Below are 72,089 nucleotides of genomic sequence, written 5' to 3'. Positions count from 1 at the left end.
TTAGTTTGACAATGTAAATACTTCTTTCTCAGTTCTGGGTGTTTATGAAGTCCGCGTCTGTCCCATCCTGGGAGTGTTTTCATAAGCTTCTTGAAATCGTCTGAAATCCAGCAGAGTGAGTTAAAAATGACGTCAGAAGGTGGAGTGCTCTGTATTCTAGGCCCAAAGGATCGACTCCCGGAGGTGGACATATGTTTTTATATCATGTAGACGTTTTATATTTTATTTTTGGTACCTCCAGAAGATAGTATTCAGCTTTGGGTAGGCTTGGGTTATGGAGGCGCTTAGTGAAATTTATACCTAACTCCCTCATTTCGTAAAAACTGGTATGCGTCCTCGTACTGAGTTGACCTGGGATTTTCGCATTCCTCGGATGAGATGGCGCCACCGCTACTTTGCTGGGAAGGGAAGAGGTCCCGCAGACGACACTACTCTTTTTACCCTTATATTGCCTAAAATTGCCCCCTCTCTCTCTATTTTAAATGCTGAATCGTAAATATAGATTAAACGGGTGAAATGTTTTGCCCTTTTGTAGGGTATTTCCCGTATCTTAGAGGCAGAGTGAGACAATACTACGGCCCTGCATTCATTTCATAGCATTTCTTCGTGACTAACATCGTAGTATAGTGTTAATGTAGTGCTACAGGTCAGAAATCGAGATAGGGAAATGGCAAGTGCATTTCAAGCCCAGTTAAAGTGAGTAAGGTATCGTATTATCTCTCCCAGGCTCCTATGAATCTCTCGCAGCCGAACAGCATAGTCCCCCCCGTCAGCTGGACATGAGTACATATGAGTATTAGAGGGTTAGCTTAAACATTTATTAACCCCTTGATATTCACGACAATTCTAGTGACATTCTAGTTAAACCAGACGATTTTACCGAGCTGAGAGTGAGTCATGGGAGCCTTAAGAGAGTTCATATACTGTCAGCATTAACTCCTGCATGATTGAAATAACTCTAGCATTTCTTTACAGCTGATAACAGGCGATTGGTCCAGCCGAATTCATTGGAGCCTGACAGATACGGTAAATAAAAAAACACAGTGGAGGTAAGGAAAGTACTGTAAATTATTCAAAATAAAGAAAAGGAAAAAGATACTAAGTCTTGCTTTTATTTGCTCCCTATGCTGTATATGAGTAGATACATGATACTCGTTACTTCTTCATGATTAGCATTAAATTACAGTTTTATGTAATCTAAGTGGTTCTAGATCGAAATAACACTTCCTTAGCAACTTACTTTGCCTGTTGCACTCTAATATTCCCTTTTTTTTTTGCAGATGACAAGTCAGGAAAATACAGTCGAAGTTCCAGCCATTAACCAGGTATGACCGTGGTGGCCGAACCTGTATAGGTTTGGTTAACTAATCGGGAAAACCCGGGTTCGAGTCCCGGGGGTAGATAGAGGTTTATTTAAGGAATATTGGAGCTGGTCCGTAGAGACCTGCTACGCACATATACATGGACTTAGACATACAGACATATACACTACGACACACACACACACATATACATAGGTGGTTTGCAAAAGGGTAGGGTGTGGAAGGTAGGGAGGTATTATTTCGAAGTCCAAAAAGACCCATATGGCTTTTTTGGACTTTGAAATAAAACCCCCCTACCTTCCACGGCCTACCCTTATGCATATGTTCTGCGTGCCCTTCTGTAATCGTGTGTGTCTGTCTTAGTGTATGTGTGGGTCCGTGTGTGTCTTAGTGGATGTGTGTGACATGTCTTGTGTGTAGACTTTTACATTCCCCGGCGGCAGGCAAACTACGTGACTGCCCACACCCCCACCACGCCACACCCCCGGGCAGACCACTAAGTGACTGCCAAACAACCTCAATTAACCTCTATATCAACCGGGAGTCGAATCCGGGTCCAAATGACAGGTCACTAGGGACACTGTCACATTTTTAAATATTCCTCTATCCTCCCGGGATTTGAACCCGGGTCTTCTTGGTGGCAAGCCACCTCTCTCCTCACTCTGCCACCACGACCCCACTAGCGTTGCGGGCGGAACTGGTGCTGTATTTTAGTTATTTGCTGTCAGTAATAAACAAGGGTAGACTGAACTATATTGCATTTATTAAGTCGCTGAAGAAGAGTTGTTACGATATCTGCAAAGCCACTTGGAATATTTAATACTGATTTAATGCAGTACTAGTCATGAAGACGTACAGTATCATGTATGTGGTCCACATTCAGCGCTGATAATAAAGCTTTGATAAGGTGACAGTGTCTGCCTTATAAGAAAACCCTGATGGATTTTGGCAAGGATGACTATGAAATAAGGTTGGAAGTTAGAATGGCTTTGATAACAGTAAAAAAGGTGCCAAAGGAATCGGTATTTGGATCTCCTTTAAAGTATAAGTCAAAGGAATAATCATTAACTACATTGATAATGGCCTGGAGAAAAGAGTAGCCTACCACTTGTAAACTACCTACAATGGCTTTGATAACATAGACAGCCCTCTTCCTAACACAGGCAGCCCTCTTCCTGTAACATAGGCAGCCCACTTCCTAACACAGGCAGCCCTCTTCATAACACAAATAACCCTCATCCTAACACAGCAGCCCTGTTTCTAATGAAGGCAGCCCTCTTCCTAACACAGGCAGCCCTCTTCCTAACACAGGCAGCCCACCTCATAACACAAGCAGCTCTTTTTCTAACATAAGCAGCTCTCTTCCTAACACAGGCAGTCCTTTTCATAAGTCTTGGAATATGTTCTGAAAACATGACAAAAAACTTACTAAACTAGGAGGAAGCTGGCAAATCTGTTCCACTGATAGCAATGGAACGTCTATCCGTCTATAGTCAGACGCCTAAATCCCACCAAGGAGTGGCCACTGAACAAATTGCCTCCATGTCGCCCTGTCCCCTGCCATGTCGCTGCCCTCCTCCGAATTTACACCTCCCCCCCCCCCCATCTGATTTCTCTCTACTCCATCTCATCCTCGGTCTCAAACAAATCACCTCCATGTCGCCCTGTCCCCTGCCATTTCGATGCCCTTCCCCCACCTTACACCTCCTCCTTCGCATACTTCTCTAATCCATCCCTCCATCTCATCCTGTCTCCTCCCGTCCACCTCACTCTTACAAATTCTCCTAGTCTGTCACTCTCCATCCTCTCCACAAGGCCAAACCACCTCAATGTATTCCTCCTAATGCATTCTATCACAAAGCTGGCAAATCTGTTCCGTATGTAGTAATGGAACCGTCAATTTTTGCTTCACTATCGACCTAAGTTATGAGGACTTACTGCATACACTTCTAACTGAACAGCTTTAAATAACTTTTGATAGAAATATAGGAAACTGATAGATTCCACATAACTAGACTACTGGTATACAGCATGGTATAAACAGTGCTGGTATGAAGTGGTATATGAGAGAGGGAGGTGTAAGTTGAGGGGAGGGCAGCGAAATGGCAGGAGACTAGGCGACATGGAGGCGATTTATTTGAGGCCACTCCTTACGGGATTAAGGTGTCTGGCTATCGAGACAGATGTAGTAGTACTGTTATATAAAGCATAATCCTAAGAGATAAAAATAGCTAAGAAATATGACAATGATAAAAGAGGACCCGTAGGAGTATCTTCTCTATGGTGTATGAAATAGCCCGGCAGTAGCAAGAAATAGCCCGGCAGTAGCAAGAAATAGCCCAGCAGTAGCAAGAAATAGCCCGGCAGTAGCAAGAAATAGCCCGGCAGTAGCAAGAAATAGCCTGGCAGTAGCAAGAAAGAGCCAAGTAGCAGTAGAAGGATGATACAGCCAAGATGATGCTATCTGGGCTAGTCACCAAACATGGCAGTAGGACCTGGGACTCAAGTAAGGAAGCTCCCTAACACCTTTTCCTAAATGATTTATTTTAATTATTACACCTTACTGTCCTATTCTGTTACATAAATCCAGTGTGGCTATACTCCACATAAATAGCGTACAAAATATTAACCAGCCATATCCAAAAATAAATCAATAAAGAGGTGTCTGGGAGCTTCCTAGCTTCCTTAACGAGAATACGAACCAAGCTGTCATAACTACAAATTTCCATAGCTAACCATTAGTTAGATAATTACGGTAGTTATCCATTAATAAAGCATAGGTGATGGAAGGTCTTGTTTTGCTATCCTTATCAGTGAATTCCGATTATCTCTAAGTTCAAGTAAAGGCTTATACGCCAATAGAATTTATGCCATACTTCAGTAGCTCTCGAAAAATTAAGTTAAAATGTGGGTTGATATAACCGTAGACTTATTACCCAGTTCCATATTTATAATTTATAATTTAGACACTTTATTGAGAAACAGTTATACATACATCCGTATACAGGTATATATATATTACATTTTCATCTCAAATGGATGAGGAAACTGAGGTACTCTTCAACCTACTCTGAATATTTTGTTCAGTTACTCGTACAAGTTCCATATGGTCTAAGAAATACTAACCTTACCATAAAAGGTCGAATAAATTTGATATACAACTTTTACTGTCTTCAATTTTCTTATATTTAAAAGGTACATTAGTAGCTCTGACTGCAGCATGTTAAGTTACTCTGGGAGGAGGCAGATATATCCAAAAGTATAAGTATCTTGCAAAAAAAAGTATGTCACAATAGTTCAGGTATTACCAAAGTATATCAGTGAAATAATAAGCTATCTCCAACTTCAGCTCACTTGCTCTCCACCTCCTCTCTACCCTGCTGACTCTAGAACAACACACACATCACACTGTAAAGGACATGTGGAGAGGATGGAGAGCGATAGACTGACGAGGAGAGTATGTGCGTGAGGTGGAGGTGGGGAGAGGGAGGGGGAGGCCAAGGATGAGATGAAGGGATGGAGTGGAGAGGTATATGAGAGAGGGGGGCGTGAACTGGGAGCAGGGCAGTGAAATGGAGAGGGACAGGACGATATGGAGGAGATTTGTTTGTGGCCACCCCTTACGGGATTAAGGGGTCTGGCAATAGATAGGAAAATACCCCCTGCAACCAGGTCCTGTTTGGTGCCCCATCTCCTCTCAGGTGCCTCAGCTGACCGTGTCTCTGCTATCCCTACCATTAGCCTCTATCGTCTGCGAAAATACAGGAACTTTATATCTCAGCTGGCTCCGTTTCTCTCCCTTCTCTCTCTAGCATCAGTATCTATAGCCAGACGCCTTAATCCGGTAAGAGGTGGCCACAAACAAATCACTTCCATGTCGCCCTGTCCCCCGCAGTTTCACGGCCCTGTCCCTAGCTCACACCTCTCCTCTCCATCCCTCCATCTCATCCTTGGTATCCACCTTCTTCCCACCCTCCTCCACCTCAATCACACTCTCATTAGTCTCTTGCTCTTTATCCTCATCACACGGCCAAGCCACCTCAGTATTTCCCCTGACGCTTTCTATCACATCCACTTCTCTTTCGCCTGGATAAATACAAGAATACAGTATTAAAGGTGCCTATGGACTGGACTGCCTACCAGAGTAACTCTATACAAGCGTCGCCATACCTGCTGCCATCATCCCTACTACTGTACTACATCACCTACAAATACACACTACAGGCTTGTATGTGGCTTTGGAGGCTTACTAGCAACTCTGCCTTGCCAAGTTAGTTACACACTTCGCTTTAATTTTGTTACTGATGCAAACTATCAATATCAAAAGGAAACAATCGCTAATGGGAAGGTGTTACAAAGCCACAATTGACACAGACGCTGATGGGTTGTCTGGGTTCCATTCTTGCTCTCCAGGGTTGCCATCTTGTTCTCGAGTTGTCTTCTATTGTCGCCATCTCGCCGTCCAAAGTTGCCATTTGTCATCCTAGGTTGCCATCTCGTCTGCTGTTGCCATCTCGTCATTCTTGGGTGCCATCTTGTCGTCCGCAGTTGTTTCGTTCTCACTACCATCCTGCTGTCTAGGGCTGTCTTGCATTCTGGGGCTGCCATCGTGTTGTCCTTGGCTGTCGGCTTTCTCAGCCTGTGGTTGATACTCTGCTGTCGTCATCGGTTTCTGTGATGGAAAATAGCGATTAGGCGAACATTCTTCTGTTTTATGTACTTGACACACCACACACTGTACCCTACTATGTCACAAGGGTTGACGCCAGCAAGGGAATGTGGCCAGAACACTTTGCCCACCCTACCTAGTGTGGACCTGATGGGAGGCGTGGTGTGGGCTCAATCAGTGCAATTTTAGGGTTGGGATGAGATGGGGCTGGGATCTGTGCTAAAGGGTACTAGGAACTGTGATTCCTAGGCTAAATTTTCTACCTAACGGAGTGGGGCCCGACCCTGGGAGTGGTGCCCCAGGAGGCTGCCCTATCACTGGGTGTATAGTGGCGGGGCAGTTACAGTGCCAAGGTGCGATAGGAGGGCGCCCCGTTGCTGTCCTGGTGGGATGCCTTTGACTTCAACTCATGTCATCACACTGCCCTTTCTCCAACTCAAAGCATCCTCTCTCATCTCTCTCCATACAGTTCCTCAACCTCATCCTGTCTCCTCAAGCCCCCCACCTCACTCTCCTAGTCAGTCTCATTTTCCATCATGGGTACAATTTTTCCACAACTGTATTGGTAGGGACTGTCATTCCATTTCTGGGGTGGGAAGGGACGATGACCAAATAAAAGGTGGGTTTCATACTTATTGCGTAGCCTTATCAAGTCTTATTAACAAAGCAAAGACTGTGAACATTGCTAATACATCTAAATATAATCCACCATACTCCCTGTGCCATATATCTATCTATCACTATATATTACAGGTGTTTAAACTAAAATTGGAAAAAGAAGTAATCCTAGAGTGTATTTTAAAGTTGGATTGCATGTAAAAAACATAGAACAGTATTAGGCAAATGAAAATTGAGAAAAGTCAAGATCCATTTATTGAAAGATGCCTGGACACTGCAGTTAAAAGACTGTCACAGGCAGAAGGTAAGGCTTGTGAAAGGAAACAGTCATAGGCAGAGGGAAAAACAGTCACAGGCAGAGGGAAACAGTCATAGGCAGAGGGAAAACAGTCATAGGCAGAGGGAAACACAGTCACAGGAAGAGGGAAACACAGTCACAGGCAGAGGCAGAGGGAAACACAGTCACAGGCAGAAGGAAACACAGTCACAGGCAGAGGGAGAAACAGTCACAGGGAAGAATCAACACATTTCTAATGACAACTCCCCTAGCATCTCTTCCTTAGCGATTTATTTTGGTTTTATTCTTGTTACCACTAGGCAATTCTACAACTTAGGGAGGACCGATGGCTCTGATGTTTGAAGGAGTTATATAACAGATCTGAACTAAGGTATAAACATAATAAATCGCTTAGGAAGAAGTGTTATAGGTTCATAAAGGCTATATCTTCCATTTAAAAATGTATTATTTCGTTTCGCTTTTAAAGGCTCCAACATGCTTGCATGCGTTGACCTTGGTCACCTAATAGCCGCTCTCCATGCTGCTCGATGTCTGGCAGCTTCCCTATTCAGTCCCTTATCCATGACGTCACGGTCAACGACTCATCTCGTCTTTTTTGGTTTACCTCTCGCATTCCTACCCCAAACGTTAACACTTCTCATATTCTGCTACCAATTATCATCCCCCATCCTCTCCACATGCCCAAACCATCTCAGTCTACCTCACCTCATCACAACACCAATACACTCCATTCCCATCCTTTCAGCTCTTCCATAGTAAACCTAGCCTCCCCCCCCCCCTGGCCTCATATTCAAGGTCGCACTGCACATCCACCTAATCATTGTCATTTCTGTACGTTTGATCCTGCGAATATCTTCTTGCTTTACTGCCCAAGTCTCACTGCCATGCAACATTACACTCCTAACACATGCAGCATATAAAGTTCCCTTAGCACGGAGAAAGAGCCCTCTCAATGTAAAGAGAGGCAACAGCTCCCTGAACTTCTTCCTACAACTAACTCCAGCCCCACCTCCAACACATGTCTCTAAAATAAAACTTCCACACACTCAAGAGACTCACCAGCAAGATCAATTCTTTCACGCCTGTCAATCTCTACGTGCTCTCCCCGACACACAACGCACATAAAATCGCAATTATCTCGCAGTCTACTTCTAATATCACTACATCTCTTATGCACTCACTTAACACAAACACTACACAAGATGGAAGTACTTCCCACTCCCTTGTGGGAATTCGCACATGATCACTCTCCCTCTTTGACAATACCGCCACCAGCCCTAGATACCATCACTTTTGTTTTATCTGCATTTACGCTTAAGCCCTTGTGCCCCATACCTTTTCTCCACTGCCTAAATCTTTCCTCCTCCCTTTCATTCTCTGCAATCAACACCAAATCATCTGCATACATCTCCCACGGAAGTCCATTTCTGAAGCCACGAGAGAGGGCTTCAAGTATCATGATAAACAATAAGGGGCTAAAGACTGACCCCTGATGCACACCGACATTCACGGAAAACTAATTACTCAAATCTTCATTCACTCTCACCTGAGTGCAAATACCCACATACATGGCAATAACCACCCTAACCAGCCACTCCTCGATCCCAGGCCTTTTCATTGCGCACTTCACCACCTCTCTAGGTAATGTCAAAGGCCTTTTCCAAATCACGAAAAACAAAGTACAGATCCCTTTTCTTTCCTATATATTTTTCCTGAAGCTGTCGAACAATGAATATGGCCATCGGTGGTCGCTTTGCCTGATAGATTTTTACTGAAAATAATTTAAAAGCACTCAGGAACTTAAAAATGCATAAATTTGCATAAAAGACAAGGCTTTATCACAACACTGCTGTCCCTAGAATAAATAGCTAAGGAAGAGGTGAAAGAGCTCCCTTTTGAATGCAGAGGTCAAGCTGATTCTGGTTTAACCCCAAGAATAAATCACTAAAGCTAAAATGGTTAGGGAGTTTCCTGTCACCTGTTTTAATTCCTGCCGACTCGCAATGGTTTTATCCAGCTTATTGGATATTTCCTTTAGTGAAGGGGTAATAGTGGCTATACCTAACCTGTTTCAAGTCGCCAAAGCTTATTAAAAGTACGTAGAAAACTTAATGAAACATGCATAGGGTGGAAGGTGAAAATTTTCAGATGTAGTTGCCGGCCTTCTCATTTAACTATTACGTACCAACTGTAGGTGTTTCCATTTAGAAACTTAGTTTTAACAAATTTCAACAATACTCTTTTGTTCCTTCCTTGCATAAGTAATAGGCAGAAACAGGTAGGCAGGTAGACAAGCAAAGAAGGTAGGTATGTAGGTAGGGAGGCAGGTTAAGAAAACGTACAACTTTTACTTCCTAAGCTATTGAACTACAGACACCGGTGCACTGTAGCCTTGCAACATCTATTGAGGCAAGTTTTGCTATCAACTGGCAGGATATAAAGAAAACTATGCAAATTTATGTATAGTCCACTTCACTAAGTCTGTCAATGGTATTTCAACAGACTGGCATCTAAATGATTAAGTAGCTGTAACACATTTCAGGGAACTCACCATTCTAGTATCCAGCTGCGTTGTTCCCCTATATCGAAAGGCGGTGGTGGTGTGGCCTTTGTCATCAAGCTGGCCCTTCCTTCGAACTGTCCTGAAAGTACGAATGTGCTTTAGAACTCTAACCCTTTGACTACAGTGCCAGTGCCACCTTATCACCGGTGAAATCTTATGCTGAAGGTCATAACTGAAGCCCACGAGTATACGAGTAACTCATCCATCTCGAGGGGGTCACAGTCAATATTCTTGCCATACAAATATATATCTATCCCTCAAAAGGAGAATTGTGGACTGCAGAGGGGTAATTTCTGCCTGAAGTCCCCCCGACTCACGAACAGATAAACATGAACCCACAACTGAGTCAAGGGCTCTAGTAAATACGTTCTTCACACTAACTATTAACACGACAATTTGCATAGTAACCAATGCATCCATTCCTATACGGTGAAGTGCTACTTCCCTATTCAAGCTAAATTAATGCAAAAGGTGAACGATCTAGAAGCAATCCCAGTTTTCCTGCATCCCGATCTTTTCCACTTAATGATGGGGTGAGGCAGGGTGCAGAGATCAAGGGTAGGGAAAAACACAATAGAGGATGTAGTTGAATTTATATCAGTTTCTTTACCCACTTAATGGTTCAGAAAAGACTTGATTAACATTTCCTTCGTTCTATCATTTATAAAACCTCTAACATGCTTGCATACATAGGCCTTTATCACCTAATGGCAGTTCCCCATGCTGCTCGACCTCTAGCGGCTTCTCTATTCTGCCTCTTAACCCTGAGGTCGTGCTGCCTTCATCCCATTTTTTCAAGCCTCCCTCTCAACTCTACCCTCAACATTCACACCTCCCACCCACCACACCCAATTATCCTTCATCCTCTTCACATGGCCAAACCATCTCAATCTACTCATCACAATACATTTCAGCCGCATCTCTCCCAGAGGTGTATGGTATGTAGGAGGAATACTGGGCCTTGGGAGCAGGCTGTGATGCCTATGCCCAGAGTCGGAAAAAAACAAAAAAACTCTACCCTCAACGTTCACCCCTCTCACCCTCTGCATCCATTTATCATCCTCCATCCTCTCCACATTCCCAAACCATCTCAATCTACCCCATCCTCTCAACTCTACCCTCAACGTTCACATCTCCCACCCTCCACTTTCATCCTCCATCCTCTTCACATGTCTAGTGAAATGGACCACAACATTTCTATTGTTCCACCTACATATTTTACCTCTGCTCTTTCCCACACTGAATAAAACAGACAGGTTTCGAAGTTTCAGTCACAATCTTTGTTTCTTGCATGGTTTGCTGTATATTCTGTTAAGTTTACTCTAACATTAGTATCTAAATGAATGATATGGTACCCAAAGAAGTGCTATGGCAAAGGTGTGTAGGCAAGATAGTGACGTTCTGGCATTAAGCTATATTAAACAACAAACGGACAAAAACCTAACCCATTAAGGTTAAACTACCAACATTTCATTTCAGTTTCTTAACCGTGAGAAAAACTCCTACCACTACAAAATTCTCACATGATTGAATTCGCCAACCGCCACGATTTTAGTAACTGACCACGTAACTGATAGAATGAGGTGTGTAATGGATGCAAAGGCATATAGAGGTTGGGGGAGTGGACTTTCTCTCCACAACGTGGTAGTGGTGAAAGTCAAGGTTGAAATGAAGTGGAGGAATAGAAGAAGGGAAGGACAGGTGGAAGTGGTTCATATAAGGAGGGTGGAAAGGTTACAAGGGAATGGAAAAAAGGCAGAATATAAGAAAGACGTGGAGAAGCAATTTGATAAATATGATGTGGAGCAGATGAGGAACGTGGAAGGTGAGTGCAAGATATTCACAGAAGAAATCTGAGTGGCATATGAGGTGGTGTGTGGGGTGAGGAGAAGACGAAAGGGGGTACAAGGAACAGCATAGTGGAATCAAGTGGTGAGAGGATGTGACACAAAAGAAGCAAACATATAGTGAATGGATGAGAAACAGGGGTGTGGAGGAAGTTGAGAGACAGAAAAGAGTTATTTGTAGAGAGGAAGAGAGGTGAAAAAATTAGTAAGATAGTAAGAAGAGAGTGGATGAGTTTGGAAGGAATTTGAGTGAAGTGGAGGGAATGTGAGAAAATGTTCTGGAAATAGGTAGAGAGAGACAGGGTGCTGAAGAAGCTTGTCGGGGAGTGAAAGATAAAAATGGTAGATTACTAGTGGAGATGGGAGAAAAGGTGAGCAGATGGAGAGAACACTTTCAGGAACTGTTGAACATAGAAACTAAAGTAATGCGAGTATAAGTGGCTGGAGAATGGCTGGGAGGAGGAGGAGGGATGTGAGATGAGAGGAAGAAATCAGTAGGATGGAAGTTGTGGACGCAATGAAGAAATTCAAATTGAGGAAAGCCCCAGGAATTGATGGAGTGTGTGGTGAAATGCTGAAGCATGGGGGAGAGATAGTAGTAGAATGGATGTGGAAGATGTGCAGATTGGCCTGGGAGGAAGGTAGAGTCCTGCAGGATTGGAAGTCAGGTAAAATTATTCCCCTATTTAAAGGAAAAGGGGGGAAAAGAAGTGTGTGGTAATCATACGGACATTCGTCTTAGTGTAACAGGAAAAAGTGTATGGTAGAATACTTATTGATAGAGTTAAGGAAATAACAGTAATTAGCTGGAGAAGAACTGGGAGGTTTTAGGAAGAGGTTGTGTAGATCAGATATTCATTCCTAGGTCTTTAGTGGAAAAGTTTCTAAAAACGGGAAAAGTTGTATGCGGCCTTCATGGATTTGGAGAAAGCATTCGACAGGGTGGATAGACATGGATTGTGAAAAGTATTAAGAATATATGGAGTAAATGGAAAGTTGCTGAATGCTGTGAAGAGTATGTATGTGGTTGCTAAGGTTGCAGTGCGCGTGGAGTGAACAGAGTTAATTTTTATGTTTGAAAGTTGGATTGAAACAAGGATATGTCATGTCTCATGGTTGTTCAATCTCTATATGGATGAGGTTATGAAAGAGATACAAGGTAGGGCAGTGGATGTTGGAGCGGCCCTAATGAAAGAGGGCATTATGTGGAAACTCTGTACTGTCTGCAGATGATACTGTGTTAAGTGAAAACGAGAGGGAGCTGCAAGGCTTGGTGAATAAATTTGGGAGTGTGTGTGAGAAACGGAATCTAAAGGTGAATGTAGGGAAGAGTAGAGTTATGGTCTTCGACAGAAATGAAGTCAATGAAAGTACAGTGAGCTGGAGGAGAAAGAAATGGAAGATGTGAGTGCGTTTTAGTACTTGGGTAGTGTGATGAGTAAGGATGGAAGTTTAGAGGATGAAGTGCTTGAAAGGGTACAACAAGGAAGAAAGGTTGCTGGTCCTTTGAAAGCAATGATAAGAACAGGGAAGTGAGCATAGAAGTGAAGAGTTACTGCATGACAGTATTGTGATACAAACTCTAACGTATGAAGTGAAGCTTGGACCTTGGTGGTGGGACAGAAGTCAAGAGTGAGAGCAATGGAAATGAGTTATTTGAAATGAGTTATTTGAAAGGAGCATGTGCAGTCACATGGAGAGAGAGACTGACAAATAAGGAAGTGAAGGAGCGTTGTGGTTTGGATGTGCATGTGATGGGAAGCGTTAGGAGAAACACACAGACGGTTTGGCCATGTGGAAAGGATGGGGAGAGAGACTGACGAGGAGAGTGTATGTGAGTGAGGTGGAGGGTGGGAAGAGGGAGAGGGAAGACAAGGATGAGATGGAGGGATGGATTGGAGAGGTATACGATAGAGTGGGAGTGTGAGCTGGGAGCAGGACAGTGGAATGGCGGGGGACAGGACGACATGGAGGCGATTTGTTTGTGGCCACCCCTTACAGGATTAAGGCGTTTGGCAAATAGATAGATAGAAATGACTACACAAAATTTCATTAACTTCATAGTTACGGAGGTAGGAATGAGTTTCCTTGGTTACCATAACCAGTTTTTCACAGGACAGAGCCAACACTCCATATCAGTAATGTGTGGTTGCTTGAAATCAGTTTTCTATCTCATACCATAACCCCGTAGCAGGTGGCTACAAACAAAATGCCTCCACAGTGCCATGTCTTCTGCCATTTGGCTCCCCTCCCTCCAACTCACACCTCCCTCTCCCATCTCTCCACTCCATCTCATCCTTGGGTATAATGTAGGAATGAGTGACCTTGGTCAGTTCAACTTTCCATAATTACCTGGCTACATTTTTGCTGAAAATGCTTAGGGAAGTTATTAGGTTAAAACAAATGCACTACAGTACTGTAGCCTACTTATCTGAACAGACTTATGCAACTCTCCTCCACGCAGCCAAGGCCCCTCGCTACACGAGTTCTCCAGGCTGTCTCCCAGCTCCCCTTGAACCAGAATCAGGCTGCCCTCTCTCTGGCGCCAGGCTATCATGATTTGTTTTCTTCTACACGAGCCCAGGGCCATCCCAGGAACACCACTGCAATGTTTGTAGAAATAGAGTACAAATTATTTACGTTTGAGTGTGCAGTTACACAGTAGGTAACTAGTATGTCTACCTTCTACTTGCCTTAGATTTTGCTTTACGCAGTCCAGTTCGCATAGTTCAGTGGGAGAAAAAATAATGTGAAAGCTAGTGTTCTTTTCCACAGCACTTCTTCGTGATGACCGTATTCTAAGTCATCTACTGTTATAACGCAAACTTCAAGATGTTGAGAAATTTTAGACCAAATTCAAGTGAAGAGAATGGCATCGTATTCTAATAAGCTTTTGCTACAGGGTAGTGTTCAAAGTATGGAGTTCTTTTAGTTCTATAGCCGGTTTCTCTGACAATGGGTCACTCTCGAAAAAAAATACAAAGATGTGGTTGCATGGAGTCTGATGAGCCGTAGTTATGAGTTGGGAATAAGTCCTTGGTTACCATATTGCTTTTACTCAAAATTGGCCTAACACTATCAATAATAAAATTAATAACAATAATAATAATAATAATAATAATAATAATAATGTAACAATAATAATAATAATAATAATAATAATAATAATAATAATAATGTAACAACAACAATAATAATAATAATAATAATAATAATAATAATAATAATAATCCTTAGGTCTTTAGTGGAAAAGTTTCTAGATAAGTGAAAGAAATTGTCTGCGGTCTTCATAGATTTGGAGAAAGCATTTTCTTCTTAACACAGCAGAGGAAGGGATAAAAAAATAATTATCCATACACCAGATTACTGTTGCTCACCATTCATAAAAAATCTGCAAGAGTTTGACGAACAGCTTTAGGTTGAAGTTTAGGAGGGAAAAAACTCTGGGGAGGCGAGGTCCAAGAGATGCAGTTCGGGGAATAAAAGATTTCTGATAGGCGGAAGTTCAGTAATATGGCAGTCACGAGTGCTACCAGATGCCCATGTAGCACAGGGGAAGGCATGGAGTGCTTGGAAGTGAAAGTCGCTGCATAATGATGTGACTCCAACTAACGTATGAAAGTGAAGCTTGGTTCGACCTTGTTGAAAGGACAGGTCAAGAGTGAGCAGTGGATATGCATTTTGAGAGACGCATGTGGAGTTACATGGAGACTGATTGATTGAATATAATTAAAAGCTGGCGGCACAACTGCAAGGGTTACATGCCGCCCGAGTTACATGGAGAGAGGCTGACAAACTAGGAAGTGGAGTGTTGTGGATGCGGATGTGATAGAAAGCGTTAGGAGAAATAGGTTGAGGTGGTTTGGCCATGTGGAGTGGATGGAGAGAGAAAGATTAAAGAGGAGAGTATGTGAGTGAGGTAGAGGGGGGGAGAAGGAGGGGGAGACCGAGAATGAGATGGAGGGATGGAGTGGAGAGGTACAGACATGGTCATAAATAATCGCCTATCCTCCGGTAACCCCGTGCCTCAGGCTGGCTTCTTTATGCGCGGTAAGTAGTCACAGTGGAGAAAGAGGGGCTGAAAGGAAGGGGCCAGAAAGAGAGAGGAAGGTGGGTGGGGGACGAGCGATGATGCTGGGGTGGAGAAAGGGAGGGGAGGTAGGGGAGGGAGAATGAATAACGAAGTGGTGGTCACATTATTTGTATTTTCTTCCATTCAGGGCATGATATAAAGGAGTTAATATTCGGTAGATTCTGCTGCATTACACCTTGTACAGAGGCGTCAGATCAGCTTTAAATGGGTGGTGATATCAAGGGCTGGCTCGTGAAAAAAATACTGACGTGACATCATACATTAGTGGTGTTTATCCGTGTATTTTGACTTTGGACGCAAAATGGAATCTGGATGGCTTTGACTTTCGTAATGTATAAGAAATGTTCTCTACCCTTACATGTTATCAGTTTTTGAAACTAAATATCATATGCAGCATTTGACATGGCTGTGTCCACTGTAAATATAATCATCCTTTCGGCATACACACTAAAATAATTGTGCAAAAAAGAATTGTGGACTCCATGCCGGTATGGGTTTGAATGACCGTCCAACAACCCCAAGACCCTCTCATCACCTCAGAATGATATTTTCCTTAGACAAAAAAACATTTAGTTACAAATTGGTGGACAAGCCAGGCAATAGTGTGTTGTGCTGGAAACTTCTGGCCCTACACCAATGTTTGATCTGTCACGTTGGTATATTTCTCACGAGCCAGCCCTGGATATCGTCACCTATATAAAGCTTATCTGACGCAGCTATACAAGGTGTAATGGAGCAATATCTACCGAATATTAACTCCTTTATATCATGCACTGAATGAAAAAATAGACAAATAATGTGGCCACCACTTCGCATATTTTCCCCCCAACTATCCCCCCTCCCTTTCTCCACCCCAGCACCATTGCTCGTCCCCCCACTCACCTTCCCTTCTCTCTCTGGCCACTCCTCCTCCTCTTTCTCCGCTGTGATTTGCCACGCATAAAGTAGCCAGCCTGAGGGACGGGATACCGGAGGATAGGTGATTATGACCACGACTATATATGAGAGAAAGGGGCGTAAGCTGGGGCGCGGGCAAGGAAATGGCTGGGGGCTGGGCGACATGAAACCGATTTGTTCGTGACCACCCCGTACGGGAATAAGGCGTCTGGCAATAGGTAGATAGAATAATAATCTGAAAATGCATTTGCATACCCACTATAGATTAGTATCCAGTTAAAAGCTCCCTCCAAGGTGAGATTTTGGTTAACCTAGTGGTAGTGGTAGTTGTGGTGGTAATAGCCCTTAGCAGCTAAATGCCTTAAAACCGGAAAGGGTGGCCACATTATTCGCCTCCATATCATGCCGTTTTTCGTTATGCTGGAAAAAAAAAACACTAGAAAAAAAAGCACCAAAATATCCATAAACATATCGAAAACAAAAATTCAGCACTCAAAACCTGAACTTCACACAGACCCAGCTCCATTTAAACCCAACCCCAAACTCCACACACAGACCCCTCTCCACACAAGACCACACACAGCTCTGTTGCCCTTCTTTTGTCAGGTATTACGATTTCAATTATCTGGTTAGGCTTTAAAACTACGTAGGAGTGTTTACAGTACAAACTATATTCTAAAAAGCACTAAATGGAAAGAAAAAGGAAACATATCTTACCAGCACCGTAGACAACCTTCACCACTCACACCTGAAGCCAGAGTGATCAAAAGCTGGCGAATTCCACCTCCCCCCCAAATCCCTCCTTCCCTCCCCCTACCAGTTCTCCCCACCTCCATTAACTTGCTTGCTTCCACCTCCCCCTCCCTTCAAACCCCTTCTTCCTCCACCCCACTCCCTCTCTCCTTTTTTCCTTTTCCTTAATTTCCTTTCCTTCCCTTCCCCTCCTTGTCCTTCCACCTCTTGTCTTTCTCCTTTCCTCCACTCCTCCCCAAAAAGCACGCCTCCTATATTCCCCCACCACCTCCATCCCCCTTTACCTTCTCCCTCCCCCTCCATCCCTCCTCCCTCCAAAACATACTCCCCTCCCCCCTCCCCTCTCTCCTCCTACCTCCCTCTCAACTCTTCCTTCCTCTCCCCCTCTCGTTCTGCCAATCTCTCTGGTTTTCTAGAAATTTCGATATTTTAATGACACACACACACACACACACACACACACACACACACACACACACACACACACACACACACACACACACACACACACACACATACACACACACACACACACACACACACACAATACCTATGGAATGATAATAATGATAATGATTATGCGTGTGGATGGTGAACTAAGTGAATTTTTCTCTTTGAAAGTTGGGTTGAAACAGGGATGTGTCATGTCTCCATGGTTGTTCAATCTGTACATGGATGGGGTAATAAAAGAGGTACAAGGTAGGGTAGTGGATGTTGGAGTGGCCCTGGTGAGAGAGGATAGTGTTTGGAAACTCCCTGTACTGTTGTTTGCAGATGATACTGTGTTGTTGAGTGAAGACGAAGGGGAGCTGCAAGGCTTGGTGGATGAGTTTGGGAGAGTGTGTAAGAAACGGAATCTAAAGGTGAATGTAGGGAAGAGTAAAGTGATGGTCTTTGAGAGGTGAAGTCAGTGAACGTACAGCGAGGTTGGATGGTGAGGAATTGGAAAATGTGAGTACGTTTAAGTACTTGGGTAGTGTGATGAGTAAGGATGGAGGTTTGGAGGGTGAAGTGCTTGAAAGGGTACAGTAGGGAAGAAAGGTTGCTGGTTCTTTGAAAGCAGTGATAAGAAACAGGGAAGTGAGCATGGAAGTGAAAAAGTTACTACATGACAGTATTGTGATACCAACTCTAACGTACGGAAGTGAAGCTTGGACGTTGTTGGAAGGACACAAGTCAAGAGTGAGAGCAGTGGAAATGAGTTATTTAAGAGGAGCCTGTGGAGTCACATGGAGAGACAGGCTGACGAATGAGGATATAAAGGAGCGTTGTGGTGTTGATGTGGATGTGATAGGAAGCGTTATGAGGAACACACTGAGGTGGTTTGGCCATGTGGAGAGGATGGAGGGTGAAAGACTGACGAAGAGAGTGTATGTGAGTGAGGTGGAGGGGGGAAGAGGGAGGGGGAGGCCGAGGATGAGATGGAGGGATGGGGTGGAGAGGTATATGAGAGAAGGGGGTGTGAGTTGGGAGCAGGGCAGTGAAATGGCGGGGGACAGGGCGACTTGGAAGCGATTTGTTTGTGGCCACCCCAAACGGGATTGAGGCGTCTGGCAATAGATAGATAGATAGATTATACCAATATTAATGAGTATATGATCTCAAACAGGATTATCAGCACCTCAGTTATTACCACCAACCACCATCATTACCACTATTAACCACCATAATCACCATCACCACCACCGCCAACTACCACCGTTACCACCACCACCCACCACCACAAGCACTACCATTGCCACCACGACCACCAACTATCACCACCACCACCACCACCAACTACCACCATTACCACCATCACTACCACCATTACCATCACCATCAACTACCACCATTATCACTACCACCACCACCGCCACCACAAACTACCACTATTACCACCACCACTACCACCACCAACTACAAATAATTACCACCACCGACAACTACCACCATGAGTGGGTGGGTTGGTGGGAATGGAGGTGGTACAGGCCAGGAGGGCAGTGGCGGCAATGAACAAATCAGATGAACTGGAACCAGAACCCATTGGTCCTAACCCTTAAGTGGCAGATGGTTGCCTTCATTGCCTATGCAGAGGTGGGGGTGGGGAGCAGCGGCTATGTCCATCAGCCAGGCATTCCTGAACACCTCATATTCAACGGCCAGTGCCATCAGCCGGGTTTCAAGGGTTACTTACTAGACCATCCACAGAGCAATAGGTCTGGGATATCGCCAGATCTACTGGTACAACTGAAATAAGGCTGCATCATAATAACCACTTCACTGCAATTATATATTTCTTAGTGTATTCTTGCTATATTCATTTTTGAAAACTTTTGGAAATGAAGGGGTTACCTACAGCCTTCCTTACCCTCTTCATTACTTGAGATCTTTCCTACATTGTATAAAAGGCTTTTGGTACAGCCAAAATGAAAGATGAAATACACCCTTTAGTGGAAAGTGTTATTATCAAGGGTCAGATTGGTGAACATAATTATATCGTATTGTTCATACCATATCGTATCATTTATAAAGATTCCAACATGCTTGCAAGTGTTGGCCTTGGTCACCAAATGATGGCTCTCCCTGGTGCTCAATCTCTGGCAGCCTCCGTTTGCAGTCAATTACTAATTTTCGTGCTACATCCATTTTAACCTTAGATATGTACAGTATTGTAATACTGTTTGTAGGTAATGTCCTGTTTATTACTTGCATACAGCTTAAGCCACACAAGTCATACATTCAGCAATCCATATCTCTCTCTCTCATCACTATACAATAAATTCTTGTTTTGGGTTGATGAAATATAGCAAGATATCAATACTTTTTCCAAACAGCTGGTTTTGTAAATTGGGTGGAGAGAGAGAGAGAGAGAGAGAGAGAGAGAGAGAGAGAGAGAGAGAGAGAGAATGGGCTACATATAATGAGGATTCTCTGTACAGGCAATACTTGATTTTGTCTTCTCATTCTCCCTCACCTTCTCTCCATACTCTCATCACATTATTTTTGCCATACATCCCAACCTTTTACTTTTGTCTCACTCACAAGTGCATAAATCCAGCTTTATATAAAAAAAGGATGTAGGCATCACCTACCATTTAGACTTTCAGACTGGTGGCTTGTTTTACCTGTATACAGCATTATACACTACTCTTGTTGCCTCTAGGTGATTGTGCATTTTAAATCTTGTTAACTATGTTAGTCTAGCCTTGGGCCCCTAAATCTTGCACAGGGCAAGGTGGGGATGGCTGATTCATCTGTAATTTCATCAGTGAATGCATTGGTCTCAGTTACGAAATGGTAACACCAAGTCTAATAATACCCATAATACCCAGTGTGAGCTTTGTGGCCCATGATTGAATGATCACAGTCCAGAATATTAAGGGGTAGGTGACCAGCCTATGCCCCTGACAGTACTACAAAATTCAAATACTGTACCCCCACCTGACATTGTAGGATTCATATACTGTACCTCCAGCTGACACTTGTGGATTGTAGCCAATAAGTGGATCATGTGACCTACGCATCAGCTGATGCCTCGTATCAACAATGCTTTATACCGTATAATGCGTTCTCAACTAAGATAACTGTTCTGCTTGAAAGAGCAGAATGTAAATCACAAATTACTTATGCAGAAGACAGGGTATCCCCAAAATATGGGTGGTAAAACACTTGGAAAGCTACAGTACTATACAACCCTGTACAGGGTATATGTACACTGCATCAAGATACTCCAGTATCATGTCCAAAAATTATTAAATATCACAAATGAAATTAGTGGTAGATGGGGGTATTCACTATCCACTCACTTGGTATAGTGATGCTCTCAAGTGACTGCCCTTTCCTCTCTTACTTCCTTTCACTTCTGTCTTTCTCTCCTCTTCCTTCTGTCTGTGGGTGACTCTATGCTGAGTGACAAGCCAAATAATTTTCTGTAACTCATGAAAACATTTACTATGCTGGGTGGTAACCATATAACCAAACTATGGCCCGTTGTGGTTTAGTGGATAATTATGGCACTCTAGCCTGACTGAGCCTATGTAGGTTTATATCCTAGGGATGGTTTAGGTTTATTACTCATGTAATGCCACTCAGGGATGAGTGAGGCTGGTCACTCTCATCTTAAATGTCACGACCAACTTGCCTAGCTCCACACTCCTACGCTCCTTATGGGGCAACACAGGATTAGATGATGACAAATGAATTTAAAATTAACCTTAAATTCTGGTGGTTTTCTATTTGGAAGGCATTACATACACTTGAAATTATATGTCAGACATACATAGGATGGGATTTTCCTGCATCAGCTGTAATTAACAGACTGTCTTACTGCTGTATCTTAAACCCTTCAGTTGGATGACATTTTCAGATTTATTTTTACTACCTCCTACGTTCCTCATGGGGATATGCTGGACTAGATGACAAATGAATGAATGATCTCCAAATAATTTAATTTACCTCAGGATAGGATGTTCATAGTAGATAAAGTCTTCACTGATCCTTTTACCACTACAATGCTCTCTTAAGCTGAATAAAACTGTTTGGCAGTGAGGGAAAATTGTGTAAGGATATTGCTGCTCTGAAAACAATGAACACTGAACCATTATTTATTTACAATATCTAAACTAACTACAAAAATACTGATTTTCAACACAGCTTACTATTAACTACAATGGAACTCCACTTGGAGGAACAAAGCTTAGTAAACAATCACAGCTGCACCAACCTACAACTAACGGCAAAGAGATGACTAATGCACTGTATGACAGAATCATATCAAATTTATAACTATATTAACCCCTTGAATCTTGTGATGTCTTTCATTTTATTGTTGCTAAATCAAGACAATTTTGTTCAATTTTGGAGACCTTTTGAAATGCAGAAGTTAGAATTTATCAAATTCTTCATTACGAAAGATCCTCCCATGCTGAATAATATAATCTGTGGGTACGAAGAATAAAGCAGTAAAATACTTCACTGAATTCATGTGGTTAAATGAGGAGCAAAATTACACAATTTAAAACTAATTATTAAAATGATGTACAATAATCAGTACTATTTCAATTATTTAACAAAACATGCTGTAGTTATAATCCTACCTGGATCAAACTAACATTAATTTAACAAAAACACCTTCATTACAGAACTCATTCTTTTCAATGGCTACATTAAATATGATTTAAATGAGCTTACCTACAACTGTTAAAAAAAAATGTTCTAACATAAAAGTACAATCCACTCAGCAGCCTAGCATTAAACTCTTCCATATGGTGATGTACTTAATCATACTACTGCTACCTCCAAATGCTAACTTTAGGGAAACCATATTCAGTGATGGGGATAAAACCAGTCTTCATTATCCTCTTAACAACCTGATTTTTCTCCTTAAGCTGATTAGAACTGTCTGAAGGTGGCAAGAATAAAATAAAGAACACATAATCTGACTGTAATGGTTAAACCGCTCTCACTGTCAAACAATGCATCACGAAGCCACACCTAAATATGAGGTCCTGATATCATGCTCTCCACATGATTATTTGAAATTTTAAATACCCGTATGTACATTCTTCTTTCTCTTCCATCACATCCTTTTAAAGAGTAAGAAAAATGGTGATAATGATTTTCTAACAGACTCTGCAAACAAAGTGATGAAAAGATGGCACTATAAAAGAATGGAATGAATACAGAGCTACATGATCATGACTGGTGATATGAGGCTGATGGAGGGAATAACAGTAATGTGTGTAGAATTTAACCTCTTCCTACAGAGATCTTTTTTTTTTATCTTACTCTTACTGTCTCTGGATAATACAGTATGCAGTCTAGGAGATACTTTTTAAACTGGAGGGGTTATTGTTCTTGCTAACTCCAGGTAATATTCAGAGAAGGGCTAGATATTATCTTCACTAACCCCCTCACCACAAGGAGGGTATTCATGACTGACTAACATCTGTACTGATATTAACTAGAGCAAAGTGAAAAACATTCTCAGGCTAGTGATACATGTTTTATTTATCCCTGATACTGTAAAAGGTCCAATACTGATGGGGCTAGAAATGATCTTCACTAACCCTATCAGTACAATAACACCTTACTTGACTCTGTAATGACACACGGTTTTACTCAATTTGGATCAGATCCATTGTAGTAAAGGGTCACAAACAATCTCCATTTACCCATTCAGCACATTGACAATTTCATTCTTTATTTCTGTTACCAACAGATTTTACTCAGCTTGGGACATCCTCATACTCTATCTATCTACAGCCAGACGCCATAATCCCGTTAGGGGTGGCTGTTTGTCTTAGTACGTTAGCTGTTTTATGGGGAAGGAACTAACCCTCTGCTATCCCACTTGTTGTCACATTGGAAAATCCTCATACCAAGGGGTTAAAAACTACCAGGTACTGTACAGTCAACCAAGAAAGTATTGGCCCCGTTACTGCACGCATAATTCTGAAACACAGACGAAGCACTGTGATATATGGTCACCCTGTGATTATAAATGCAAATAATGTCTTCAGTATTTGTTAAGACTTGAAACTGCTTAAAACTTCACACTCTGAATGCTATATTTTTTTGAGGCATCAGGTTTAACAGATTCATGTGTATCTGCAGAGCTCATTCATCTTCACACCGAATGAACCCCTGAGGTGTCATACTTTTTGGTTAATTACATGCACTGCTGACATGGTGGAGGGGGTAGGGGTCAGTAAAAAATATATAAATACCTAAAAAAATATATGTGTAGTAATAAAATGGGAAGAGTAGCTGGTTTACAGTAAAATAAAAGTGTATCTTAAGAGATGGGAAGACAGCCGTGGATGAAAGAACAAGTAATCAATCATATCATGTTCGGAGCAATAATACGCACACAAAACTCTAAGGAATGACTGTCATACATATATACGACTTCTGATTTTCATATTAAATTTCTATTCCTGTACTCTTTCTGATTCTGATTCAAAGCCAGCTGGATAAGAAAACTTTCATTAAAGTTTTTAGTGTAATCATCTGCACACACACTAGCTGCTACTAAGTCTACCTACCAAGAATACTGTACTGTCAATCAAAACCACTCATGCTTAAGGCAGTGCTGACATCTTTGTATATATATCAAGTTACATGACTCCTTCAGATTCTAAAATAAAGTAAGAGCCAATCCTTCATTACCCCACCTGGATGCAGGAAGGCTCTAGCTAATAACCTAGTATCTCGACATATATTCACAATATACATCATCACGTACATGAAGCCATTCCAAATATACTAATGTTCAATCATGGTTACATCTGCCACTAAATTTTATGTGATTTGCTAAACCCGTAGAATATAGTTAAGTTCGCTGCAAAGGAAAACATACAATCCGTTCCCTATAATGACAACTATTTATTTTCTTGTTACCTCTACATGCATTTACTGTGCTCAGGAATGACCTCCCTAATGAAAGGCAGAGAAAACAACTCCCCAAACCCCTTTCTTATGATGAAGGATATTCAGAGTTATTCTGGTGACTTCCATGCTATATCATCCATTTCAGGAAGAACCACTCAATGTTTGTAAATGGTTTAATATATCATCACTTTCAACACCACTGTTCTGATGAGTCACTGTAAACTGCCGCTTCATTCTATGTAAAGTCTTTAGGATATATATATGTACCCTTGTTCATATCACATCACATATCCCCCATGTGCAGCTGACACAACATACTGTACCTTTCTTTCCTGTGTCTTTTTTAGTTCAAACAAGGTTCACTGCTGGACTAAACCTTCTCCAATGAAGGAGGGTAATAGCCAGAATTATCCTTTCCTAATGCTGGCCAAGGATGCATCAGGAAGTAGCATCTGTGAAGAGAGAGGTGCATCTGAGACACAGAACATTGTGGCACCTATACCTGTGTGTGACAGAGTCTAACCAGACAATCTACAAGCCTCTGGTTGCGTATGAAAGGACATACTACTGGCACTTGTTTAAAATTTCCATCATGGCAGTGTTTCAAGCCCATGGACTGGACTGTTAAAAAAAAAAAAAATAATAATAATAATAATAAAAAAAAAATAACACTGAGCTACCATGGTACAATACTATATTAAAAACAATGTATGACTTGTACAAAAAATTAAGGGACATTATTTTAACTGTTCATTATACAACAAAGACAGTTATCACGCAATGCAGTACCACAGATACCAGCAGTAAGAAAAAGCCATATATCCAAACTAATGTGTTCAGGGGTCCTTTTGGATACCAGTGCTGTTTAGTTTTATATACCGGTAGTTATATTTTATCATTTATGGCACATCTTACATTTTTTTTGTCATATACTAAGGTTCCCCTGAAGTTTTGCAACACTATTAGACATTCTCAGTGAAACAGCTGCATGTGCACTTTTTTTCATACATGCAACGTTGGGTCTGGTTAGTACTTGGATGGGTGACCGCCTGGGAACACCAGATGCTGTTGGCATCCCTACGTGTCAAGTGGGGTTGGTGGAGGATTAGTGCCCCTCCCTGTAAAACAATTAACTCTAAGCCCTTGGCCACCCTGTTTGGGATACATGGCATCTGGCAATGAATGAATGAATGAATGAACAATGTGGTATATATGACTTTATTGAGATACATTTTCATGATGTAGCTATAAATCTCTACATTACTGTACTGAGGCCAGTAAATGTTTATAGATTCTTTGCATCAGCACTGCTTCAAAACTTTTACCCTTGCCACCCAATACATTAAGACCCATTTACTCTGACATCAGTATTGAGGTATTCTATTACTGTATTTCATTTTTAGTTTCCTCCATATCAAATTTTATAGTCTTTGGTACAGTACAGTATGGCATATATCAAGGGCACAGCCAAAATTACTAACCGAAAGGGGGGGGGGCATACCAATGTCAGTGGATGTCAGTGGCCTTTTCTTTCCATTTTTTTTTTTTATAAAAATAAACCTGAGGATGAAAGTCTGCAAAGTGTTGTTATTCTAGGGGAAAGGGGGGGGGGGTTGCTAAGATTAAAATCTGTTCATATTGAGATGTTCGGACACACTGCTTTTAAAAGACAAGTTATAGGTAGAGCAAACTACAGACAGAGGGAGGCAGTTCCAGAATCAACCAGTCACATATATTAAGGACAAAGAACTTGTTAACTTATAATACCGAGGTGGACAGAGAAGAGGTGAGTGTGCCTTGCTAGGAAATACAGTAACTATGTTCAAGAATTTACACCACAAAGATCTCGACTGTGTGAGACATAATCTACTTTATGCTATAGGCCAGTGGTACTCAAATGGCAGACCGTGGTCCGAATCTGGACCATGATGAGTTTTGGTACAGACCCCAGTGACTTCCATCATTAAATGTTCAGTATCGCCCTCGAAAGAAACACAATAGTTAGCATCTCTGGATGAGTTATGTCCACAGAACGTCTCAAATAAATATAATTTCATTGGGTTGCCAGTTATTTTTATCTACTGCTGTAATACCAACATGTCCACTTGATGGTTACAATGCAGATGAGTGAGCTAACTGATCAACACAGAAACTACTAATTTTTCCAGCTACTCTAGGTCCTCACATCAAACAAAGTAACATGAGTTTCATAATACTAAGTAGCATATTATCACTGTGATCTCATCAGCAGTAATATTGCTAACATGAGAACAGGATTCCTAGCCGTAGGAATTCTGTATTTAGCAAGCTGCACAACATGTATTCGTACCCACAGAGTTGTCATTGCTGTCATTGGCTTGTTCAGTTGGTGAAATGATGGAGAGATATGGAAAGTATTAAGACTGGTTACTGGTGGAAGGTCTGGTGCTAAAGTGGTGGTGGTAGTGTTAAAGTGACTGTGCTTATGTAGGGATGGTAACAGTAATTTGAGCAATAGAAGAAGGTCGTTTTGTCTCTTTCAGAAGGTGGGAGTCTGGAGAACAGATTTTTGTGTCTTATTTAACCATCTTTACAGCAGAAGAGAATATCTACTTTAAAGCTTATTTCACCTTTTCTCAGGGTATTAACTTGCCACACAGTTTTGGTATATTTTATAGAACTAATTACTCTGCATCCTAAACTCAATGCAAGTATTTTATTCCATTACTAATATTAAATACAAGAATTTACATCTGGACCTCTGCCTCATCGGAAGATAGTATGACTGGACCTTCATAGAAAGTAACTGAGGAACCCTGCTATAGGCAGTTAGGATACAAACTGCATAAAATACTGCAGAAACAGGCATTTACTCATACTTTGCAGGGATCCTGTTTTATGTTCAGTACCTTAATTACTCATGTTACAATGCATTCATCTGTTAATGATAGAAAAATTGGAAATGTCTGCAGCATCTAAACAATGTGTTTTACTTTGTCCTTCATTCTTGTACACGTGAATTTCCACATTATAAACATCACCATCATCATCATCATCGACATCCGGACCTCCTTTCCCACCCTAAGGCAAGGTAAGGAGTAGCAGTGTTCAGACAGCCCAAGTTTGCCCAATTCAATGGGCCATGCTTCCATTCATTCATCATTCAAGCCCAAAGAATCCTGGCTCCATCTGATAGGTCACAGGATTTCACCACGAACTGTAGCATCATATAAACTTATCCGATAGAGTCAATCCAAACGCTGTCATGTAAAAAACTGATTAAACTAATCTTTTGGACTGGGCAGAAGGCAATGGACCCAGTGCGCCTCCATCCTGGTTATGCCCTTGGTGTGTCTCTTATTAATGTACAGCAATGTAAACTGGCTTATGTACACTAAAGAAATGTCTAACATTACACCTTCAGAGGATCAGAAATGTCAAGCCTCATCTCAAGAAATCCCCGTACTGGGGTTGGCCATGGCACGGCTCATGTTTTCTATGGACTGGAAGCTAAACCAAGTGCCAAAATCAACCAATTATTTTCCAACAGTTGCAGGATGCTGTTGGGAAAAAAGAAAATTGAGACGTATGATATGATTTGTAACAAAATAAAAGTCTCAGCTTGGACTCTGACTCTAGTACGGTCATTCATAAGAAAGATCACTAAGTGACTACAATTGTGGCTGGATGTTCCCTGCCTGAAAGTGCTTATTGCATGGCTGGTTACCAAACTTGTAGCCATATTTCGCTCTCATGGTAATGCCTTCCAGAGTTGATGTTAGCCATCCATATACTACAACTTACACTGCAAAAGGCAAAAAAAGCACTGTACTTTGTGGTCAGCAGAATACAGGTAGTCCTCTTATGCAGTATAGAAAAGATGTGTTCATAATCACTCTTTCCATATAATTGTTACTTTACACTGGGGGAAACTGGAAAATCAGCTGCATAGGTAGCAATGGAACTTTTACTTCAAAGAATTAATGTTTGTTGATAGACGGTGTTTTACTGTAGGTACTGTACTATATTTCTGACATTACTATTAACTACCCAAATTCTACATAAGGAGCTGAAGACAGTACTGTAATTCACTATTTCATATGGTTTTACAGTCCCTGTAGGATTATCCTGTATAGTGTTCTTATCACAAAATGAATACTGTATACCATACCATACATTCTGAAAGATTACAATTTTTTTGTAAACTGTATGAAACTTACAAATCAGCTTTGTAAACAGCCATGGAAACTTTCCTCTAATATACTGTAATGTACTCTCAAAGTACAAATACTGCATGTCAGCTAAGACCAAGCAATTTTTATTGGCTGTCGGCATGTCATGGGAGCCCGAGTAGTGTGTAAGTGAATGTGAAGCCTTGGGGGGGCTTGGATTATGACTAAGGAGTTGAGAGGAAGGATGGGAATGGAATGTATTATGTTGTGATGAAGAGGGGTAGACTGAGATGGTTTGGGCATGTTGAGAGGATGAAGGATGACAAATGCATGCAGGAAGTGAGATGAACAGGCGCTGGGGGATGGGTTGCACGAGGCAGACCGAAAAAGACCTGGGATGAGGTCAGAAAATGTGACCTCAGAGATAAGGAACTGAAAAGGGAGGCTGCTTGAACAGCATGGAAGGCTGCCACTAGGTGACCAAAGGCCAATGCTTGCAAGCATGTTTGAGCCTTAATCGATCGATATGATGATATCATCATCATCATCATCATCATCATTCGGACCTCCTTTCCCACCCTAGGCCTGGGTGAGAAGCAGCAATGTTATCATTAACTCCATAATTGGGGCAACCCTGGTGTTCTATTCCAACTAATGCACAATGATTTTATGCTGCTGACAGTTAGTCACGAGAACCTAAAAAGTTATTATCATCACCATTAACTCCCTCATGACTGGGACAATTCAATTATTCTATTCCAGCTAGTGCCAGATGGCTTTATTCATCTGCGAGTAACAGGAGCATGGAAATTAACTCAGCCAGTTCAAAGACTTTCTTTTCATTTTTGTTTTAACAAAGTCAGATTGCATTATATGACGTTCCCAGCGGAGTAGGAGCTTACACGCCTGAGTTGCCAATTTTGAGTTGTGCATGGTAAGTTTCTGCGCAAGTCCTCCTCTATCAACGTGGTGAAACAAGTCATAATAAAGGGTCCATTCTTCAGCTGTACATAAGGTCGAGAGTGGCTTGTTTTCTCTCTCCAAAACCCACTGGAATTGAAGTCAAGTGTTTGTATGGGGACTTAACCTGTGAAGATGAAGCTCCAGAAAGGTCGTGCTCAAAAGTACGATGCTGCAAAGTTCAATCTTGCAAACATAGTGCTCCCTTTAAAATATCCAAATCGAGTTCTGATGACTCCAGAGAAACTGAAAGACCTTAAGGACCTCACACAGTATGTACCACAAGCTCATCAGCCCTTCTTTGAGGTAATATTCGCAACACAGTAGCAACTGCAAGGTGGGGACGTCGCTGGGGACATGGAGTCTGACCCACATGAACTCTTGGACTACTAGCTCTCTCCATCACTCAACCCTCATAAGCATAATGGCCTTGTAGGATTGGTGAGTGTTCCTAGAATAAATGCTATGCTAAAAATTTTATGTTTATGTCTTTATAACATTATGTCTTTATTAAATTGAAAGGCTCGTCAAAAAGTACCGGTACGGTATTCCTTAATTTTCTATCTATCTATCTATCTATTGCCATACGCCTCAATCCCGTACGGGGTGGCCACAAACAAATTGCCTCCACGTCGCCCTGTCCCCCCACCATTTCTTAATTCTATCTATCTACCTATCTATATACCTAGGCTGCTTCCCCCAAGGAAAGGGAGGTAGCCGAGACAGGACGACACACTCCCCATTTACTCATCCATTCAAACACATTCATTCGCATCTTAGCCCCAAAGGGCAGAACGGACAGATCCTCACCGCACCACACCACACAAGGGTCAACTGCGCAATGAGATCAGTGACATCCGCAGCAGGGCCCGACAGCAGAGCTGGTTTACCCCTGCCACATCATAACAGACCCATCCCCTTACCTGCACCTGACCTGACTAGCTGATCAGACCAAATGCGGGAGAATATCCTCTCAGGGCTGCATCATCACTTATTCATTCACAATTTCTCTCCATTTATTTCTGTCACGCACAGCCACTCTTCCTCGCTCAACAGCCATCCCTCTCGCATCCAGCGCTCTCTTCACACTGTCCATCCATCCTATTTGTGGTCTTCCTCTCAGCCTTACACCTCTCACATCAGATCTAGTTATCTTTTTCACCAATCGCTCATTATCCATGCTCTCCATATGCCTAAACCATCGAAACACCCTCTGCTCAACTCTACCAGCCATCTCCCGAACAACTCCAGTTCTCCTTCGCACTTCATAATTTCGCACACGATCCATACGCGTCACTCCACACATACTCCTCAGACACCTCATCTCCATTACATTCAAACTTTTCCTCTCTGCTACACCCATATTCCATGTTTCAGCCCCATATAACACAGTTCTTAATTCTGATTTATAAAAATTTGCTAAAAATCAACTAATAGGATTAAAAAAAAAAAAAATTATATAGTTTACTGCTTTCACCTAAGAGGTTTATTTGGTAACATAATGTTGAGCTTATGCAAATGTTTCTATATAATTTCTGATATAATATGAATTTTGCTTTTTATATATTTTCTAGAGTATGACTGAACAGAACTCGCCCAGAGCAATAATTAGATGTATCATAATTAACCATTTCAGTCAAAACTGTGTCGATAATTATTGCAAGACTTTAAACATTAATTACTCTACTTGGCTATCATGGCATGTAAGCTCCTTCTCCGCTGGCGAACTCATATAGCTTCAGTGATTGTTCAAACTGGTGGTGTTAGATATACCCTTTATTATTCCCTTCACTACAAGACAATGCCCCAAAGTTGAATAAAGCTGTCTAACTGATGCAAAGATAAAATTAAATCACTGATCTGAAGAGGTTAACAACGAAAGAGCTGCAAGACCATCAGAAAAGGGAAAGGCAACTTCTAATGCAGACTTAACGTACTTGTGGCTGTGTTTACATCCTGAAAACGCCAAACTCGGTGTCTGGAATGGGGGCGTTGAGAGCAGATGACAGAGACAGGCCCAGAACATGTCTTGTGTCCACTGGGTCTATCACTCCATCATCCCATAACCTGAAGCCATAACAAAAAATTAATTTTTTTGAAGTCTGGTGCTCTATATGGCATGCCTGGTGAATGTGGCCTGTAAAGGGTTTAAATCTGAGGGGTGAATGTGATTCACTGTTTGCATAATTCCAAACATGTTATTATAATGAAGAGCTTTTTGCATAATTCCAAAGATGTTATTATAATGAAGAGCTTAAGCCGAGAATGTGTCTAAGCCTTTCACTATAAGTCTCTCCTAGGTTGAATGAAATCATTTAGTAGCAGTAAAATAACAAAAGGTATCACCATCAATGAGAGGCTGAATGTTCTTGACTATGATGGCTTAGCCACAAGCGCTCACATATGGCAGGGGGTAACATGGGACTGACTGTTATATTATCATTAAGGCAACAACAATGAGACTTCTGAAGCACCTTGTCTAGATTAAATAACACTCACTCATGCCATTTCCAATAGTGTTCTGAACTATAGTGGCCAGCTGCCACTGACAGATCTTTTTATTATCACTATACTGTACTGTTGTTCCTCAACCTGTCATATCTAGCTTGGCAGACCTGTTAACCACAGGTAAGCAACTGCCCTTAAGGCAGGGATTTGCAATGAGGTTCAACTAATAACCCATGTCAAAAGCTTGGAACTTTGCCATCACCCCGGCCTCTAGGAACTACTTGTTTTTTGGTTACCGTATATTGATAAAAATTGACAAACCAAGATGTTTCATTTATACACACAAAAAACTGTTTATAACTACAAAATCTACTGCTAATCCTTGCCCTCCTGGTCTAAAGTTATGACAGAAGTGGAAGCAATAAATTAAATGTGAACTTTCTGTAAGTTTATATGCTTAGTTCAATTCATCAAGCTGGCAAATGGGGTTAACAGAATTCATCTGAATAAAGGTGGCTGGCTTCCCTTTGTCTTGTCTGGAAGGTAGCAAGCGAGGGGCATCCCCTCAGCCTGTCAAAATTGGCTGCTCTCCTTTTCTAGACATAAGTTGCGATCATACTAAGTACTGGAAGCCGGAGGGGTCTTGTTACCCCCGACAGAGTAATTTACCCCTAACTGCTGACTCCTATCTTAAATGATCATCCCATAGGTTCCCAGTACTACTGAGGCTGTGGCTGCATCACGGTTTGGTATGTGTTGTGCAGTGCTCCCTAATGTGGGCCTATGCTACAAAAGGGGTATGTGTCATCTGTGATTCTTACCAACCTACATCTAAGCTGGTGACTGAGGAAGGCTGGGTGATGTTCTACTCTAAGCCTAGGTAGGTGAATTTGATCGGATCTGCATAAGCATGCCTCTGGTGCATGGATGTTGGATGAGAGGCTTGTACTACTGGATTCTGATCAAGGTGTTGTATTGTCCTGCATGTGAAATGAGTACATATGTGTTTCTTCAATGCTAGTGAAGGAATGTCTGGTGGGGGGATGCTGTTGAAGAAGGTCTGGTAATGTTTATGTGGTGACTACTTTATGTGCACAGTTGTTTTGTATGACTCTGACATATAATGACATGGGTGCTGTACACTAATGTAGGCTGTAATGTAGAACTGTGTGCCTCTCAGGTCAAGATATTCTCAAACAGGGAAGATTTTAATTTTGGTAAGTGAGCCATGGGATTGGTGCTGGTGCTGCCAGTAAGACATACATTGTTCTGTTTGGTCACCAAAGTGTTGTGGCAATGCTAGATTGGATGAGAGCCCATGCTGGGTAGGTACAGGGCACCACTGACCTGATACGTTGTAAAGTAGGAAGTGTTTCTTTTTGTTGGCCAAAGCCTGTCCCTGTGATTGCCCTGGATGCATTCAGTCTGAGGATGTACTGTACTTTACTGTAATCTGTGGCAATAAAAAACTGTAGGGTAATACCAACCCATCTCCCCCCAATAAATATTAAGATTTTTTTTCCTTTTTTACCTTGCATATACAATAAGCTTTTTTACCTTACGGTTGTGTGATGTCCCTGTAGTTGTTCAATATAATGTGGCCATAAATAATTAGGATTATGAGAAGTCACAAGTTATAGAATGGGGCATGAAACATGTAATGAACTGTGAAGGTTTGGGCATTTTAATCTCATGTTCACAGGTGATACTGTCCTCGTTGCAACCCCAAGTTCATCTGGACATGAAGCAAAAGGACCATAGGAAACTAGCCACTTCAACTAGGCACTCCCAGGCTTTTTTTTTTTTCTCTCTTTCCTTTTTCCCGGAAGATATGCTGAAGGACTATCTGAATTGTGTTAGTGAGGTGTATGAAGTGAGTGTTCTGGTGTAGGGGTATGGTAATTTATTCATTTTTTCATCTGGTAAGTGAGTGAAAACTAACATATATGTCGGACCATACAGCAAATCAAAATGAACAACAGTTACTTTAAATAAAATACGATTTCTGATGGCACAGTAACTCAAAATCAAATCACCCCTGGCATCACTTTTCCTGCACTGCTACCACTTTCATCATCCAAACCAAAGCAGGCAGTGTGCAACTGACCGTGCACTGGAGTAGTATGGGGAGCCTTCTGCTTCAAAGCGCTTGATGATTGGTTCCTTTAGTGCCTGCTCCTCCTCATCTGTCCACTGTGGATACAAAAGTGCTGTAAGGCAATTTATCACACAGTTTGCTAATTTACTTCAAAGTATAACCATTCCAATAAAACAACACAATACCTCTTCAGACAGTAAACAAACAACATAAAAACTTTAGAGCTTAGGGCAACCAGCTTCTTCATCTATTTCCATTTTACTGCTTGAAACTGGGTTATGACTATAAATATAACCCTTCACTACAATGACAAACTTTTATATTTTATTCTTCCTGCTACCTGACAATTTTATTCTGCTTAGGAGTGCATCAAGACAATAAGTGTTAGTGTCTGATCTCACCTCTGCAGTTCCAAAAGCTCTCTTAGGCTGAATATAACCATCTGACGGTAGGTATATTAAAAAGCCACCCAACTGAAGGGGTTAAGCTCTTTACAGTATGTGTGAGTATCCAACAGTTTGTAAGACTGGAGAGTAGTGGAGTTAAACATTATGATAACAGTCAAACCACACAGGGTGCTGGCATGTGAAGTTGGAGAGTATTTCTCATCATGATGCCCTACTTCCTTTTAAGAAGCCTCTGAAGAGGAATGCCCAATGGAGCCACTTCCACACTACTTTGTCTTTATATAGCTTACTTCATTTGCTCTTCCAGACACACCTTTTCCTTTACATTAACTTCCATCATTATACTATGTTACTCTTAGTCCACACCATATATTTTGTTATTTAATTTATTTATTCATTTTTAAATGAAATGAACAGGGCGATGGAGGAAAAAAAAAAAAAAAAAAAAAAAAAAAAAAAAAAAAGAGAGTTGTGGGTGTGGCTTAACTCCCACCAGCTATTGCATCACTAAGCTGAGATGCTGACTGGCACAACATATATCAGCTGGCTATGTAACATATAAGCATTTGATATCAAAACAGCTTTTTAAGTACAGTATCTGGGTTATGATGTAGTAGGCATAGGATATAATACCAGATGTCCATTACAACAGCCACTAAATTATAGATTACAATCACTTTTGAGTATCATGTCCCTGTCTTCCACTTCACAGTTCCTGTAAATTTCTCTCTTGCTTGTGTCATATATCAAGGTTACACCTGAAAAGATAATTCTTTACGGTATATAAATCTTCACTGAGCACGTTCAACTCCAATAAAAGAGTATCAGCACTGAGGCCCTCAAGGATCTGTGACAATACTGTACACCAATATGTCTATATCCTGCTCATGTCTTTCCTATCTTCACCTTCCTTTTTCTATGTTCTGCACATGATATTTTCCTCACCTTTCCTCCCTTTCTCTCTCAGTCACTTGTTTCCAATCTATGTATTACTCTTCTTATATCTCCTCCCCCTATCCTCTTGCTTCTACCCAGTTTTAATACTTTCTCACCTCTTTACCCTCCCTCCGCCGCTGTTCCCTAGTGATCTGTGCCAACACCCCGGCTGCTTGTTCTCCACCCATCACACTTATCCTGCTGTTTGGCCACATGTACATGTATCGAGGCCTGGACAGGGAGAGTGCTTGGTTAGAACTGTGTATAATATGGTTATAGGAAAATGTACTGTACTTACACACTGATTTACTATAACAATATCTCTTCAACATTATTTACAGTGCATGGACCATACCACACCTGTGGAACAAAATTCACCAGAATGGTCTACCAGACTAGAAATAAATCAGGAAGATACAACTATATTTTTCCAGAAAGTTACTAATTTCACTTTCTGGCCCACCTTTCCCATATCTAATCTTGGAATATAATGAAATTTCATGGCAAATAACCTACTAAATCAGATTTCCAGACATAATCATACAATTAACAGAATTAGCCTTCAAGACCTATGTAATTGGAACTAGACTAGACCAAAACCATGCCTTTATTTTGCAACACAGAAGAAACAGTTTAGCACTGATTTAAAACTGAAAATGTGAACAGAATCAAATATAAACCACAATTTTCTACTTAACATGAACAATGAATATAAGCTGTGAAAAAAGTGATATCAAAAGGCCTCTCACAGTTTTCTAAGTGCCATGTATAGTGTATAATTGTTCCAGGCAACCACTACATGGTTAGTACATTATAGCTAGATTTAATTGTGAACTGTAGTTACAAAGTCACTCATTACATAAACTGGCAAAACAGGATGAGGTAAAATGAGTCACTGGAGGGCCATTAGGCTCATGATTACTAAAGCAGCAAGCTGTCAAATACAGTATTTGAAAACAAGATTACTAGAAAGAAGTAACACCATTCCCTAAGTAGAGTGACTGAAAGAATTCAAAATCCTCCTTACAAGAAGCCTAGTATGCTTGTATGTTATACAGTACAATTAAAATCACAAAAACTGATTTTAAAGAAATAATATAATGCTTTCACTTAATAATTACACAATAACTTAAAATGTGAAATACCGACCCATAGGCACGGCCACACATGCCGTAATTACCAGCACCATAGGAACCACCAATGATGACAGTAAACTTTGGGACCTTTGCACAAGCTACTGCTGTCACCATCTTGGCTCCATTCTTGGCAATACCACCTGCTTCTGCCTCACGGCCCACCATAAACCCTGCAACATGGAAATGCAACTTCAGTTATTATGTTACAGTATTTTATGAGTAGCTACAGTAAGTCCAAGTTATAAACTGCCTTTGCTGATATACCATTTGTCACACTAAGGAAAAAAAAATGCAAACTGAAGTTCCATTGTCATATATAATGCTGATTTGCTATTGTCCCGAAATTCATGGTATGAACTGTTCGAAAAACTTTGTGATATTTAAAAAAAATATCTCTGACATGTAACAATCACTGCGTATCCATCCAACAATCATCCAATCCTATGCTGTCCCATAAGGACCGTTGGAGCCTGGGACTAGGCAAGTTGGTCTTGACATTTAAGATGAGAGTGACTAGCTTCACTCATCCCTGAGTGGCATTACATGAGCAATAAACCTCAACCACCCCTTGGATATAAACCTGCATAGGCTCAATCCAATTGGAGCACCTTAATTACCCACCAAACCACTAGGTGCCATAATTTGGTTATATGGTTACCACCCAGCATGGTAAATGGTTTCCTGGTGTACAGGAAAACCATTTGGCTTGTTAATCAATGTAGAGTCACCCATGGGCAGAGGGAAGAGGAAAGAGTGAAGGAAAGAAAGACAGAAGAGGGAGTGTTACGTCACCTGAAGGCGGGAGGAGGAGGAAATAATGAAGGAAAGGAAGACAAGAGGAAGAAAGGAAAGGGCAGACACCCAAAGCAGCACTACATCGAGTGAGTGGATGGTGACTGCCCTCACCTACCACTATGACTGCCTACACTTTAACAAACTATAAGCCAAGAATCCTGCAAAAAAGAAGGCAGGTGTTTAAAAATGTTCTTTTTACTGTTCAACAGAAGAGACTACAACAGTTCCTAAATTGATTGTTTGCTATACTATACAATCAAATAATTTGGGGATTACCATCCTTCATTTTTCAGCTTCATTTTTATCTAAGAATTTACTCCTTCAAGCCAATAATGTATTTTCTTTTTTACCCTCCACCTGACAGTCGGAGGAGGGTGTTGTTATCACTGGAATCAACTGGTTTCCATCTGCAGAGTTCAGCGGCAGGGCGCCTGGCTGGACATAAGAGTTTTTGTTTCCGGGCCAGAACTAAGAAGTATTCAGTACAGAGCCATGAAATTTCACACAGTTATGTGTTTTGTAATGAACTGATGCCTTTTGATAGGTAGAATGCTGTCTTAGGTAGTAAAAAAAAAAAAAAAAAAAAAAAAAAAAAAAAAAAAAAAAAAAATTTTTCAGTGCTACTTGTGCAAGGAATCTGAAGGCCCTGGTTGTGTTTCTTTAAAGCATTCTCCTTATGCCCACCTTTAGAAGAAAAGATTGCAGGGGGTGGGGGGAAGGGCCATTATGCACTTGGCTAGGTGTGCAGGCAGGTGGGGAGCATGTGCTTGGTTAGATAGAGGGTTGCAACAGCATAGCATTGCCTAAGTTTATTTTTACAATATCCAGGCAAGTTTTAGTCACATTAAGAGAGTTAAGATTAAAATCATCTTCAGGTAATGACAATAAAATGAAAAAATCAGTTGTTCTTCTAGTTGTTGCTGCTTGACCCTGGTCATGCCTGGTCTGGCAGACCCATTGACTGCAGGTGAGAAATTGCCCCTACAGGGTTATTTCATAGGTTCCCAACACCAATGACATTGTGTCTGCATGTCATTGTGGCATGCATTGTGCAGTGCTTAATAATGTGGGTTATGATGTGTGGGCTTACTCAACAAGAGGGCTATGTGTCATCTGTGATTCCACCTACCCAGAATCTAAGCTGGTACGTGGGGAGGGCTGCAAGATGTCCTGATCTAAGTCTAGTTAGGTGAACTCAATTACCTTTTGTTTAAGGACCTCTGATGGGTGGATGTGGGAGGGAAGGCGGGGGGGTAGTGACATGTAGTAGTGATGTTATGATGGAGGTGTTGTACAGCTCTGATGTGAAATGGGTATGTAGGTGTTTCTTCACAGCTAGTGTTGGAATGTCTGGAGAAGGGATGCTGTTGTTCTAGGGAATCTGGTAATGTTTGTGTTGTGACTGTTTTATGTGTCTATTTGTGCTGTGTGGGTCTATCATATAATGATGGGTGCCATGTGTTGGCACAGCCTGCCGCATAGAATTGAGTGCCATCTCATGACAAGATATCTTCTAGTAGGAAAGATTGGTTTCAAAGTACAACTGAGCTGTGGGAGAGGTAATGGTGCAGCCAGTGATGATGCTTACAGAATTGTTCTGTAAGGTCTTTAAGATGCTTACAGAATTGTTCTGTATGGTCTTTAAGATACTGTAGTGGATGTTAGGTAGGATGGAAGCCCATGTCAGGGAGGCATAGGACATCACTTATTTAATATGGTGTTTGTAGATTAGGGAGAGTGTTTCTTTTTATTGTCCAAAGTCTATACGGTATTTGTCCTAAGTGCGCTAAGTCTGGGGGTGCACTGTCTATTGATGTTGTGTACGTGGTCCTCGAGGATGAGTTCAATGTCGTAGGTCATTCTTAGGATTAGCAGAGGGCATATATGGTACAGGTACATTGTTAAGTGCGATTTTTGGGGTGTACCTGTGCTCATGATTGCTGCTTGTGAGGACTATGGTAAAGAATTTGGCTCAACTGATCGTCAGCCTGTTATCCTTGACCCATATCTGAAGTATGCTGATAGGTAGTCTTGTTGCAGTATGCAACCCGTGACTGAGATGTGGTGTGTGGTTGTTATGGTAATGTTATCTGCATATGAGGTGATGCTTATGGGAAGTTGTGGGTGTGGGGATATAATGCATGTATTAAAGACTGGAGCCAGGGAAACTTTGTCACGGAAGGTTCATGTTCGTAATGACTCGCCCAGAGCATAACATCTGTTTGTAGACTAGATAATTAGTTGGCAAGTCTGAGATAGTGTATTTCTCCATGTCGGTGCTGTAGATTTTGGTTATCTGTTTGTCTCAGGGGAAGGCATCAAAGACTTTTCTAATGTCTACTGTTGTAATCAGTGTACACTGTGCGGATCTCAGGGAGTTGACGTCATCAGATGTAGATTGTGTGAGGTTGGTTAGCAAGGTATTTGTCGAGTTTAGTGCTCTAAACCCATATTGTGAATAACCAGGGAGGACATGAAGTGTGACTTTGTTAAGAATTAGTCATTATCTTGAATGGTGTGCTTAATAGTGTTATAAGTCTGTATGAAAATGGGTGTGTTGGGTTCTTGTCTGGTTTAAGCACAGAGATAACTGTTCCATGTTTCCAAACGTTGCAAATGCTACAATGTGCACATGAGTAGATGCTGATGTTTGTTAGGGATTAGACACTATGTGGTCCTATGTGTTTCAGGTGTAGCTTGCTGATACATCTGGCCAAGTGATTGCAGAGTTCTTTGTTTTCTTGATAATGGTGCCTGTGTTCTGCAGTGAAGGAGGTTGCCCTGCAATGAAGTGGAATGGACTGCCTCTGTAGAGAATATTGTTTTTCAGACTCACTGCGTGTTGGTGTAAGGTGGCCTATGTTTGCATAGTAGCTTACGTTCCGGCAGGCAGAAGTACATTGAGTGGGTGACTGGTGGGTGTTCCCACTCTTGTCAAATTTTTCTAACTGAACTCCTTTACTTAAGTGCTGCAAACAATGAACTTAACTAGCAGCTACTGCTTGATTCGTACATATTTTCTCTCTTATTTGCAAACAACTACTTATTCTTTCATTCATTCATCATCATCATCATCAATCAATCCTAAGTTGCTCCATGAGAAGCGTAAAAGCACAGGGTTGGGCAAGTTGGTCCTGACATTTAAGATGAGAGCGACCTGCCTCACTCATTCCTAAGTGGCATTACGTGAGCAATAAACCCCAACCATCCCTTGGATATAAACCTTCACCGGCTCAAGCCGGTTAGAACCCCGTAATTAACCGGTACTCACTAAATCACCAGGTGCCAAAATATGGTTATATGGTTACCACCCAATGTAGTAAATGGTTTCCTAGTGTACAGGAAACCACTTGGCTTGTCACTCAGTGTAGAGTCACCCACAGGCAGAGGGAAGAGGAAAGAATGAAGGAAAGAAAGAAGAAGAGGGGGTGTAAAGGCACTCGTGGGCAGAAGGACGAGGAAAGAATGAAGGAAAGACAGACAAGGATGGAAGGAAAGCAGGATGGAGGAGAGGAAAGGGCAGACACCCGAGAGCAGCACTACATCGAGTTTCCCATATATAATGACCTGCAAAATCTTTAAGTTAGTTTCACCTTCCATGCTTACCTGTAATATTCTGGAGGAAAAGGAGAGGTATTTTGCGTTGACAACAGAGCTGGATGAAGTGTGTTCCCTTTAGTGCTGACTCTGAGAACAAAACACCATTGTTGCCAATAATACCAAGTGGGTACCCATATAACCTTGCAAAGCCACACACTAAGGTGTCTCCGTATCGGGCCTGTAGGGGAAGGGATAGATTATTGGTACATAATTTTCTTAAACATAAAAATGCACATGCAGATGGCTTTCAAAGGCCATTCCATTGTGGGAAAAAAAATCTTAGTGATTATGCTTCCATCATCATCATCATCCGGACCTCCTTTCCCACCCTAGGGCAGGGAGAGGAGTAGCAATGTCAGCCCCAGTTTGCCCAATCCAATGGGCCATGCTTCCATTCACTCATCATTCAAGCCCCCAGAATCCTGGCTCTATCGGATACACCAAAAACATTCACCATGTTCTGTAGCTTCACATAATTGTATCCGATAAGAGTCATTAAGTTTCCTAAACACAAAAATACACATGCAGCTGGCTTCCAAAGGCCATTTCATAATAAGGGAAAAAAAAAATCCTACAATGGTTGATATTCCTAAACACAAAAATACTCATGCATCTGGCTTTCAAATGCCATTCCATAATGATAAACAAGAAGAATCCTACAATAATTAATACTGACAGTTAAGTAAACAAACAGTACTTTACAGTACCGGGTATTTACACAGACTCAAGACTTTATTCCTTAGATTAGGTAACAAAACCATTTATAAAAAGAACTAATTTCCTCTTACCGGTACTTTAATCACTATGGTAACACCTTCAGTAATATATTTTGCCTACTGCCTCTCAACTCAGTACAGCCATCTCCATAAATCAAGATCTATCTACAATCAGTGAATGGGGACAAAACAACCTTGTCTCTTTTAATGCTAGTAAAACTAAATATATACAGTTTACTAATAGACAGATATTACCAGATTCGTACATTACCTTCAGTGCTACTAATATTCCCATCTCCAAAAGTATTGAAATTCTTGGTGTCTCACTTAACAGTGCCCTCAGCTGGACCTCTCATGTCAGATCACTTGCTAAAACCGCCTCAAAGAAACCTGGATTAATGTACAGAGTCCGTAACTTCTTCGCTGATGAGCAGTTAGCTATAATTTATAAGAGTCATGTGCGCTCTCAGCTTGAATATTGCTCACCCTTGTGGAATGGTTGTGGAGAGGTTGCATTAAGACAAGTAGACAAAATTCAGAATAAAGCTGTTAGAAACATTAACAACCCTGCCATTACATATAAACTACCTCCCCTGCAAGTAAGAAGGAATGTTGCCTCCCTTGCATTATTTTACAGATATTTTTTTGGCAAATGCTCAGACGAAGTTGCGTCCATGGTGCCACCTCTCCATGCCTTCCCTCGTGCTACACGGGCATCTGGTAGCGCTCATGACTGGAATGTAACTCAACCATATTGCAGAACTTCTGCCTATCAGAATTCTTTCATTCCCCGAACTGCATCTCTCTGGAACTCGCTTCCCCAGAGTTGTTTTCCTCCAAATTTCAACCTACAACTGTTCAAGTCTAACTGTTACAGATATTTTATGAACAGAGGACACCAGTAATCTGGTGTATGGATTATTTTTTTTTCCCTATTTGTTTTTCCTTCCTCTGTTCTGTTATTTAAAATATATATATATATATATATATATATATATATATATATATATATATATATATTCAGCTAAGGAGTGATCTCTCACAGTGGAGGGGTTAGAAGTGATCTCTAAAAACATTTTCAGTATGATGTCACTTTCTGTATTATATTCTGGCTACTGCCATATGAATTGATTCGGTCATGACACAAATCATATGTAACGGGTTACAGTACAATCATGACAGGCTCAGACATTACAGTATATTGCAGTATTGTATTTTTCTGGAAAAAATTCTTGACAATGAACACTATCCCATACACTGTACAGTATATATAGAAGCCTGATACAGTTCAAAGTATAGTAATTACTATACCATCAAGCAATTTAAATGAAAATAATCCATAATTACCTACTGGCAATGCAAAACAAAGATACATTTAATATCCACAGCTCTAACAGATGGGTAGAAAACTATATGATTTTGGTGACATTATATGGTTTTGATTGTGGCTACTGCTTAATAAGTTCATAAAGCTGAGAGAGGCACATCACTCTTAGAAGGATGAAGCTCATGGTTGTGATACTTCTGGATTTTATTCAAGATACTGTACTACCTCAATTTTATTCAGCTAAGAAGATATGCTTGCTTTAAAATGGTTAGTTCAACTAACTGGAACACCAAAACAACAAGAACTAGATGTTTTCATCTGAAAATGATCCTTAATCCCTTTCGGCTCAGCTAATGACCAAGTGCAGTCGAACTGGATAATAAATTTAACTGCTAACAAAGGATACTCATTCTTACCTCATAACTACAGCTCATTTAATTTCATGCAACCACGACTTGGTACTGAGGCTGTTGGTGGCCCAGTCCTGCTACATAAACACAGACTATAGGCAACTGATACCTTATATAGAACACTTTATAAATTTTACCTTGAATTCATCAAATTCTGACCCATCAACAACACGTGCTATGACCTCTCTCACATCATAGGTCTTCTTCAGGTTGTCCCCCACAATGCCATACAAGTCATGAGGGTCAAACAGTGGCTCCTTTACCTCACCAATTGTTACCTGTAATAATATATGACTGATGTTACATGGCAAGTAAGAGAAAGCCCTGATTTACCTTAATCTTCATTAAGACTTTAAGAGTGATATGTTGTGAGTCAAGACCCTGATTTACCTTAATCTGCACACCACAAGTACCGTATTTCCCACCATACGTGCACTGACGTATCATGATTTACTAAGCAAAATACAGTACTGCACAGCAGTTACCAGAAAGCATAAAACGACAAGTGGTCCACTGGCATTCATCACTTATTTTTAGAAGTCTCGCTGTGGGTTTAATTTGAAACGCTTACTGCTTAGTTAACAAAGAAATCAATGTTTCACCTGGCAAATGCCAAAGAGAATGTAACAACTATATGTTATGAAAAAGGCACAATTTATGAAGCCGAAATCATGCGAAGTTGCCGTTACCAACTGAAATCTCAAGTACCAATGTTTCCAGGAAGACAACAGCAAAACTTGGTGCAGGCATGTCAATACAATCTTCATATGATTCATATAAATATTTTGCAGCCAAATGACTTTGCATTAGTATTACAAAAAGTCATGTCTGAAAGCATTATCTGATTAAACTCTAACAAAAGACATGACTGGGAACGTATGTAATCAATTTTAAGCTACCAAGAATATTTGTCCCAACATTTAGATGGTTAGTTTTGATAGATGAGTGACTCTCTTCAACTTTATCATACTGAAGCTTCTTTTTCTCATTTTGCTGCGTAGATACTGGTATGTTAATAAATTTATACTTATGAATGAAGTGATTAAGGAAACACAAACCAGTAGTTTAGTTAACTGCATTTTTATTTTTCAAATTAAGTTATCAGGTGATGATTGGCAACTTTTGGGAGTTTGCGAACTCTCCAACTGCTCCATGTGTGCGCATACCTAACCCACAGAATGCTTATTTTTCTGCTTATTTATGATATATTAATGATAATGCACACTCATCTAAGTTTGCATTACTGAAATCTTAATTCCACATTCAGGCCTATACAGTATAGTGGATCATCCAGTTACTTCCACATATTCTCTCCAAATGTCCAAACCACCTCAGCATACCTCACATAAGCAAAGCAATAAAACTACCACTTACTGGAGGCACTTTGTTTCGGTTGAGGGTGCGTACGATTCTTCTGGTGAGGTGGATGGCATGTTCATCATCAAAGGCATAATGGTCTGTCACTCCAGAGGTTCTGGTGAAGTGAAATGGAATAAACGATATGAATCAACTGTCTTGTTAATGTAACATCACTGAACTAAACAGGGGACAGTAGCAACTGGTGTTGACATTATATGAGGGACAGCCTCTAAGCACATCACTAGCCACAGTACTTTGGTTTAGCTTTGATGTAAAGTATGCAGTTAATGTAAGGAGTACAGAATGTAACAGAGTGATTAGTGTGTCTGGTAATTTATACAACTGCACCCAATTCTACACCTGTACCAACTGGTGGACAGAGAAGTGACATGAAAGTTGAAAATTTAATAAAGCACAGTGATTTATATACAAGACTTGGGTGATCATACATGTAAGTACCCATCACAACTGCAGAAGCACAGGAACCTTTTTCAGATAGTAACGGTTTGGTGGGCAAGGAAGATCCTTCTCCTTTACTATACTTGTCTTATACTAGTAGTTTAATTGCTCTTGTACAAGCAACCTAGCATGGGCCAGCTGGCCTACTGCAATAATCCCCCCTTCTTTTGCTCTAACTCTGGATTTGTGCTGCCTTACCAAGACCTCTCATGTAATTAATTACAATACGGGTTTGCCTGAAGTTATTTAATATTTTCAAATAAACAGTACAGTATCTGTCCAAGTCATCACTATTCTCTAGAAATATAGATACCATAGCTAAAGGTATGGATACAACATATGAAATTATGACAAAAGAGCCTATAACACCAAATACATGACACTGTGCATAAGATGCTCTCCAGATGGTTAGGGCATGTGGAGAGGATAGGGGATGATAACTGGGTGCAGAAAAGGAGAAGTGTTAATGTTAGGGGTAGGGTTGTGAGAGGCAGACCAAAAAAGAACTGGGATGAGGTCACTGAGTATGACCTCAGGGATTGGGGACTGAATAGGGAAGCTGCCAGAGATCAAGCAGCACAGACAGCTGCCATTATGTGACCAAGGTCGACGCATGCAAGCATGTTGAAGCCTTCAAAAACGAACGAACGAACAATGCCATTCTCAGAGAAGTATATCACCAAGAGAAAGAGTAAGACTAAAGATGTACTGGTAATCCAAAAGTATGGTAAAGTTGTCCAATCTGACCACCAATAATCTGAATATCCCAATACTCTGAAATTTTCAAGGTGAAATTTTTCAAATATTTCTGGTCTTTTTTCAAATTTATTCTGGGCTTTATCTAAGGATTTATCTGGCTTGGACTTGCCCTTGGACTTGGATGTATCCATCTGGAACTATTCATATACACTTCTATGCATTTCCGGTGAGTAAAACAACAACCTATATCATTTTAAGTGTTTATTTAATAATAATGTACATATTTCTAATGTTTTAAAAGGTTCCTCCCAATAGTCCAAAAAATCCACTAATCCAAAAGACCCTCAGACCCCTGCGCTTAGGACTACACGACTTTTACTGTACTGTAGTTGCTTTCAGGACGGAAAATATGGAGATGAGGGTGTCCCATGCAGGTAAAGTTGAGGGTTAACCCCTTCTTTACCAAATTTCCAAAATGTGTACCCCCATACTCAAAATGAAATGTCGGCAGCGGAACCAAATACGATCGTGAGTACTAGGGTACTCACGATCATTATAGGGGCCTATTGGGCTTCCTCTTCCTCAGTTTGGGTGCTTTGTGATCCCATGTGTGATGACATATGGCAATTTTGTTACTGATGCCGCACTCCCCTGCCATATGCCCCTGCCATGGGACATAGTTTTATGAAAATGACTCAGATATGTTGTGTAGGTCATTGTACCCTATATGTTTTGAATTTGGTATATATAATGGCCTATAACACGTGATATAATATAACCAGATAATGCTTCTTGGTAAGGGGACTGTCGCTAGCTTAGCAACAGTGGCGGTACTGCAGGAAAGTATGTGAGAGCATGCAGTAGTGTTTTTCAAACAGCCGAACGTGTCAGTGCTTTTGGATTTACTTCTGTGCCATGGAGTCCTACAGCAATGAATCTGACTTGGACAGTGACTTAGAAGTGTCTGGCGATAACGAAACACAATCTGACATAACTGTGAGAGACTCTGATGAGGAGTACATGCCCGAGAATGACCATGAAGTGAGCGATAATAGTGGGGAAACTGATACTGATTCTGGTATCAGTTTGGCCTTGAAGCGCATCACCCCACCCCCACCTACTTTTGACCTGTCTGCCTCCTACCTCATTCGTCATGGATCTTCTTCATACTTACAAGGTAAATAATACAATCATTATTCTCCTCCCTATTCATTGATTTATATCTCTATCTACTACATTTATCTGTATATTGTATGTTTACTAAATTGGTTGGTTAGACATGTAATACTGTCATGTACATTATTTTAAAATATCATAAACACATCTCATGGTCAATATCTATTTACTAATACAAAAATAAATAATATAAAGCAAATAGAAATGATGTAATGATAAAATAAATACTACCCCACGAAAGAGCCACGCCTGGGGGAAATTCGGTTTAGCAGGGGGGGTAGCTGAGCGGGGGAGGGGAGGAATGTGGTAACGAAGGGGTTAATGTCATGGTGCAATCCACAGCTGAATAAATTTGCCTTGTCATCTATATAATAATGGACAATTGTTGTCTGTATGTTTGTCTGTTTGTCCAACTACTCCTCGTTGATGCATGGACTGATTTTTATGAAACTTTGTTGGAACATTCCCTAGGGCCCCAGTATGTGTATAAACTTTTGGGGGATTTCAAAGTTCCAAAAAATAAACAAAGGGTGACAGAAGCAATGAGAACATGCTGCCATAGGTGGCCATTATGTAAGTGTCAATAATATTTAAAGTGTTCCAACCAACCTCCAAGGAACAGCACTATTTTGATGATCCCATCTATCCTTTAAAGACTTACATCTACTTTCATGGAGGGGAAAAAAAAAAAAAAATACAGTGTACCACTTCATTCAGCTGTTATCTTCTCCCCTTAATTACACCAGCAAGGACGAGATGCTAAGGAAACCTCCTAGTCAATGAGAATATTGCAGTTATTGAAATAACTCTCTCTACCAACAACACAATGCAATGCTGACCTATCAAGATCCTCAGCTGATATCTCCTCCCCTCCATGACACTGATAAGGAAGCCTGCTAGCCTATATGAAGATGGTCCTAACTGCAGTAAACTTCTCTGCCTACCTACCCACAGTGCAAGTCTGCTCCACCAAGGTCCTCAGCAGATATCTCCTCACCAGTGGCAGCTTTGACTAAGGGCGGACCTCCTAAGAAGATGGTGCCTTGCCGTCGCACAATAATTGACTCATCAGCCATTGCAGGGACATAGGCACCACCAGCTGTGCATGAGCCCAGGACTACTGCTATCTTTGGGGAGAGAAGAGGATGAAATAAGGGGAACTGCAGTGGGAATGGAAGAGAAACCAAAATACTATGAATGGAAAAAGAGTTTAAACAGAAAAGCTATAAGCAGCGGAAAAAAAAAAAAATGTGCTATATGAAAAGGAGTACATGGGTAAAGTAAAATGTAAAAAGCAACAAGATAAAGAAGAAAGATCATACAATGACAACAGTAAACTGTAATACACTGTACTGTAATCTGTACCATAATAATCTGTCCAAGTTATATTTGCTATCAGCAGAATTCCATGACATACTAAACCTTAAGTTTTCAAGTTACTTTTGTTTTTTCCCCGACACGTTTCTCCAGTAATAATCCACTCCATTATTGTCTCATCAGGAGTGTAGGGGCCCTGGGTTAGGCTACACAGTCCAGACAGTTTATGACGAGAGTGACCAATTACTCTCCCCCAGCAGGATTATATGGGCAATGAGGTAAAACTCAATCAACCCTTGAATTTGAACCCTTAAGGGTCACATCCAGCTGCAGCTTCTTCATCCAACAGAATGGCAAGAATGCACAGACCACCAGGCTCCACAAGACATATTACTATATCTAACCTGTTCTAATTCAACTTCTCTCACCTGAACTCAATAAAATCATCTGGTGGTATCCAGGTTATCAGAAGGATGTCGGTGTAGTGGTTAAAGAGATTGTATCATAATGACTGACACATGCTGGTAATAAAATGACAACTGGGTGCAGAAGGTAAAATGTGTGAACGCTGAGAGTCACAAGAGGTAGACTGAAGACAACTTGGGACGAAGTCATACAGTGTGACCTTAGTGATATGGGACTGAACAGAGAGGCTGCTGGAGCTCAAACAGTCTGGAAGGCCACCATTAGGTATCCAAGGCCGGCACATGCAAGCATGGTGTAGCCTTTGGAAAAAGTCAAAAATAGTTCAGTTTACTGAAGTTTTGTTGCAACACTGTTTGCTTAAAAACTCTGTCACAAGATTTGTTGAAAAGTATTCCTGAAGAGAAAGAGAGAGAGAGAGAGAGAGAGAAAATGTGAAACATGCAGTAAGTTCTCATTTTAAGTCAGTTTCTCTGCATTCTTTTTTTTATAATACTGGTAAATCCTCAGCAAATTACAATGACTGCCTATTAGTTCTACTACTAAATATAAAGATAATTTGCCATTTTCAGCCAACACACAGTACCAGGTACCAACTGTATGAAAAATATTATGAGATTTTTGAATGCACCACTGACTGAAAATAAAGTCTTGTGCTTTTCTTCACGTTAAGCTACCTTTACTGTCTTTTCTATTAAGTTCAGAGAAAAATAAACATATTGCCTATTAAAGTTACATTGCTAACTTAACAATTTCTCCTAATATACAGTAACAGTTGAATGGAAAAAAAATTGCGACGTTTTGGAGGCATCCTTTACTTATAATGAAGAACTGCCTGTGCCATACTGTACTCTTATCACAGTGACCAACCTGACTGATGCCTTGCGAAGACATTCTAGCTTGATTATAGAAGATCCTGCCAAAGTGATCTCTGTCGGGGAACACATCAGCCTGTCGGGGAAGGTTGGCGCCACCAGAGTCTACTAAATAAATACAGGGCAAGTTGTTTTCCATAGCTATTTCCTGGGCACGCAGGTGTTTCTTGACAGTGATGGGGTAGTAGCTGCCTCCCTTCACTGTTGCATCATTGCCAACTATTATGCAGTCTTGTCTGGAGAGGAGGGAAGCAGAGATATGACATGCTGTCTGCAGAGGAGTGCTGTGGATTATTGTACACTGGGTAACAACTTCCCTTCCTTACTGCTGCATCACTGCCCACTACCAGTCTTGTCTGCAAGTGAGGGCAGCGATGCATAACTGTTTACAAGTATGTATGTACCGGGTATGTATGTACTACAGTACTTGTATTGGTTGGCACCACATAAAGTGAGGGGTGGTCTAAGCAAAATGACTCAGAGACTACTGAGTAAAAAAAATTTCTTCTCAAATGCACCACCCTTCCTCACATATTCTCATATCTCATCTTTCCATTTAGCTCTTAGTTCCCCGTCTCCTTCTCCCTCCATTCACCTCACTTTTATATATTCGTCTGGTATACCTTACTATTCATGCACTCCAGATAGCATAAAAACGTAAGAATGGGCCCTGGCACACTGTGCTCTCTTTCTGTAGCACTGCAGTGAAAGTGTTGGGTGAGGGAGTTACCACAGACACTAAACTAATACAAACAGCAAACATTCCTGACCCTACACTTGTGCCTTTTTCATCAATCATTTATAAGATACAGATGTGGCCCACTGGAGTTTCATTTCCAGGGATGGATAGGGTTTACTACTCACATGATGCCAGCTCTTCAGGAAAGGGCAGTTGGTCACTCTAACCTTAAATGTCTGGAATGAGCATCCTAGCCTCTGGTCCCTATGTTCCTGAGGGGTAAATACTGTGATAGGTTGGATTATGGATGGATGAAAATCAGTGTTCCTGGTCTGACTTTATGGATGGATGAAAATCAGTATTCTTGGTCTGACTCAAAGAGTCAAACTAGGGATAAAAAAGTGGGGGATATCATTTGAACAAACTACTGTACAAGGTAAAACTTAACCCTCCAAAGTCCAGGGTTGCTACACATGGAATTTTGTGGGGAAGGTACTTAGCACACTGCCTTTCACCTATCAGCACACAGCTGCCTAGGTGACAGTGGACTCTGGCAGGTTAATATTCATAATTTACAGTTAAATGGTCTACAGTGACTACAACTCTATGATTACAGTAAAAAATAAACTTTCAGACCTGACATAATAACAGATGAACTAGAATCAGCTGATGCCATATGTTTACTGATACAGATTTATCTTTGCATCTTACGGTTATATCAACTATGAAATATCTGTATTCACTTGCCATCAGTAATTCATAAACACTTCTTTATGTTCACTTCATAACACTACAGATCTCCACTCTCCAGGTCTCACTTACTTCAAAATCCTAATTTACAATACATAAGTACCCTTCATTTCATCCTAGTAAAATATCAATACAGTAAAGTACAAACATAACCCCTAGCTTCATCCATCCATTGCCAGATGCCATGTATCCCAAATGGGGTGGTCAAGGGCTTAGAGTTAATTGTTTTACAGGGAGGGGCACTAATCCTCCACCAACCCCACTTGACGTAGGGATGCCAACAGCATCTGGTGTTCCCAGGCGGTCACCCATCCAAGTACTAACCAGACCCAACGTTGCTTATGCCACTTAATAATCCAGTATACAATTACTTTGGCTTCCAGAGTACAATGTTTGGCTTCAAAAATATTAGAGGGAATTTGAGTGTTCTACGTAAGCATTTAGCAGTTGTAGCAAAAGGTGACTTCTTAGGTGTAATAAAAAAAATTTCATCTGATTATTGCACCTATTGAGGGACAGAAGAAGTTTACTTGCACTGTATTTAGAAATAGAGTAAAAAATACCGTATGTTCTTTCAACACTGGCTCAATATTCAAACTGTTCCATTACATCACTGGCCTACCAGCCCAATTAAGGATGACATAATGGGGCCCTGTTGTACACATGCTTATGGCTCACAAGTTTCTACTTTAAAATAACACACAACAAGAAACAATTAATTGTCGTTAATGTTGTTGTTGTTGATTAATCCCAGTCTGCTGGTTAAGCAGACCTGCTGACCACAGGTAAGCAACTGATTCTGTAGGGCTGTTCATCAAGTACAGCACAGTACAATACGTACATCATACAGGGATCAGACACCCCCCTATGACAGATGGCACCTCACAAGGGCTGGAACACAGTCCTTCCCACAGCAAGGTGCAGGAAAATACAAAGAGGTTTGACTCCTGGGTGGACACACATCTACTCCACTCAGGATGCAGTGCCACCATTCTTCTGTCTGTATTTCCTTCTGCCTATGACCTCCAGTCTTTTAAACAAAATATGTTCTGGCATTTCAAATGAATGATTCTTGAAGTTGGCTTTTTCTTTTTTTTTTTTTTTTTCCCTTGGGGGAAACAGTCTTTCTGGCTTCTAGCCTTTGGTTTCTTCTTCACTGAAAAAAGTAGGCTCCCTGTCAGCACCACAATGAATGATAAATCGGAAACTCACCACCAGCTATCTTTCTTTAGTCAATAAATAGACGGTTCTATCACAACACCATTTTAATAATCTGACAGTTCCATATTTCAGTGACCATCATTTGTACAGGACCATTATTGTACTGTACATGTTATTTATACCTCAACATTTTATGAACCAAAAATAAATACCTACATTAATCTATCTATCTATTGCCAGACACCTCAATCCCGTTTGGGGTGGCCACAAACAAATTGCCTCCACGTCGCCCTGTCCCCCGCCATTTCACTGCCCTGCTCCCAACTCACACCCCCCTCTCTCATATACCTCTCCACCCCATCCCTCCATCTCATCCTTGGCCTCCCCCTCCCTCTCCCCCTCACTCACATACACTCTCTTTGTCAGTCTTTCACCCTTCATCCTCTCCACATGGCCAAATCACCTCAGTGTATTCCTCCTAACGCTTCCTATCACATCCACATCCACACCACAATGCTCCTTTATATCCTCATTTGTCAGCCTGTCTCTCCATGTGACTCCACAGGCTCCTCTTAAATAACTCATTTCCACTGCTCTCATTCTTGCCTTGTGTCCTTCAAACAACATCCAAGCATCACTTCCATACGTTAGAGTTGGTATCACAATACTGTCATGTAGTAAATTTTTCACTTCCTTGCTCACTTTCCTGTTCCTTATCACTGCTTTCAAGGAATCAGCAACCATTCTTCCCTGGTGTACCCTTTCAAGCACTTCACCCCCCAAACCTCCATCCTTACTCATCACACTACCCAAGTACTTAAACGTACTCACATTTTCCAATTCCTCACCATCCAACCCCACTGTACATTCACTGACTTCACCTCTCTCAAAGACCATCAGTTTACTCTTCCCTACAGTCACCTTCAGATTCCGTTTCTTACTCACTCTCCCAAACTCATCCACCAAGCCTTGCAGCTCCCCTTCGTCTTCACTCAACGACACAGTATCATCTGCAAACAACAGTACATGAAGTTTCCAAACACTACTCTCTCTCACCAGGGCCACTCCAACATCCACTACCCTACCTTGTACCTCTTTTATTACTCTATCCATGTACAGATTGAACAACCATGGAGACATGACACATCCCTGTTTCAACCCAACCTTCAAAGAGAAAAATTTACTCAGTTCACCATCCACACGCACCGCAGCCTTAGCACCATCATACATAATCTTCACAGCATTCAACAACTTCCCATCTACTCCATATATTCTTAATACTTTCCACAATCATTGTCTATCCACCCTGTCATATGCTTTCTCCAAATCCATGAAAGCTGCATACTTCTTTCCCTTCTCTCGAAACTTTTTCACTAAAGATCTAAGAATGAATATCTGATCTACATAACCTCTTCCCTTCCTAAAGCCTCTCTGTTCTTCTCCAACTAATTCCTCTGTTCTTTCTCTAACTCTGTCAATAAGTATCCTACCATACACTTTTCCTATTATACTAAGAAGACAAATGCCCCTATGATTACCACACACTTCTTTTTCCCCTTTTCCTTTTGTACAAGGGAATAATTATACCTGACTTACAATCCCCCGGGACTCTACCTTCCTCCCAGGCCAATCTGCACATCTTCCACATCCATTCTACTACTATCTCTCCCCCATGCTTCAGCATTTCACCACACACTCCAATTCCTGGGGCTTACCCCAATTTAACTTTCTTCATTGCTTCCACAACTTCTATCCTACTGATTTCTTCCTGTCTTCTCACCTCCCTCCTTCTCCCAGCCATTCCCCAGCCACTTATACTCGCATTACTTCCATCCTCCATGTTTAACAATTCCTTAAAGTGTTCTCTCCATCTGCTCACTTTTTCTCCCTTCTCCACTAGTAATCTACCATTTTTATCTTTCACTCCCCAGCTAACTTCACCACATAATTCTTGAAGGAGATAATGTGCTAGAGATTACCAAGGAAGGGCATTTTGGGTGAACTAAGAAAAAAATATTTACAGTAATAGTACCCACATATATGTGGTGTGTTGTACAATGCCAAGACCCGTCCATACATTAAAAATTGGACCCATTAAGAGTTCCCTATATACTTCAGTGAGTCAGGTTGTAGTTGTTGATGTTTAACCCCACTCAGTCTGGTTGAGCAGACTCATCAACCACAGGTAAGCAGCTGCTTCTGTGGGGTTGTCCTACGGTACAGTACTAGTCAACTCAAACATAACACAACATAGCACAGAAATATACCATAGTTAAAGCAAGGAAGTCACATAATAACTGGCTATATTTACCCATACTTCACAAGCGAAACTCATGATGATCTTACATTTGGCAATGAGAAAATCCTTATATCCTGTTCATGCCCAAATTTGTCACTCAGTTGCCCTTTTGATCACTTTGGGACTGTTTGCCTTTGGTGCTTCTACAGTTTAGTCACTGTCATTTTGTGCCCTTGCCTTGCACTAAGCCCTGCCTTCCTTTATCACTGACATGGACCATACTAAGCCTCCAGGGATGAATGGCCTTGCATTTTTGCTCTAAGAGGGGAAAATGACCTGACAAAAAGAAATCTGTCTCTGTGCTGGCCACCTCGAGTGAACCATCATGCACCTGCTTCTATCTGAACCCATTTGTCTCCTGGTATCCATCCATCTGGCATCTGCCAAACCTCATCAGGGCAAAGATAAACTTCAGTGAAGACTTATAACTTTGCCCATCCCAGCAATAATTCCTACCATACGATGGCTTAGTTTTAATAACATGGTCATAAGTGTTGCCTTACCCTGCTACTTTGCCAACTCCTGTGATAATTCCTCCTGCAGGTACCTCCTCCTTTCCATAAAGCTTGTAGCCAGCTAGTTGAGAAAACTCCAGGAAGCTACTAGACCGGTCTATTAGCTCAAGGATTCGTTCTCGGACCAGTAATTTACCTGGGGAAAAATTTAGACATTATACTGTATAATGCACAACTAGGATGTTATAGAAGCCAACTTAATAAATGAAAGTGTTAGAATGGATACAAAACCCTAATATTCCTCTAGAAAACATTAAGAGAACAGTCACTATTGTCCCTTCGGAGGTGTAGTGGCTCAAGGATAGGCTACTGCTGTTCATGATATATAAGGCAGGGGCCATACCTATTCCCCTGGTGACATTATGTGACTCCAAAATATCCAGCTACTTCCTGGGGATAGAAACCTGTGTAACCCCTTGAATCTGACCACCATGCATTTTACATAATAAAATACTGAAGTATTCAAGTAATGTTATACAGTGAAATTTACTGCTTAAAACATGCAGCTTATATTACAGTATTATAAAAAAATTATCATTATCCTGCCTTCAAATATGGGGTGGGAGGGTCTAGGGCATGAATATATGATTTCTGTCTGGCTGAGTCATGACAAAAGTAAATCACAAGTTGAATCAGTCACGGTCAAAGTTGGAGGATCTACAAAACTGACTGCAGCTCAAATATAGTAATCCCCTGCTTATCCATCATACGAGTTCTGACCAGGAAGAAAATGAACTTTTTAAATAGTGCACCAACTAGCTGGCTTAGTGTGATAGCAACGGGAGGGCTGTGTAGCGGTGACTTTGAGGATTAGCCTAACATTAGCTGGATCATACCACATTATTTTGTCATCGAGGTACCGTACATGTGCTTGACTGAGTATGTGTTTAGTGCACTTGGCAATTTGTTACAAGCTGAAGAGTGAAGGATCATGAAGAGCAACATGTTTGCGTGGAAGTCTATTTCAAACTGGGAAAAATTTTTACAGAGATTTTTTCAGATATTGCAACAGGCTTATGGGGGGGTTTGTTTGAGCTGTACACAATGTCACAAGAGGTTCCAGAAGTTCAAATGAAGAACATCCACAGAGACCGTCCCAAATCTGGACAGCCTTCCACATCAACAGACGATGATTACGTTAAGAAAGTGCCTCCTGTGATCTGTATCTCATACAAGAAAAGTGTGATAATACAGTGACCATATGGTATCAGGCTAGAGGGGATGTTTTTATGACATGTTAACAGGTCTTGCAGAAAATCTGTAAAATCTGCCTGATGAAATTCAAATACAGTACCGTAATAACATTCCTGTATTCCCTGACCGAGACTGGTTGAACTCGCATCCTTCTGAACACCAGACCACTTCTTTCACCATTAAACCACCAACTTCCCTTGACTGATCTACATAATGTGGACCTTTCAACAAAAACCAACAGAGAAACATAATTTATCTGTTTTACTGATCTCAGCAGCTGTTTACCTTTGCTCTTGTGCCGCTCAATGGCCTTCTCCCCTCCTCCCTGGGTGATAACCTGTACCCGAGACCGCAGCTGATCCACCAAAGCTGACATGCGTGCCTCATTCTCCTGCAAAAACACTTATTATCAGCCCAAAAAAAAACTGGATGGAGAAAAATAAGAAAAACCACTGTTGACAGGTACAGTACTCAATATTTTTCTTTCTTAGTTGCAAGATTCTTCCCATCCACTAGACAGGAAATGGGCTGCTATGTGATGATGATGATGATGGTGACTGACCTTCCCAACAACTGGACCTGATATTATAAACATGGGCCTCAACAGACCTGACTGGGTTTAACTATGCCCTAAACTAACATATATGACTAGAATGAATCTAAGTTGACCTGAAATGATGTGAATGGTCTGATCATATTTAAAGTTGGCCTGAGCTAACCTAACTAAACTTGTAATGAACTAACTGGACTTGCAATGAGCTAACTGGATCTGTAATAAGCAAAGGGGGCCTGCAATAAATTAACTGGACTTGCAATAAGCTAATCAAATCTGCAATAAGCTAACTACTTGCAATGAGCTGACTGGACCTACAATCAGCTGACTGGACCTTCAATGAGCTAACTGGACCTTCAATGAGCTACCTGGACCTGCAATATAATAACTGGATTTGACGTGATCCACGTAGACATGAAGTGATTTTTTTTTTTTTTTTAATGCAAGGTAGAAAGAACCAAAGACGAGGAGCCTGCAAATTACTCCCTCCAAGAAAAAACAAAAACAGGATAACAGAGAACCAAATTCAAGATCTGTTCAATCTGAGATGACTGGATACACTGTGGAAGTAAATGGACCTGAAGTAATCAGAATGGACTGGAATCAATCAAACTACACCTGAAATAGCCTGAGGTGACCTAACAATTAAGTATAATTATATATATATGCCACATTCAGGTAGCCTTTTTCTGTGAAAACAAAAGAGATCCCATGTACATGATTTACATTTTTTGTATGTCAGTATATAATCTTAAAAAGCTAGGGAAATGTGTAAACTCAAAAGTATTAATTGTACTTTCACATGAAGTTTACACATATGAACCACAGTAAACGGCTGACCACCATGCTTTTCAGGTCAGTTTGGCCCTGGGGGTTAATCCATCCTTACATTATTAACCTGATGTACTGGTAATCAAACAGCTTAATCTAACCTAACAAGTTAACCTAACCATAACAACTTGGAGACAAAAGAGCCTTGGGTCCACATAAACCAGCTGTTCCCAACAGGACACTTTCACCAATGTTAACAAATATAATCTTAGTGCTCTCAGATGCCATCATATTAGTTACTTCTGCAGATTTTGGGCATAAAAACTGAATTACACAATTCTAAAACAATGACAAATTTTTCAATTTTATTTTTTTTTATTTATTTTTTTTTTTAATGGGAGCTCTCCTACATTTTGTCCTTGTTTGCCATGGTTAAGATCTGAGGTCAAATAGATACAAAAAGCCACCACCTTCAGCTTAGAAGCCAAGGCATGGTCATGACAATGAAAAATGAATAGGCCTAATATCAGGTTATTAAATTCCTTGTTCTCCCTACGTGTCAAGTGGAGTTGGTGGAGGATTAGTGCCCCTCCCTGTAAAACAATTAACTCTAAGCCCTTGGTCACCACGTTTGGGATACATGGCGTCTTGGCAATGAATGAAAAAAAAAAAAAATTCCTTGTGCTAGAAAAACAACTGGAATAGTCCACTGGAAAACGTACTATAATAGCTGAAGCATTAACAATAATGCTCTTAGGAAGTTAGGACCACTACATTATAGTACCCCTGAGAAGAAGCTACAGTAATCCCTCTAATATCCGAACGCCCAATATCCGAACATCCCCACTAACCGGACATAATCCTCCTGGGATCCAATATTCCCAAAATGGGCCAAAAACTGCAAAAAATTCGAAAAATCTGACTTTTCCTTCCCATAATTTGAAATTCCCGCCTGGCGCCAAACAGCTGTTACACCATGGTCCCTTCACCCCTTCCTCTCTTCCCACTCCCCCCTCCCCTGTCAGGTTGCCATTTGGTATTTTTCATTACCAAGTGTGGGCCAATTTGGTAATGAAAAATTCGTTTGGTAATGCATTAGAATAATGCATTACCAAATGGATTTTTCACATGTATGAGGATACACAGGATGGAGATGGTGGATTGTTTGCTCTCTCTGATTAATCTGCTACCCTACATAGTGTGAAAATAATCAACATGGTGTTAGTTATAAGGAGAGTGATTACATGTATTTCCACTTGTATATATAATTAGTGAAGAATATATGCTAGCTTTACGAATTTGGTAATGAAAAGTTATATTTGACAATGAAAGTTGAGGAGATTGGTAATGTGGCTGTTGCGATCTGGCAACTCTGTTACCCCACCAACATCAACAGTCACAGCTTAACTCCGATGGAGAGCAGATACTCATAACAGTGCAAGCCACAGGTGCTTGTTTTTTGTGAATAAACAGTGAATAAACTGCAATACCTTGCCACTAGAACACACAGGAATTTACAGTGTTGTGCAGTGTTAAGAAATTAGAATTTAGAGTGCAGAGGATTAACTGTGGACTGCAAACTGGCGGTTCAAACCAGTCCAAGACCAAGGGACTTGTAAGTACCCAGAATGTTTAATATTGTATAAACTCACCTCTAAAACCTCATTTTATGGTTCTTTTGCATTTATTTCAGTCTTTTATGTCCCTTATTGGTGTGATTTGGGTCTTAAATAGGTGCTATGCATGTCCAGAGGGAGTTGTGTAGGTGTTTTTCAGAGTTAGGGTCCGTAAGTACTAGTCCATAAGCTGGGGCCCAATATCCGGACAGGACCACTATCCGGACCTGCCTATGGCTCTATTGATCCGGATATTGGAGGGGTTACTGTATCTCCAAAACCTCTACCTCCCCCATCTTCCTATCTACCAAAAGGCCTACTGTAAGCATAATGATGCCTTGGTTAGAACCCAAGAACAGTACTGTATATTATGTGTCTTTCATGGTTTGGGTGAAAAGCAGGAGAACTCCCATGCATAGAATTTCCAACTGTACCAGGTATTATTTTCTCAACTGACTACAGTATAATGCAATTATCTTTGTGATAGATTTGAAATGTTGCAGAAATGCGAAATTTTGAAGATATCAATTATTCATTCTTACCAGTTTCACATGCAAACTGTGCAAGTAGCCACCCACCATGTGGGAGTTTCAGCTTGATTCGGCAACATATGCAATTCATAACTAATCATTCATCCCTACTAACTTAGTGTGACCTATGTTAATCTAACTTAGCACAATTTAACCTAGCATTTCTTTCCATTACAGGTGGCTTTACAATGAGTGACAAGCCAAATGGTTTCCTGTAAGCCAAGAAACCATTTACAACGCTTGGTGGTAACCATATAACCAAACCATACGTGCTCCCTACGTGTCAAGTGGGTTGGTGGAGGGTTAGTGCCCCTCCCTGTAAAACAAATAACTCAGAGTCAAATGGCCACCCCATGTGGGATTGTGGCATCTGGCAACAGATAGATAGACAAATAGATAATTCAGTAATCCCTAAAGAGACATAGGATCACCTCTTAAAATTAATTCCCCCCTCCCCCCCACCTCTGAAATGATGCAGTGGCTTTGTTTAGGTGCACAAAAGTGCATTTCTGAGTATGAAGAGGATCCATCCATAAAGAAGGAAAATACAGGTACATTACGGATAAGTTTGGTTAGGTGAGGTTAGGATAGGATGTTTGGTTAGGTTAGTATAAAATAGGCTCAGTTAGGTTAGGATAAAAAGGCATTGATAAGAGTAATTTAGTCAGAAAATGGCATCTGCCTGCTTTTGCATGCCATAAGATGCCATCCCTCTGTCTTCGTCACTGTTTGGGATCGTAAACAAACACTGCTTTTTAATTGTTTTTCACTATTTTTAAGGAAATAAAGAACATCAAAACTTTAAAACACAATCAGAAAATACTCAAAGAATCCCTTGAAGATCTTAAAAAAAATATAAAAAAATAAAAAATTGCAAAATAAGGTGGTCCTATGTCATCTTATGGATTACCACAAATTCAACCAAACCCAACTTAATTTGGATAATGTTTACAAAATAATAACATCAGATTCCTAAGAAATATTAATGTGAACCAATCTGATGAACAGTTCTTAACCTTCTGTGACGTTTCTTCTGCAAATAAAAAATAAGAATGACATGGCAAGGTCTAATGTGTGCAAGTGCTGGGGATTTGCTTACGTTTCATCCATTAAAAACAATACTGGTACGTTTTTGTTTCTTGGTGAGGCATTATGGTCATAGGTGGTATGCTTTTGTATCAGCTGGTGCATCAATGTTCTGATTCAGCCAATAAGAGGGCTGGAAGCATGTCTGTCGTAAGTTTCAAAATTTGAAATCAGCCAAAATGGACTCACTGATGACAGGGTAAGACTGGAAACTGGTCTGTTAGGCATGAATGACACAGATCTATGTTAGGTTAAAGCACTAAAATAAGTCCATCCATCCATCATCCAATCCTACACTGCCCCATGAGGAGAGTAGGAGCCCAGGGCTAAGCAGTTGGTCAATGCCTAAAATAGCCTGAAATTTATTAATTTGTTTATTTTCACCATTATGAAAAAAAAAGAAAAAAGGCTAGGTTAAGGTTAATGTTTCCAAAGGCCAAACACCACATCAGCAACCCCACAAATTCTCGTTTATCTGAAGAATCATCACAGGAGAAAGTTGACATAGGACTATTCAACATACTGATTCACATTATTATTTCTTAAGAATCAAATGTTGTGGTTTTGTAAACATTTAACCTTAATTTAACCTAGCCTAACTAGAACCACAAGGGGACATCTGAATTTCAGGTCCAAATCAACCCATTACCCATGATGCCAATGCCGACATCAACAAACCTGGTGCTCTCTGGTATCATGTACTTTCCACAGAACTTGGGCACCATAAATTAATTAGCGGTATACAACTAAAAAAGATAGTTATCATAAAAGGGTATTAGTTAATGGGAGCTCTCCAGCAGTCTGTCCTTGGTTTGTGTAATACCCATATAATGCTGAGCAACTATGCTTAATTATTACCAGTATCAGATTTATTCAGTGGTAAACGAAGCTAAATTCAATGCCATAATAAGCCCAGATAAGCAGGCGCGGTGCCTCCACTTTGCAACACCAAACACCGGCTTCCTTCTCACCTTAAATTCCGGTGAGGGCTTGTCAGGCTCAGTTCCCACTACATTCACGGAGTCATTGAAGAAACACCTGGCGTGACACTGTCTTAAAACACCGACCGAAGTTCTCACAGACCTGCCCAACATCATTTTGATCAACACAACTCGACTGATCAGCGACCCACTCCTTCCTATCCACCACAATATCCAAACCAATTAACATGGATATAGTATTTTCAGGATAATTTAATTAAATAATAATGATTTAGTGTCACATTTTGAGAGTGGGAGAAGAGATTAAACGGTTTTATTTATTTAATGTTGATCAAATAGATCTGTTTTTATGAATAGTAAGCAAAGACTTTCAGTGGATAATAACGAACATCTAGCAGACGCTATTATATCACAATAAAAACAATCATTGCACAGTATTTCTTTTCCTCAATAAGTTAATTATTGATAGCCCATCAAAATAAATAATTTATATATAAGGCACAAAAATAAAAATGTGGTAGGTGGGGGCGCTTACCATCCACTCACCCGATGTAGTGCTGCTCTCGGTTGTCTGCCCTTTCCTCTCCTCCATCCTTCTTTCCTTCCATCCTCTTCTTTAATTCTCTCCTTCATTCTTTCCTCGTCCTTCTGCGTACAGGTGACTTTACAATCCCTCTTCTGTCTTTCTTTCCTTCATTCTTTCCTCTTCCTTCTGCCTGTAGGTGACTCTACACTGAGTGACAAGCCAAATGGTTTCCTGTACAACAGGAAACCATTTACTACGCTGGGTGGCAACCATATAACTAAATTTTGGCGCATGGTGGTTTAGTGGGTAATTACAGAGCTCCAGTCGGATTGAGCTGGTGAAGGTTTATATCCAAGGAATGGTTGGGGTTTACTGCTCACATAATGACACTTAGGGATGAGTGAGGCTGGTCACTCTCATCTTAAATGTCAGGACCAACTTGCCTAGTCCCGGGCTCCTAGGCTCCTCATGGGGCAGTGTAGGATTGGATGATGGATGGATATATATATATATATATATATATATATATATATATATATATATATATATATATATATATGCCATTGGATCCCAGAGTTCCTGGGCGAGACGCTGTTCCGTGAGGGTCCTAAGCGTACCGCCCTCAGCCAATCGGCTCATAGTCGCGAAGCTAATAGGCCCCTACCCGGGGTTTTCCTACTTTATTAAGGTTTGAAAATTCCCAGTTCTGTCCAATACTGTGGACACGGGGCTCCAATGGGATATATATATATATATATATATATATATATATATATATATATATATATATATATATATATATATATATATATATATATATATATATATATATATATATATTGTACTGTATATATATGCAAGGAAGAAGGAGCAAAAGAAAAAAAAAAAAAAAAAAAAAGGCAACCAAATCAAGATCCGTTCATTTCGAGATGCTTGGACACGTTGCGTTCATAGGCAGTAGGAAACAGAGTTGACCTGTTGCATGCATGAAGACTGGAAGTAAAGGTTGACTCTTGCATTAGAGAGCTGGACAGAAAAAAAAAAAAAATGAGAATTTGCTGCTAGACGGGTGCTACGCGCTCGCCTTAGTGGTGGAGGGATACAAGCAGACTGTTCAGAGAACTGACAATTGAAGCAAGGATAACAACATGAGAAAGATCTAACAGCGCGGCTATGAAACAGTTGTTGAAGTGAACCAATAAGAGAAGGAGAGTAAATGAGACAAAAAGCCTTTGACTCCACCCTGTTGAGAAGAGCTGTTTGTGCCTTATAATAGTATTCAATCTAATCATGCCGTATCCTAAAGTCTGTTCGTCACGTCTTCTTGAAGTTAAAGCTAAATCATCAACCAATCAACTTTACTATTCTGCTCATTGGTCTGCATCATGTCTAATATTTCTTATGCCTCTCACAATCACAATACACTGTGCAGGGCAAGATTTATCAATAGGCCAAGTACGCCATTGGCCTAGGGCCCACCGGTGTCTTGGGGCCCACTGAAACTAATTTGTCGCGCAGTGTGCCAGCATATAACCTTGTTTCAAGTGTACACCGAGTATTTCATTATATAATATATTCACAACCATAAAGGCCCCTGTACAATAAGTACAGGATAGGGCCCGGAGTATGGGGCCCCTGTACAATAAGTATAGGCCCGCAGTGAGTTCTGGGGGCCCAATGATGAGTTTGGCCTGGGGCCCACAAGTATGTAAATCCGGCCCTGGTTCCCAGTTCTGTTACACACTGATGTCTTACTCATCCATCTCAACATTATCATTCCTGTGCATTACAATCTGTTTATATCTTGTTCTCTCACTGGTAGGTGGTGGCGACCATCTTTCACTTGATGTAGTGTTGCCTACCTCTTTCCAAGGTGACTACACTGAATGACTTGCCTAATTGCTTCCTGTAACCCAAGAACCCATGTCATTTACAATGTTGGATGGTAGTCATTCAACCAGATCACGGGATGATGTGGAGCCTACTATGATGCCCCTGTTAAATGAGTGGAGCGACGCAAATGCGACATCCATTCAGGAACCAAACCTCCACACACTTTCCCGCGCCTCGCAATAGCAAGGCTTTGTCCGCCAATAGGGAACATTGGTTCACTGCACCGGATGACCTGCATGGGCGATTGCTTGTCTGCGACTGATAGGTCTGCTCGGCCAGACAGGCCAGGCTTGCGCTACTATTACTCTCATTGGCCAAGTCTCACTGCTGCACAGCCCAACACACCTTACACGTGTTTTGTAAAGAGTATCATAGACACCAAATGAGAGCCCCATCACGGCCAGGAGATGCAACAGTTCCCTAAACGTCATACATTCACTTCTCATTGTAGTAATGGAACTAGCCTCTGAATCTCCCGCCCTCAGCATGTCCTCCAGCTAACACAATTCCACCATGTAAGCCATGAGGCGGTCATCCCAAGGAAGAAAAGAATAATGAAGAACTAGTATCGAGCAATAATAGGGCTATATGGCACCAAGGTTGGCACTGAAATGGTCTTGACGTTGAAGTGGCTTGGCGATGAAGTGGCTTGGCAATGAAGTAGTTTGAGTTTGACTGGTCAGTTAGATGAAAGGCTTGACCCAAGAAGGGACGACGGTTCATTGTCTGTGGGAGGCCCTAAAACATTCAAGGTCACGGAATCAAATGTCTAATCTGATAAGAGTAGGGGGAAAATAAAGGCTGGAAGGAACACGGAAATATCAAGGAGAAGTAGGACAGAAGAGAAGATGAAGGCAGTAAGGACAGAAAGATTGGAGACAAAAAGGCCCCATTTAGTCGCCTCTTAGGAAGCAGGGATGATGGGCAAGTATTCTTTCCCCCCTTTCCCCAGAGGAAGCTGCCATCCCAAACCGCACTTTCTGTTTTATCATCAACAGTCTGAATACCCCAACAGCTACGTAATGAATATATCTCACATCCTGCAGTCTCCCTCTAATACCGCCGCATCTGTGAATCCAACTACAAGTTGTACAAAGAACAGGATTCCCTCAACTCCCTTTTCACATCCAGCCCTGGGCCACACACCCAGTACCATGAAATTACTGCCCTCAAACCTAGTAACCAAAACCATGACCTTTGTTTTATCGGTATTGATTTTCATTTACTTTGCATTCATCCTATACCTCCATTTCTCGAGCTTCTCTCCTTCTCGTGCTTTCTATGGGACACTGGCTGGACGCAACATAGCAGAAATATAAGGTAGGAGCGTGGCTCAGGGGTGGTAGAAGAGGCAGCCGCTACGGACTCCAAAATTACACCTAAAATGATATACTTCACCTCCATCAGTTCCCTCCCTCACTTTTTCCCATAGCTCAAAGCCCTCAGTAATTAATCTCCCTCACTTTTCCGTCTCTCAACCCCACGCATTCCATCGCCTCACCCAATCTGCGTCTCACCTCCCTCCCCCCACCCCCTCTCTGTTTCAATCCACCTTAATTATCGGGTTAAAAAAAAAAAAAAAAGACTTCTCTAGCCCACTTTTCCAGTCCACCTAAGCCTTCTGCCAAACTTCCCCTTAGCAATTGGTTTTGGATATTAAACATTTGAGATAAACATAACACTGTAAAATATCTATTCTCTGTTTACTATTAAGGGTATAACAACACTCCACAGAGGAAGTCTATATAACTGTAAGGAGTAGGGGCAGGAGGCAAATATAGTTTCCAGTTAGGATGCGTACAGAGCTTGTTACAGCTGTGGGAATCTGCCGCAGGGAATCTAGCAGGTATGGTCAAGGCAGAAGCCAGACCAACCCATATTCCACGAGTTGGTAGATCAGGGTTGTGTAAATGGGGGTGCATGGAGCCTCAGCATGGGATGCATAAATGATTCCTTCCGTGCAATAGTATTTTATATTTTGCTAACATCTGATGAACTATCATTCTATATCTAATTTCATCAAATTCCATTTCTATTATGTCCTCTGCAGGAGTATACATTAATTTATTTAACACTGAACGTTATCTGTCCTTTGGTAAACGAAACCAGATTTTTTTCTTTTTTCTTCTGGTAAGTAATTCACGTGCTATATTAACATCAACCAGATGAAATTATTTTGTGAAATCTTCAAAATGTACGTGCCCTCTTATTTCTACTATATTTTGTTTGGTTCCACAAATGTACAATAAAGCGTGAATACAATGTTTTTATTTGTTTTTTTAATACCGAACAAAATCTTTATGAAAAGGGGATGGGCGTTTTACACTAAACTGACCCAGATTATCATCCTCTTGCTTGCAGCTTATTTCACGCAGCTCAGTGGCAGAAAAAGACAATTCTAATAAAGCTCTAGAAGTCTACATCTTTCCCTTTAGCACTTCTTTGTAGCCTAGCATCATGTTCTTGTGTTATTCTATTGTTTCAAGTCAGCATTCGAGATGGAGCGGTGACATTTTTAGGCCAGTTAGAGTAAAGGCAGTACATTAAATACTACACAGCTCTATATCAAAGCAAGAAGGAAACAATGCGGTGATTGATCCCATCGTTAACCTCTTTTCCCATTAATACTCCCCAGCTGTCACCAGTCGAACAGGGTAGTACTTCCAAGGTGGATGGAAAGCTGATGATAGTGAAAACTGTAACTCCCGTTTCATCAGCCCCCGAGACTGACTTCTGACCATTTCCCTTTCCTGAACCTTTTTCATTGTTTCAGGAACACAGAAAGTAGACTAGCATATTCTGCTATATAATTTCCTCCAACTGTCAACATCAAACTACATGATCATTACACATCATCCTTCTTAAAAAAAAAAAAAAAAAAAAAAAAAAAAAAAAAAAAATGGCGTCTCTACACTCAGCCTGGGACTCCCCGTGGGTGGGAGGGACCATAAAAGCCCCCACCAACCGCCCCTCTCCCGGTAACGGCCAAGTGAGATGCTTGAAACTACTGACTAACTTCTTTATTTCTGCAACATTCGCAGCCTTTCCTCTAACTTTCTGTTGAAACCACCTCTCATCCTCTAAACCTCACCTTCTCTTCCTTACTGACACTGTCTGAGGCGACTGATGGCAAACCCTTCTTTGTATCCTACTACTTTCTCTACAGTCACTTCAGTGCTAAAGGTGGCTATTGTGTATGTGCACGCAACAACATATCTTGCTCTCGTTACCCCGAACTTGAATTTTCTGAATTCTCTGTTCTCTGTTTTCGAATATACTGTCATTCTCTGACTAAATATATCTGTGCTGTTTACTTAACCGCTGTTTCTACTGACTATGAGAAATTCTTTGACAATCATACTTCTTAGATGGAACACATCCTGTCAATGTCTTTTTTCTGAAATCTCCATTCTAGGTGATTTCATAGTTCACCACCACCTTTGGCTCTCCTTACCTTTCACTGATCCACCTGGTGAACAAGCCTACACCTTTTCTCTCCATAACGACCTAGAGCAGCTTGTACATCACCCTACCCGTATCCCTAACCGCCTTGGAGTGAGTTCCAACATACCTGACCTCTTCCTGACAACTAATCCTTCTGCTTACACTGTTAATCTTTTATCTCCGGTGGGCTCCTCCAATCATAGCATTATCACCCTAATCTGTACTATCTCTCCAGTAAGGCCTGTGGACCCTCCCAAGAGGCGGCGGCCGTGACACTTCCGAGTTGCTGATTGGGAGGCCCTCAGGCAGCACTTCTTTGATTTTCCCTGGAGTGATTGTTGTTTCCATGGCCGGGAGCCATCTGAGTGTGCCACGCGCATTGCGGAGGTTATTCTCTCGGGTATGGAAGCATACATTCTTTTCTCTTATCCTGTGACTGATAAAAAAAAAAAAAAAAACTGATTTAATCAGTTTCACGCTTGTTCTAATGCTGTCCACAACAAGGAGAGGGCCTTCAAAAGGTACTGGAGCCAACCCCCTCCTGAACCTCATTTTTCTGTATGGAATTGTGCTAAGTCTGTCCTTCGCACTGCTACAAATAATTTCATTCGTACTAAATGCTCTGAACTCTCCAACACAAGTTTTTCTCGCTTCTTCTGGCACTTTGTCACAAATCTTTCTAAAACTTTGTCATCCTTCCCTTCTCTTTTCTGCTCTGATGACTCTGTAGCTGTTACTTCTACTGATAAAGCAGTCTCTTTGCTCAGAAATTTGTCCTCCAATTCCATCTTAGACGATACCGGTGCTGTTCCTCCATCATTTCCCCCTCGCCCTGGCTTCCTCATGGCTGACATTAATTTTTTTTAGATAATATGTTTTCTACCACCACTGGCCTTAATACCAACAAGGCATATTGGCATGGTGGGGTCCCTCCTGTTGTTCTCGAGAATTGTGCTTCTGTGCATACACCCTGCCTAGGCAAACTCTTACTCTTTTGTCTCTCAACTTGTACCTTTCCTTCTTGCTGGAAGTTTGTTCTCACTCAGCCAGTCACAAAGAAGGGTGACCATTCCCAGCCGTTTAATTATCGCCCAGTTGCTTTAACATCCTGTATTTCTAAAACTTTTGAATCTATTCTTACTCAAAACATTTTAAAGCACCTTTCCTGTCATAATCTTTCTGATCGTCAATATGGGTTCCGCCAGGGATGCTCCACTGGCGATCTTCTCACCTTCCTTTTAGACTCCCGGTCATCCTCCTTTCTGGACTTCGGTGAAAGCTTTGTCATTGCACTCGACATCTTAAAGGCTTTTGATCTAGTCTGGGATAAATCTTTAATTTCTAATTTGCCTTCTTACAGTACTATCCTTCTATCTATGCCTTCATCTCTAGCTTCCTTCTGGTCGTTCTGTAGCTGATGTAGCAGCTGTTTGCGACGGCCACCATTCTTCTCCTAGGGCTATCAGTAGTAGTGTTCCTCAGGGTTCTGTCGCATCACCAGCTCTCTTTCTTCTATTCATCAATGACTTTCTAAGCTGTATATCCAACCCTATCCACTCATATGTTGAAGACTCCACCCATCACCTTTCCATCTGCTTCTCGCAGCGTCCATCTCAGCAGTTACTTCAGCAAACAAGGGATGAGGCTATGGTACACTTATTGTCAGACTTGGCTCATATCTCTGACTGGGGTAAAAGTAATGTTGTTTTTAATGCATCAGAAACTTAGCTCTTACATCTTTCGACCCGTCAAAATCTACCAAAGGAATATCCTTTGATTTTTAACAATGCCCAATTCAATCTTGCATTCTCTTTGAACATACTTGGGGCTTCATTCTCTCGGGATTTCTCTTGGAAAGATCATATTACTTCTCTTGTAAATCTGCTTCCAAGAGATTAGTTGTGCTAAGCCGACTCCGTGCCTTCTTTACCTATACACAGTTGTTGACTTTTACACAGGTTCTTTTCACTCCTGTGTAGAGTACAACTCTCATGTGTGGGGAGGCTCCCCACACACACCTCTTCCCGAGAAGGTGGAGTCAAAAGATTTTCGTCTCATTAACTTTCCTCCTTGAATGTCTCCTTTCCACCTCTATCTCTTCGCCACACTGTTGCATCTTTATTTCTTTTTTATAGCTACTTCAGTGGCCACTGCTGCTCCTAATTGTCTGCTTGCATCCTTCCACCCCTATGGCTGGTGCACAGCACCCGTCTAGCAGCAAACTCTCACCCATATTCTGTCCAGCTCTCTAATGCAAGAGTTACCCGTTACTCCCAGGCCTTCGTGTATGCAAGTCAGTTCCGGAACTGTCTTCCTCTGCCTGGATTTCCTACTTCTTCTGACCTCCAGTCTTTTAAATGCAATTTGTGCAGGCATCTCAAAATGAACGGATCCAGAATTTGGTTGTCTGTTATCTGGTTTTTAATTTTTCATGGAGGAAACAGTTAGCACAGGCTTCTAGCTTTTGGTTCATTCTTCCTTGCATATATAGAGACACAGGCAACGCTAGCCCGTTGCAACTCTCCACCTGACCAAGCACATAACCCCCACCTCCCTGCACACCTAACCTAGCTTATGACGGCTCTCACCTCCCCCCCCCCTCTGTATAACACAGAGACATTGAAATTTAATAAACTCAGTGGGATGGAATAGGGTAGTGTGATAGGAAGTAAAAAACCACCACCATTATCACCACAACCACCACCATAAACACTACCACCACCATCATCACTACCACCACCATCACCATCATCACTACCACCACCACCACCATCATCACTACCACCACCACCACCATCATCATTATCACCACCACTACCACCACCACCACCATCATCATCGTCACCACCACCACCACTACCATCATTTCCACCACCACCATCATCATCATCACCACCACCACCACCATCATCACTACCACCACCACCACCACCATCATCACTACCACCACCACCACCACCACCACCATCATCATCAACGCTACACTGTTGCAACCCTCCACTTAGCCAAGCACATACCCCCCACCTACATGCTCATCTAACCCAGCGCATAACGGCCCTCTTCCACCTTCTCCCTGTATAACACAGAGACAGCAGGTCGTATTGAAATCTCAGAGAAATTTTGTTGTTGTTACTTTTTCATTATTTTCAAAAAAACTACTTAAGACACGGGGTTCTGCCTATGAAAAGGCACCAGTTCACTATAAGACACATAAGTATGTGAAATTTCATGACTGTATAGTTAATACTTTCTGAGATTAGCTCTGGAAACAAAAATCTCCAACTCCAGTTGGCCAACTCTATGGGTGGACATCAGCGATAACAATACTCTCCTCTGACTTTGTTAGGTGGAGGGTAAAATAACACAACTTACCTGCAAAGAGATGGTATGTCTGTCCATTCTGCTGCCTCTTCTGCTCGTGCTCCAACCTGATCCTGCCTCCATATTCAAATCGGTCGTTTATCGGACACGGCATATATGTACTAGGCTATATGCTAAGGAAGGAAGGAATAACGAAGAACTAGCACCAAGTCATAGTATGGAGATATGGCACTAAGGTAGAAGGGAGCTTGGGAAATAGTTAAATTAAATGTATGATGTGAAGAGCAGTAAGAAGTGATGATATTGTAAACAGGAACAGTGGGAGTCACCTAGGAAATCAGTAAGGAGTGGGGGCCGACGTAATGAGGAACAGAAGGGGAAAGCTGAGAGATGGTGTTGGAGTGTAGACGAGCAATCAAGAAAGAGGTGACGGATGGTCATGGGACAGTCAGACGGGCTGAGGGTCATGGCTAATTATATGATCATGAGTGAGGCGGGTATGGCCCAAACGAAGACCAGCAAGGATAGTCTCTTATCGACGATTGGGGTGGGTTGATGTGTGCCAGGGAAGAATTGAGGGTTTAATACTATGAAGTTTATTGGTAACCTGTAGGTCCCACAAGGAATGCAAAGGTTCACGGAAGAGACAGATCAGAGGAGGGAAACAATCAAGAGTAGGAATGGGGTGGAGAGGGGACCTAGAGAAGAGAGTTGCATCGTGCCAGCGAGTCAGCTTGTCCATTATCAGTAATCTCGATATGGCCAGGGACCTAACAGAAGAGAAGTGATTTTTTTACTGAACAGAAAGGCGGAACAGTCACTCCTGAATTTTGGTGATTAGAGGATGAGAAGAAGGCGTGGTATGGGAATGAGCTCACTAAGAAAATTGGAGAAGATAACAAAAGTGAAGGAAGAACACCTAGGAAGAGAGTTTAGAGCAAAAAGAACGGCATACAGTTCTACAGTGAAAATACCTGTAACGGAAGAAAGAGTACTGTGGAAAGGGACGTCAGGGAACACAATAGCAAAGCCAACACCACGACCAAATTTAAAGCCGTCAGAAAAGAGACGCGTGGCAGAAGGG

The 72,089-nt window shown here is 41.2% G+C and overlaps 1 protein-coding gene across 1 annotated transcript; it reads right to left on the bottom strand.

Moving 5' to 3' along the window:
- Positions 1–23,983: 23,983 nt before the first annotated feature.
- Mccc2 (methylcrotonyl-CoA carboxylase subunit 2) lies at positions 23,984–61,991 on the bottom strand. Its single transcript, XM_080279263.1, has 13 exons — positions 61,852–61,991; positions 56,610–56,715; positions 55,119–55,266; positions 49,722–49,962; positions 48,060–48,238; positions 44,793–44,892; positions 43,556–43,696; positions 40,972–41,143; positions 36,584–36,740; positions 35,551–35,665; positions 34,101–34,186; positions 31,483–31,612; positions 23,984–24,886 (listed from the first exon to the last, which is right to left on the bottom strand). Exons 1-12 carry the CDS (start codon positions 61,975–61,977, stop codon positions 31,495–31,497), a joined length of 1,689 nt encoding a protein of 562 aa, XP_080135389.1. The 5' UTR covers positions 61,978–61,991; the 3' UTR covers positions 23,984–24,886; positions 31,483–31,494.
- Positions 61,992–72,089: the final 10,098 nt, after the last annotated feature.

This window comes from Coenobita brevimanus, chromosome 77, assembly GCF_032717465.1.
Source record: "Coenobita brevimanus isolate Jiangsu-jjx chromosome 77, ASM3271746v2, whole genome shotgun sequence".
Lineage (NCBI taxonomy): Eukaryota > Metazoa > Arthropoda > Malacostraca > Decapoda > Coenobitidae > Coenobita > Coenobita brevimanus.
The sequence above is the reverse complement of the archived record's forward strand: the minus strand, read 5'-3'. Positions and strand labels throughout refer to the sequence as shown.

What these genes read in the sequence shown, in the direction of transcription:
- Mccc2 (XM_080279263.1), bottom strand. Translation starts at nt 61,977, where the DNA reads ATGATGTTGGGCAGGTCTGTGAGAACTTCGGTCGGTGTTTTAAGACAG. An exon ending in TGAGCGGCACAAGAGCAAAG is followed by an intron (nt 55,267 to 56,609) that starts GTAAACAGCTGC and finishes ATTTTTCCCCAG; the next exon opens with GTAAATTACTGGTCCGAGAA. An exon ending in CAGAATTTGATGAATTCAAG is followed by an intron (nt 41,144 to 43,555) that starts GTAAAATTTATA and finishes CTTCCCCTACAG; the next exon opens with GCCCGATACGGAGACACCTT.